Below are 72089 nucleotides of genomic sequence, written 5' to 3' on the forward strand. Positions count from 1 at the left end.
CTGCATATGTGGGAGAGGATGGGGAAGAGGACTAGATTGTGTTCCATCTGTAGGATACTTTTTTTTTTTTTTAACAACCCCTTCTATGTCAACATGTGCTTCTGCTAATTCCTCTAAGTGTGCATAGAATGTGGGGGTTCTTTTGGTTGCAGAGTTCTGATGGAGAATTCCAGACTGTCCCTGATTATATCATGACACTGATGAGATGGCTTTTGTCATAGGCTTCAAATGTATGAAATCAGCTGAACCAGTCTTCCACAACCCCATGCTCTCCAGATGTGCTGGACTTCACTTCCTATCAGCTCCAGGAAGCATGGTTAATGGTACGGAATGCTGGGAATTGTACTCCAAATGATCTGGAGGGTGCCAGGCTGGGGAAGATGAACTAAAGGTTCCAGAGGTGTGGAATTAGCAGAATAAACAACACTTCCTGAACTCAGTTTGGTGATGGGGCGGCTCAGTGTGAATTCTAAAGCGATAATGCGTTTCTAACTCATCAAATTAGTCCTCCTGCCACAAAACTGAACAGAGGGCCTGGGGGTGGAGGAGTGAAGATCTCCACTGAAGCCAGAGCTATAAATTGAATTAATACAGCTGATCTACTTAAAACATTTTTTTTTAAAGAAAAAGGCTACCTTTTCATATAAATTACTTCAAAAATGCCTAAGAAGCACAAATTGGGCCTTCTGTGTTAGAACTAAATGCAAAGCTGTTACACATGGTAATGGAATCATGTCACATCACAGTCAGGAAGGTGATCAAAGTGTTAATATAAATCACAAGGTCACCTTGAATTGAAGATGCCCTGTTTTGTGCATTAAAGGCTTCTCCCAGACATTCTACATTATCCTTAACTGCTGAGAATGACAGCTGATGTTCCCCCCCAAAATTTAAAATTTAGTTATTTATTTCATTTCATTTCATTTCTATACTGCCCAATAGCCGAAGCTCTCTGGGCGGCTCACAAAAAAAAATAAAATGTATCTATTCAGTAACGTATGGATGGTGTGTGCGTGTGTGTGTGTGTGTGTGTGTGTGAGAGAGAGAGAGAGAGAGAGAGAGAAGGATTTTTAAAACCTCAAGCCCTTGCCTCTTCATACCGCTTACTTTACACCACGAAATGTGGTCATACTAAGAATTAATTCAGCCATGCAAATTGGGTCAAGTGTGCTATTAGCACGCTAGGATACCACATCATGTGCACCCACCCAGAGAGAGGCATTCACGGTGGATTCCCCACAGTTCTGGAACGCCTTTCCTCTGGAGATTTACCAAGGCCCCAGAGCAATCGTTCAAGAACCTTTGCTTTTGGGAGGGCCAAGTGAAAACATTTTAGTATTTGTTAGTATTTGATAACATTTCAGCAGGTGCTGAAAACAACACAATGCTGGTGCTTGCCTGACCTACAGAGGCAGGGAATTCCACAGAAAGGGAGCCACCACACTGAAGGCTCTACTCCAGGTCGACACCAATGGGCCATAGGTCCATGCAGAATCACCAGGAGCATCCCCTCTGATGACCTCAGTGACCAGGCAGGTTAATAAGGAAGAAGGTGCTCTCTCAAGTATCCTGGTCCCAAGTTGTTTAAGGATTTATACACTAGTAGCAGAACCTGAAACCTGGCCCAGTAGCAATAGGCAGCCAGTGCAGTTCCCTCAGCAAAGGAGCTACATGCTGAAAAGGGGCAGCTCCCAACAACAGCCGAGCTGCTGCATTCTGCATTAGCTCCAGCTTCTGCAGCAGCCTCAAGGGCAGCCCCACATAGAGTGCATTGCAGTAATCCAGCTCTGAAATTATTAGCGCCTGTACCACTGTGGCCAAGCAATCCCTGTCCAGGAGAAGGTGGCATACCAGCTGAAGCTGGAAAAGGCACCCTGAGCTGCCATAGCCACTTGGGCCTCTAGAGACACTCATGGATCTTGGAGTACTCCCAGTGCCAGACTCCCAGATGATGAACCTGATCTTTCAAAGGGAAGGCAACCCCATCCAGAACAGGCTTAGGATGAAATGCAGGAGGCAGTTCTCTCCGGGCAGGCATTTTATGGACGGCAAGAAGCAACAGGGTGCAGTGAGAACTGTTTTAATACACTGCAAACCATAAACTTTAGTGCTACAGGCTATGATGCCCACAACCAGGTGTTGTTAACTATGGAAGCTGCCTGTAGAAGACACCCCCTCCCCCAGCCATCATACCTGTGGGAGGCAATAGTTTGTGGAGCTGGAAGGGGAGTTGCTCTTCTATGGATCTCTTTGCCCTCAGTGGCTGCTCGGAAGTCTTCCACATGCTGCAGGAGGGGGCCTCTCAGTGCCTGGGTGGTCCTGGCCTTTGTGGAAGAAGGGGACGAAATCTCATGAGACTTGGGAGTTCCCGGGTCTCATGAGATTTGAAGAGCAAGACTTGGAGAAGCTTATATGAGGCCTCATCACATGTTGCCTTGCCTCATTTGGCCAGGCCAAGCAGTACAGCACATCCACCCACCCTCAGGTGTTAGGGAATAGCTGGTCATCCATTTGGGGGCAGGGAAGGAATATTTTCATGTTGTGTAGAGTGGTCAAGAATGAGTGTGCTTTTGCCCTCCCCGGGGATATGTTCTTCAAGTGATGCTGTTGACAACCATCCCAACTTTGACAGGAGAAAGGAAAAGGGGGGGGGAGGGGGCATTTAGGCCCATAGAAGGTGTGGTTATTTGTGCCTGTAATCAGAGGCACGAGGGCTGATTGGGGACCACCCAGCAGATTTTGGGCAAGTGGGGACCACACTTTGCCCTAACTTAAGGTTAAGCGGAGGGTTTCATTCTGGTAGAAGGCTCAGGCTTGAGCTGATGGTCTAAGGTGCGAAAAGTGGCATAGACAGCCAGGGCAGCTGAACAAGGGCAACCGAAACCAGGGCCTCTGCTGCTTCCTTCCTTCCTTCCTTCCTTCCTTCCTTCCTTCCTTCCTTCCTTTCTGATACCGCCCAATAGCTGAAGCTGCATTCGCTGATTCAGTCATGCCTGTAAGGTAAGTAAAGCTGCAACCTTGTTATACTCCAAGACTCCTCTTTCTTGCCCATAGCAAGGACCAAGATTGAACCTCCCCATCTCCAGCAAAATGGATCTCGGTTGCCAGGGCTGGCAAAGAACTCTAGCTGAAACCTTAGAAAACTGATGCCGGTTGGAGCAGAGAATCAATGGAGCCTGACTGAGGGCAAGGTCGTTCCACAGGTTCCTCCGTAGTGAAGTGCTGTTTTTTTATGGCTCCATTTGACAATCGGCTAGTGCAGCCTAACCCAACCTTGTCCCCTCCATAGGTGCTGGACTATATCTCCCATTATCCCCAGGCAGTCCTCTATTTGAATAGACAGTCCTCTATTTGAAAGGCTGTCAGAGGGCAGGTTTCTGTTTAAAGGCATCCTCCATGAAAGGGCTGTCCAGGCCAGCTCTGTTTTAAAGAGGAAGCATCGTCAGACGAGAGAGAGCAGAAAGGGCCTTGAAGTTACCCATCAGCACTTGGAACCTGGACAGCAGACTGCACAGCAAGCACACAGGTCACCTGCTCATGGCCCTCCCCACCATAGTAAGATGCACTGCATTTCTCTTTACGTTATAGTATTGATTTCGAAATGGGCATCTCGACATATGCATTTGCATATGCACTTCCCATGGAAATCTGGGCACAATTCTATGCATGCTTAGAAAGAAAAAAGTCCCAGAACTCCCAGCATACCAACTATGCCCTTGTCTGGACAGAGATAGCCCAGCAACAGTTACCCATGCTATGAGAACCTCTCATCTGGATTACTGCAATGCGTTATACGTGCGGCTTGCTTTGAAAACGGTCCGGAAACTTCAGCTGGTCCGAAATTGGGCAGCAAGATTGTTAACAGGGACTGGCCAACGAGATCACATTATGCCAATACTTTTTCAGCTGCACTGGCTGCCGGTCCATTTCCGGGTCTGATTCAAGGTGCTGGTATTAACATTCAAAGCCCTAAATGGCCTGGGGTCAGGTTATCTGAAGGATTGCCTCCTCGCATATGTGCCTGCCTGGACCCTAAGATCATCCTCAGTGGTCCTTCTCCATGAGCCCCTGCCAAAGGAAGTGAGGTAGGTGGCTACCAGGAAGAGGGCCTTTTCTGCTGTGGCACCCCAGCTGTGGAATGAGCTCCCTAGAGAGGTTTGCCTGGCACCCACGTTGTACTCCTTCCAGCGCCAGGTGAAGACCTTTTTATTCTCCCAGTATTTTAGCATTTTAATTTTTGAGTCTTTTAGCTTTGGTGTTTTAAATCTGTATTATAAATCTTTGCATTGCTGCTAGGTTTTATTCTGGTTGTACTTTTATTTTGTGGTTTTATGCTTTCATATTTTATATTGTTTTATGCTGCGCTTTGTGGTTTTGTTTTTTGTGAATTGCCCAGAGAGCTTCTATATAAGTAGGCAGTATAGAAATAATACATACATACATACATACATACATACATACAATATTCCCCAGCCAGCATGCTGGGTGGTTTAGGACTTTTTTCTGTCTAAACATGCATAGGATGTTTAGTCCTCTTAGGATGTTTAGTCCCTTAGTCCTCTTTTTCTGGTGATGCATTTCCTCTTCTTTGGTCATGCTTAAGTGTCCATCCTAGCTGCATCTCTAAAATTGAGATACTGTCTGTGTGCTGCCATTTGCAAGATGCTTAAGGGTTGCCAAATGGTTGAGAAATCTTTCTCGCTATACATTTGACTCAGCTACAGGAAGAAAACAACGATCTTGAATTGCCCACATCCCCTGTAGAGTGTGAGAGGGCATTGAGTAAGAAACCAAGCTGGCATGGCAGCTGGCATCCTTGCAACACAATGCATACATGGCGAGGTCTCCACAAATATTGATTCTGTATTCCTCAAGTATGCACATGTTCCATGGGTGATGATGTTACACAACTCGAATGCTGCAAGGAAAATAGAAGGATGCCAACTATTTACCGGAAATGCAACCGGAGTTGCATTGTGGTTGTCAAGTTTATTATTTAGGTTTCTTTCCCGCCCTAGCCCGAGGAGAAGTTACAATATGTTCCCATCCCATTTTCATACTCTTGCTAACCTCATGTATTTGCTTTTTGGTGGCATGTTACAACATCTTCACGTCAAAAAACAAAAAGAAAACCCCCAAACTCACTAGTATTGCTACCGAAACCCATAATGAGTCACTCCATCCACACATCACATCTCACATGTTTGTATCTCCCGTATGTATAATGAGCCCTGACTTAGTTTCAATGAAATGTTAACATTTTCATAACTAAAACAGTGATTTTTAATCTCTCTTTTCCTCACCTGCGTGGTCTGCATGGTAGGCATGACTAAACAACGAAACTCCACCATCTTCGGGTATGCTCAGATGTCGCTTATTGTAATCCTTTAGTTACTGACGGCAATGAAAATGTCCCATTTGCCCAGAATGATTTTTTTACTTTAATTCTTTAGTTACTCTTCCCCAAAGAAACCAATCAATTTAAATTTTTGGCTCTGACATCATTCAACAACCCATTAGACATGCTGATTTCTATCCACCCCTTGTTCAACATTTGTTTCTCACTTGTGGTTGGGCATTCTTTCTTCCTCCAGCCAGTTGACTTCTGCCCAACATTTTTCTTGAGCATCAGGCAAAGCATGTCTTTCTTTGGTAAGTAAAGTATGGGTTGGGTACTAGGAAGGAGGAGGATGTGTCATAACATATGGCATTGTGATGCATTGGGTGGAAAAAGAATGTCATCCTATGTTCACCCCATTCTCAAGATGTGCTTTGGTGATGCACAAACATTGAGAGTTGCTTTGAAATATTGTAATAAATGAGAGCTTTTCTCTGACACAGTGTTTGTAACTTGGCTGTCAGATTTCAAATCATAACGAGGTCGGTTTGCCCAACTCTAAACCCTCTCCGCATAATTTTTTGGTATGCCCCTATTTCATTCTAAATGTACACCTAAAAATGTAAAGCATGGATATGCATTTGTAAGCATATCTATTGTACATCAGGGAATTGGTTGTGGTTCCTGGCCAGGTGTATTCTCAACCGCAAACTGAGATTTGTTACCACATAATGTGTGAAATAACTCTTATAGTAATGGCATTTTCCTTTTGTATATTGCCTACTAGATTGAGAGCTTGCAGGTGGGGACTGTTTTTTTTTTTTTAATTGTGTACAGTGCCTAGCAAAATGCAGCTGCTTTATAAATTATAAATAATAACATCCCAAACTGGCCTTATTTTGGAAAGATGTTGGCATGACGACCTTTCCAGAGGCTGTGCTTTACCTGGAGGGAGTCCATAGCCATCACTAATATGGTTCAGGGACCAATTTGCTATTAAAATCCCACGAACGTCATTTGCAAATGTCAGGTGCAAACATCAAACTGGGCATGTTTCCTTGAGAAGAGAAGACTGAGGGGAGATATGATAGCGCTCTTCAAGTCCTTGAAAGGTTGTCACAGAGAGGAAGGCCAAGATCTCTTTCGATCATCCCCAGGGTGCAGGACATGGAATAATGGGCTGAAGTGACACGAAGCCAGATTCCGGCTGAACATCAGGAAAAACTTCCTGACTGTTATAGCAATACGACAATGGAACCAGTTACCTAGGGAGGTAGTGGGCTCTCCCACACTGGAGGCATTCAAGGTTAAGTTGGACAGCCATCTGTCAAGGATGCTTTGACTAGGATTCCTGCATTGAGCAGGGGGTTGGACTCAGTGGTCTTGTAGGCACCTTCCAACCCTACTATTCTATAATTCTATGATTGTTAACTGCGAGCTGCTCATTATTTCCACATTTCAGAAGCCATCCCGCCCGATGTAGAGCTTTCTCCCCTCCCTTCAGCCCAGAAGAACATAAGAAGAGCCCTGCTGGATCAGACCAAGGGTTCATCTAGTCCAGCATTCTTTTCACACAGCAGCCAACCAGCTGTCCAAGGGAAACCCACAAACAGGACGTGAATGCAACAGCACCCTTGTAACATATGCCTGTTATATTGATATATGTGTTTTCATTGTTAAATGTGACCCACATAAGATAGGGTTAATAGGTGTCAGAGAGGGAGTGAAAGGTGGGAGGGGCTTGTATGTGTGTGGGGATTCCGAAGTTATATAAAGAATGAACTGACATAAGTCCGATAGGGCCTTAGGGGTTGAAGAAGCTACATCTAGTTAGGAAGGAGGTTTGTGTATAGGATTTTAGAAAGGGTAGAAGGGAAGTTAAGACCAAGCATTAATAAATAATAATAACATATAACTCTTCATGTTACAAATAAAACTTTTATGTGTTTTTTAAAATGCAGACTTGCATGTGTTGACTGAATGTTTACACTGCCAGTATTACATCTATTTCCTTGTTACTTCTCCTGTAGTGGGTTGAGAGAGAACCAGTTGAGCATACTGAGTTTCTCTGGAACCCAGAGTGAGGGTGTCAGTGGGAACAACTGATCCAGGTGAACGCAGGCATTTCCTAAGGGGTTTATTTCTCAGTTTCAGAGGTGGAGGCTGGGGAAAAGATGGAACCCAGACAAGAGCATCACAGCCCTCCTGCCCTGTTCCCAAGCAACTGGTGTACATAGGCATACTGCCTCTGGTACTGGAGGTAGCATATAGATATCAGGTCTAGTAGCCATTGATAGCCTTCTCCTCCAGGAATTTGTCCAACCCCCTTTTAAAGCCATCCAAATCGGTGGCCATCACTACATCTTCTGGTAGTGAATTCCATAGTTTGGCTATGTGTTGTGCAAAGAAGTCCTTCCTTTTATTTGTCCTGAGATCAAGGGTCCAGCTAGTCCAGCATTCTGTTCACACAGCGGCCAACCAGCTGCCCACGCAGAAGCCCACAAGCAGGACATGAGTGCAACAGCACCCACTTGACCATGTTCCCCATACTGCCTCTGATACTGGAGATAGCATATATCCCTCAGGACTAGTACCATTGATAGCCTAATCCAGCCCAGTTCCAGGCCTCATCGTTAACTCAGCGGCAACGGAGTGATACGTGGGATTCTGAGGTAGTCCTCATTTTATAATTTCTTCATGTGCTCTATGAATGAACTTTGACACTGAAAACAAGTTCTGAGGCTAGGTCCTTGCAAGTCCTGGCCTATCAATATTTTTGTAGATATACAACCGCAATAGCATACTTTCAGTATATCCATCAATGTCACATCCAATACTTTTCATGCCTTTGGGACACAGTCAGCTGTCGTTAATTCTCCAAAACTCTTTTCTAAATGTTCTGGAGTGGCTGTGCCAACATTTTTTTTTAAATTAAAGAACAAACATATTTCTGTAATTTGCCAAATGCAATATGCATGTTCACACCTATTTATATACATTTTTTTAAATAGCTGCTAATTTCCTTTTCATTACGGTAGATTTGCAAGGAATGAGGCTGGTAAAAAGTAGAGTTTTACTAACAGTGCATTCCTAGATATGTCTGCTAGATATGTATGTATCATTGAGTTCAATGAGGCTTACTCCCAGGAAAGTGGGTATAGGGTTGCAACCTAAAACTAATTACATGGTATGTATTTAATGAATCTTCAAGAGGCTTTCAATAGCAATAAGATACGTTGTTTCTGATTACCATTATTCTGTACCATCAGATTAATAATTACTTCTGGTGAGTGTACTGCAGGGGTGGGGGATTTCAGGTCTGTGGGCCAAATTGTGTGCTCCTGGGGTACCAATCCAGCTCTCTGGGGCTCCGCAAATGGCCATACATCTTCCCCGTGACCTCACCCCCTTTCCCCCGATCACTAATCATTTGGTGGTTTCCTGGCTTTGGCAATTTCCCCCCCCTGTTGTAAAAGGTTGAAATGCCTGTCCTAAGGCCTAGCTACAGGAAGAATCATAGAATCATAGAATAGTAGGGTTGGAAGGGGCCTACAAGACCACTGAGTCCAATGCCCTGCTCAATGCAGGAATCCAAGTCAAAGCATCCCTGACAAGTGGCTGTCCAGCTTCATTTTGAATGCCTCCCTAGGTAATTGGTTCCATTATCATATTGCTCTAACAGTCAGGAAGTTTTTCCTGATGTTCAGCCGGAATCTGGCTTCCTTAACTTGAGCCCATTATTCCGTGTCCTGCATTCTGGGATGATCGAGAAGAGACCCTGGCCTTCCTCTCTGCAACAACTTTTCAAGTACTTGAAGAGCACTATTATATCTCCCCTAAGTCTTTTCTTCTCAAGAAATTCTTGAGAAGAATTTCCTCTCCAGCTTGTTTGCATCATTCTTAAAGTGTGCTGCCCAGAACTGGACACCCCACCAGAACCTCCAGATGAGGCCTAACCAGTGCTGAGTAAAAGGGAATGAGTATTTCACATGATTTGGAAGCTATTCTAAACATGCCCAGTTCTTTCAGCCTCTCCTCATCCTCATAGGGCTTTGTTTCCAGTCCCCTGATCATCTTCGTTTCCCTCCTCTGAACCCTCTCCAGTTTGTTTGCATCATTCTTAAAGTGTGGTGCCCAGAACTGGACACCACACCAGAACCTCCAGATGAGGCCTAACCAGTGCTGAGTAAAAGGGAATGAGTATTTCACATGATTTGGAAGCTATACTTCTGTTAATGCAGCCCAAAATAGCATTTGCCTTTTTTTGCAGACACATCACATTGTTGGGTCATATTCAGCTTGTGATTGACAACAATTTCAAGATCCTTATTGCTTGTAGTATTGTTGAGCCAAGTCTCCCCCATCTTGTAACTGTGCATTTGCTTTCTTTTTCCTAGGTGCAGAACTTGGCATTTATCCCTATTAAATGTCATTCTGTTGTTTTCTGCCCAGTGCTCTGGCCTATCAAGATCACTTTGAATTTGTTTCTGCCTTCCAGGGTATTAGGTATCCCACCCAATTTTGTGTCATCTGCAAATTTGATCAGCACTCCCTGCACCTCCTCCTCCAAGTCATTAATACAAATGTTGAAGAGCACTGGGCCCAGGACTGAGCCCTGCGGTACTCTGCCCATTACCTCTCCCCAGTTTGAGAAGATCCTATTGATAAGCGCTTTTTGAGTCCAATTCTGTAGCCAACTGTGGATCCACCTGATCGTTGTTTCATCTAGCCCACTTTGAGCTAGATTGCTGATCAGGATATCATGGGGCACTTTGCTGAAAGCTTTGCTGAGGTCAAGGTATATGATGTCCACAGCATTCCCACAGTCCACAAGGGAGGTTACCTGATCAAAAAATGAGATCAGATTTGTCTGGCAGGATTTGTTCTTGACAAATCCATGTTGGCTTCGAGTAATCACTGCATTGCTTTCAAGGTGCTTACAGATGGATGGCATTATAATCTGCTCCTGAATTTTCAGTTTTAGCCTCAGTGGGTGATCTTGAGTCAGTCACAATCTCTCAGCTTAATACACTTCTCACTGTAGTTATGAATAAAAAAGGAGAGATCTCCATGTAAGTCACCCTGAAGGCAGAAGTACACATAATAAGGACCACAGGTTGCTATCAAAAGCGGCAACCCAGCACTCGGTTTCCTAAGGACTGGATTTAGGACTAGGCATCCCAAGTGGCTACCTGGGTTGCATGCTTGGAGGATGTCAGGGTTGGGGGGACTCTTGACTTGGGCTCTCTACTCAACTATCTGCTCAACAGTAGAAACAAATAATATGAAGAGCTCCTCTATACTTGTAGGGCTGACAACAGCCACCTTGTGCAGCTAGTGATGTGTTAATGTTTGTGTTTATATATGTATGTATGTTTGTATGTATGTGTGTGTGTGTGTGTGTGTATGTATGTATATATATATATATATATATATATATATATATATATATATATGGAAAAATTACATCAGTGCCCACTCAGGAAATGGTGTGACTGTGATTGTGATCAAATCCACGGGTATACAGTGAAAAAATGGGGTTCATAGAATCATAGAATAGTAGGGTTGGAAGGGGCGTACAAGACCATTGAGACCAACCCCCTGCTCAATGCAGGAATCCAAGTCAAAGCATCCCTGACAGATGGCTGTCCAGCTTCTTCTTGAATGCCTCCAGTGTGGGAGAGCCCACCACCTCCCTAGGTAATTGGTTCCATTGTTGTATTGCTGTAACAGTCAGGAAGTTTTTCCTGATGTTTAGCAGGAATCTGGCTTCCTTAACTTGAGCCCATTATTCTGTGTCCTGCATTCTGGGATGATCGAGAAGAGATCCTGGCCTTCCTCTCTGTGACAGCCTTTCAGGTACTTGAAGAGCACAATTGTATCTCCCCTCAGTCTTCTCTTCTCAAGGCTAAACATGCCCAGTTCTTTCCGTCTCTCTTCATAGGGCTTTGTTTCCAGTCCTCTGATCATCTTCGTTGCCCTCCTCTGAACCCTCTCCAGCTTGTCTGCATCCTTCTTAAAGTGTGGTGCTGAGAACTGGACACAGTACTCCAGATGAGGCCTAACCAGTGCTGCGTAGAGGGGAACTATAACTCCCGGGATTTGGAAGCTATACTTCTATTAATGCAGCCCAACATAGCATTTGCCTTTTTTGCAGCCACATCACATTGTTGGCTCATCTTCAGCTTGTGATCGACAACAATTCCAAGATCCTTCTCGCTTGTAGCCAAGTCTCACCCATCTTGTTACTGTGCATTTGGTTTCTTTTTCCTAGGTGCAGAACTTGGGTTGTGTGTAAGTGATTGTGATCTGATCCGTGCATACACATTTGCACACAAAGATACCTTATGCATGCAAGTAGTTCATCAGATTTGTGAAGTGGATGACAAATGCAAGAAAAATGAGGTATTCAAAAACTGAGCAAATGGTTATGGCGTGGGGGTGGAGGACTGAAGACACCCATACTCTGGGCTGCCATTTGATCTAGACCTGGCTCTGAATTAATAATAATAATAATTTCTCCATCTCTCCTCTTAATGTTTAGTAAGGGAATGATGTCATGTCATATAATCACATGTGTGTTTCTCTGCCCGTGCTGCTGGTGCTGCTGGTTGGGTGGATAGATTCAGAAGCAATGCCATCGAATCTTGGTTTTGCATAACTATATGTTATGGGAATAGAAGGGTGAACTAGATATAAGTTTTTGACAGCAGCTCTGTGATCTGCATTACATTTCATTTCATTGTGAGCTCCATGGAGGAAGTGTGGTGCAATTGACAAAAAGATGCTCTGTGCAGTATCCTATGCTTCCTGTGTGGCAGCAGGACCCACCACTAGTGCAACGGCGAATTAGCGGTTCTTAAAGCAACCAGAAATGAGCGGAAACGCTCATTTCTGGAATGGGGCAGGTCAGTGGAGCTCACAAATAGGAGCTCTGTTGAAATGTCCCAATCCGGAAATGAATGTTTCCACTCATTTCCAGGATTTCTTTAGGAAGTACAAACTCCCTAAAGAGTTGATCGTGTTGGCACAATGGAATCAGCTAGAGTGCAGTGGCAGTGCTGGATACCACCCAACTGAAGTCCATAAAGCTAGGAGACCCAGGGCCAGGTCAGTCTGAACTTGGATCAGGAACTGAGAGGACAAAATAGAACAGATGGCTGCAGAGTATGGGGCCTGAGGTCTAAATATTCCTGCTGTGAGTCTGTCTCTGATAGATCTCAGCATATTGTTTTTTGTATATAATGGTACAAAAATAAAATAAAATAAATACTTTATACTGCATTGCAAGCAGCTTTTCCACTGATAATTTCACACTCAGTAACTTGGGATCAGTTAACAGATTGTTGTTGGAACAATGCCCTGAAAGCTATATGGGAAACATAAACCAAACAATGACCCCAGATTTGCCCCCCTGCTTTTCAGGATGAAAATGGTAACATCTGAAGAAATCATTGTGTCCGGGTCACCTAAAGGTTGCTTTATCCATCTGTCCAAGAATGAAACAATAACAATCAAAGTGGGCTGGCATTATTTGGAGATTAACGAGCATCTTGGAACATTTGCCCAGGGCAATAATTCCAGCTACCCATTAGTTCCCCAAAGAAATATCCTGGATGAGAAGCTATTTATGGAATGGCAGGGCATTTCCTTGGGATTAATGACTAGCTGGGAGGAGCTGATGGCCCAAAGCACAGACAAGGAGGCCATTAACCCCAAACTCGTTATTAATCCTCCAGAAATGTTCTGGGAGGAGGTTCTTATTACTATCATCAGATAATGATGGAAGAGGTATATGGAATCTTTTTATTGACCTAACCTTCCCCCAGAATGGATAGTACATTTCTGGAGAATTAGTACTTCTTCCAGTAGCTTTGATGATTATGCTTTGATCGGTGATCCACATGCTGTTGAGGAAGTGACCCACATAACAATAAAATAACTGCTGTTATTACATTACAGTGAAAAACAGAAGGGCTTAGGAATAAGTCCTGGTGCAAAGTAGCAGCCTGGCATCCTGTGTGAAGGAAATGGTGCTGGAAAACCCTCTGGCTTACCATGATGGCCTTGTATTTTCTCTATAGGCCTATCACAGTTCTTTCTAATAAGATCTTAGTAACAAGGAACTGGTGCTTGAGTTTGTTTTTCCCTTCCTCCCTCCCAGTCCTTTTTCCTTTTGTGTCATGCCGAGGATGGGAGAATCAATGAGCCTTGAGCTTCTCAAAGTTTTCTGGGTTCCAACTCGAAGCTTAGTCTTGTTCCTGTTCCTGAACACGAGCAATTAGGTGTTGTTGTTGTTGTTGTTGTTGTTGTTGTTGTTGTTTTAAATAGAAAAATTGCACATCGGGGTGCACAGTTTTTAAGAAGTGCATACCCAAATGTGTTCTTTACCCCCATTGACTAAAGTGTGAAAATGTGTATGTTTTTAAAGTGCACATTGTTCTAACACATTTCAAAAACACAGTTGCAAGCTCAGGAATATGTGAGCTTTGCCTGAAAAATGTGATCATGTTTGTGTTCAGGTTTGGGGGTATGAATGGGGCAAGTTCTGGTCAAAAACAAATCCAAATGAAATCTCTTAGAGTGTACGCCTGGGGTCAGGGTCTATGGCTACCTCAGTATCAATATTTGTAAGCCCTTTTCCCACCAAAGAATGGGGTAAAAATGCTGTAAACAACCAAACATGATGACATGGGGATCAGTCAGGGCAAAACTAAATATGGTGGCGGCTGACCCATGTACGGGAGAAGATGGAGGTGATTTAATGTGCAACAGAAGTGGGGAACTGAATCCTTATGGAACCCACAACCACTTTATCCCAGCTGGTTTTTCTGAGATGGCTCTCCAGCTCCAGAAGAAATGCCTACTAGGAACAGCAGCAATGGAGTGAAAAACACTGGCAAAGAAGGTTTCATCTCTCCTCTCCTGCCCACTTATGCTGCTCCATCCATCCATCCATCCATCCATCCTCTATATCTGCCAGTTCCTAAGGTTCTCCCCCACTCCACTGTGTCCAAGAAACAGAAAAGGTTATGCAGTTGAAGATGTGGAGCTATGCAGATAGGAACAGGCTTGATTCTCTTTGGGTGAGAATCTCACTAGAGCTGGAGAGCAGATTGAGCTCTCATCCTGGTGGTGTCTCGGAGTGCATCTGTTCGCTTTCTCCCACAAAAGGGTATGGCTCCTCTTTACTTGTATGGTGAAGTGTAAAGAGCTCTTCACTTATTTATTTATCAGTTACATTCATTTGCTGTCTTTCCTCCAAAGTGTACAAGGTGGCATACATGATCCTCCTCCTTCTCATCCTATCCATTTTATCCTCACAACAGCCCTGTGAGGTAGGTTAGGCTGAGAGTCAGTGACTGGCCCACAGTCACCCAGTGAGCCTCATGGCAGAGCGGGGACTTGAACTCAGGTCTTCCCATTCCCAGGTTAACACTCTAACCACTACACCACGCTGGCTCCCACTGTCTTGTGTGGGTTTGCTGGCTGTCTTTCTTTGCTCACAAGCTCAGATAAGTCTATTACGAGTCCCATTGCCCTTTCTATGCCATTCTCCACATCCACACTGGCTCCCAGTGACTTCTAAAGGTTTCCTTCCTTCCTTCCTTCCTTCCTTCCTTCCTTCCTTCCTTCCTTCCTTCCTTCCTTCCTTCCATGTGATAGGTACTTGCTTGGCTGGCCATGTAATGATATTACATTTATATCCCACCCCTTTTCCTCTTGAAAGGAACCCAAGGCAGCTTACATGATTGTCCTCCTTTCCATTTTATCCTCACAACAGCCCTGTGAGGTAGGTTAGGCTGAGAGTCAGTGACTGGCCCAAAGACATCCAGTGAGCTTCATAGCGTAGGGACTAGAACCCAGACCTTGCAAGTCCCAGACCAACACTCTCACCACAACATCACACTGGCTGTCATGGGACAATGAGGGAGCAAATGTTACAATGAGGGCAAAGCATGGCATACCTTCATTTCTGGGCTGGCCCTTACCAACAGGGAATCTGCAGGGGGATTTAGGGTATCTCTGTGTGCAGAATGCATTGATTCCCCAGGGATATTTGCAATGTATAAGCCATTGTCCTCCTCCACACAGAGTCTGCTCATCATAAGGATAAGGTTTTTCCTAGTTCCCAGGAAGTATTATTTGCCCCATTTCTTAGAAAACCCCCCTCCCTCGCCCCTGCCACAAAGCCTCGGAAAGGTTAAGCTGGTTAAGTTCTTTGGAATGTGTGTGTTTTCTTGTAAATGTTATTTTTGCCACTTTTGCTGGCAGACTAGGAACCGTGTGACCTGCATCAGACTTCCAAGTAAAACAAGTTGTAACTTGTTTTGCTAGATTCAAATTCCATGACTTGCATAATATCATAATAAGCGTGACACATGCTTCATGTTGCCCTCTCTCCCATTCCCATCATGCTCCCCGCCCTCATCTGATTAATGCCAGGCCACCGATATATTGTTCTGCCATCATGCGTGGCTTCACAATGCATTGTCTTCGGGATTTTTTTGCCCTAGCGCAACACCGTGATCGATGGTACTTCAGCAACAGCTGCCATGGTCAGCCTAAGAGATTTTGCTGCCTCAGGCGAAGAACAAGATGGCGCCTTCTCCCATTCTGTGTACAGAAGAAGCAATGGAGGCTGGTGGCTCTGATGTCAGTGAGGCTGTGAATCCGCTCTGGGTTTCAATCAGAACCATTCAGCACTCTAAAGGAGCTATCCAAGGTGCTGAACCAGCACCTTGGGTAGCTCCTTTAGAGTGCTTAATGGTTGTGACTGAAACCCAGAGCGGATGCACAGCCCCACTGACATCGGAGCCACCAGCCTCCACTGAAAAGCAGACTGGACTGTTTCTTCTATGGCTGTGCACAAACGACCTCTAAAAATTCTCCAGCCTATTTGTGGGCAGAGAAATTGGGGGGACGATTTCACCGAATTTCTCCTAGGAGAGGAGAAATTTTCCAACAGTTTCTCACAGATAGGGCTCACTATTGGCAGGGATTGTAGCACAGCTCCTTTCTTGTTTCCTCAGGGTTTCTGGTTTATTGCACTGCTCCTGCAAGGGGCAACAGCATCAACTCTGTTGAGGCTTCCACTTCTTTGAGGAAGAATTTTGAATTCATTTTGGTGCTATTTTTGAGCTTACCTAATCACTGTGAGGTGGCCAAGGGTGCTGTGTGTGTTTTCTTTCTCTATTGTATGTCTTTCCATTGCTTTGCAGCCTCCCAGGCCACCTGAAAAAGCCCCAAGGGAGGAATTGCCTCAGGATGTCTTCCTCATGATGGCTTTAACTGAAGTGCAGGAAGCTGAGGAGGCTACAGGCTGCCACAGAGACTACTGTACAATGACAGACAGGACACTCACGCACACTCCTCAGCTGCCTCACAAGTAAGGGAAGCACGAGAACCCTGAACCCAACCCATGAGAATTTCTCTGAAATTTCTCCTCCTTTGAATTTCTTTTCAAATGCAATTTCTTTTCTATCGAATTGAATGAGAATGGTCAAAAAAATGTGGCAGAAACTTTCAGCACACTACTAGTTTCTTCAACACTTAGCAATGGAACAGCATCCCCCAATGCACCTGAAGGCAGCAGGGTACCTTAGGGGGCATAAGGCAGGTTGCAAGGCATACAGCTCTCTCCTCCAACACCTTGCTGCTGCCTCCCTGCACCTGCTGCCTGAGGTGACCCCTTCACTCTGCCTAATGGTAGGGCCGGCTCTGGCACTTGCATCTGATCTAATGGTAGGGTCAAGTCTGGCACTTGCATCTGATCTAATGGTAGGGCCGGCTCTGGCACTTGCATCTGATCTAATGGTAGGGCCGGCTCTGGCACTTGCATCTGATCTAATGGTAGGGCCGGCTCTGGCACTTGCATCTGATCTAATGGTAGGGCCGGCTCTGGCACTTGCATCTGATCTAATGGTAGGGCCGACTCTGGCACTTACATCTAATCTAATGGTAGGGCCAGCTCTGGCACTTACATCTGATCTAATGGTAGGGCCGGCTCTGGCACTTGCATCTGATCTCTTTTGATTTTTGCCTTGAGCTGCACACCATGGCTTGGTGCCTGTTTCTCTGACCATTTTGCATTCATTCAGGGTGGGGTGGGATGGCACCTCTCCCCAATCCAGCCCACACACATGGAGGATAGTGGGAATATGCTGCCCTTCCTGCTCACTTGGTAGGCCTATCCCACCTCTGACATCTCAGGATCTTCCCGTGGGGACATAGCACTTGAATATGGTTGACATGAGTAATGTTCAATGAGCCTTGGCCCAGATTGCAGAGTCAGTTACTGGATTTTTAATTGCCAGACTGTGGATTTCTAATTTGCACTGACACAGACCTGTGCCGATGTCTGGGGATGTCAGAGGTGCAGTAGTTCTGCTATGCTAGGGAGGGCAAATGGGATAGATTGGGCAGATGCATTGTCCAATCTGGCCTTTGCTTACTTGATTTATTTGATTTATATTCTGCAGTTCCTCACAAAGAGCCCAGGATGGCAAACAACCTATATAACACACAGTACACCATATAAATATCAGAATCATGACTCTAAAATAACAAATGTATAATAAAATACAATAAAACATTCACACAATCAATCAGTCAATCAGTCAGTCAAAAAACAAATAGAGCATTTGCTTATACCCCCAAACCTGCACAAATAAATACATCTTTAATTGGTGTCTAAATGACAAAAAGCATGTAAGACAGTGAAATCTCTACTGGAAGGGAGTTCCAGAGCCAGGATGCCACCACCAAAAAGGCCCTGCCATGTGTAGTCGACAGCAGGGGGGAAGGTTATTTATTTATTTAAAAAACGTCTTGTCTTGTATCTGCATCTTGTTGGTACTATGACACTAGGGTGGCCACTTATTCATTGGGGGAAAAAGAGAGGGCACTGATTTGCATAAAAATTGCATATGCTAATTTTTATGCATAGTTGCCGATTTAGGAATCATTACTCTAAATTAGACTAATATAAATATATTTCTTTTCATATAAATATAAATACAATTTATCTGACCATAGCGGGGGGGGGGGTTCTCTTTTCATTCCACCCCAAAGCTACCAGAACTGGGGAAAATGTATACCAGCTCTGGAGCTGGTATAGATGATTTCTCTCCTACTGCAACCAACAAAAGGGAAATTATAAAAGTAAGAAAGAACAAATAATACCCCCCCCCCGGAAGTGACGGCAGGGGGGAGAAATGCTGGTTCTCCCCTCTTTCACCTGGACTTCAAATAAGGCATTTCTTTTCTTCTGCCTTTGCTTCTCCCCCTTCACACACATTGATAGGATTGCTGTATAAGGTGTTTTCCTGGGAAGAGATACTGGAGTTCTCTGTCCCCTGCTAAATGCACACTTTCTGGGCATTTCGTTAGCATGAAATAATAGCCATTCCTGCTGCTACTCTCCTGCTGATGGGACTCCCAAGAGACAGCCCTGGAGAGCCTTCAACCTCTATTCCCAGGAGCCAAGTGGTGTGATATGAGTTCTGATTTCTGTACAGAATCGAGCCTAATCCATTTGCAACACCCACATGAGCCTGGTTAGCAAGCTGTCAGCTGTTCGAAGAGGCATCGCATAGGAGTCCAACGCCTGGAGCAAAAAGGCAGCCCGAGTTAGAAGAAGAAAGGGACGGGGGACAGAGAGAAGGAGAGGGATGTGCCGTTTCCCGCTACCTCTGCTTCCTGTCACATTTTGTTACATGCGGTCATGTTGCGTGTAACAAAGACATCTGTTTGTGTGGTTGGGAACTGTGAAGAACTGGCAGGTGCCATCTGTAGCCATTTTGATAAATGTTTTGAAAGCACTGGCAAACGCTCTCTCTCTCTCTCACACACACACACACACACACACCGCAGAGACATAAACAGGGCCCTTAGGTGTCACTCTCTTTCTGACACTTCCAATTTGAACGGTGGCACATGATATTTGGTTGGGTTGGTGGAGTCCTTTGCTTGTGGAGACGCTGGGTTTTCTTGCTATTTCTCAGAGCTGTTGGTGTCCTTGCTCTGAACTTACCAAGCCAAGGGACTGTGATAGGGAGGTAAACAAAATGACGAAGGCTGTCCCGGGACCATCTCAAATACTCATAAAGGCATTTGGTTGGCTTAGCTTTTCCCAAAGATAGTGTGTGTGTGTGTGTGTGTATGTGTGTGTGTGTGTGTGTGTGTGTGAGAGAGAGAGAATTGGCATGGACACTTGTCCTAAATTAAGAAAACAGGTTGGGAAAATGACCCAGCCAAGAGAGGCATTTCATTCTATTGTACACAATTAGTTTTCCAGAAGCTGGTTCTGGGAGCCAAGCTGTTGTCCACCCTGTTACTCTCTGAGTTATATAATGTGTTGAAAATAAGTAGCTTATAATGAGTATTCAAACCCCAAGAGTTTCCGTAAAACTGGCTGTGTGGTAAATTAGAAAAGACAAAAGGGGATGTTGTAGAGGAACTAATATAACTTGCAAATAAATTATATTAAGGACCTGTTAGCATTGTGGAGTTAACATCCCATCCCACCAATATTGCATAGCTGACCAAGATGGGGCAGTGAAAGGTGAAGGCTTGCATCCCCAGGACAATAATATTTAATATATATTTAGCACTTCCAAGTGTTCAAAGTATTTTGCATTGTGTATATATTATCACAGTAATTGCTAAAACAGCCCCAGTCAATATTGGGCATCATCCAAGGGGGTGCTCCACCCTCTCCAGAGCATTGTGGGAGATTAAAATGGCAGCCGCTAGCCCCAGACACTTTTAAAGAGGGTCATAGGGCACACCTGGCAGGAGGCCCCCTCTGGGGCCTTGGCAGCTGCCCAGCTATGCAGCTGCCAGGCTTGCCAGTGGACCTACATGTCACTGGTTCTGTGAAGAATGTTCTTTGTCACTGTGTTATTGTGGTGCTGCTGGCTGAGGATATTTTACACCCTCGTGTGCACCAGTGCGAGTAGAGGTGCTTTGGAAGCCATCTTAGCTGCACAGCATCATATCGGCTGCCTGACATTTTGCTGTGAGAAGCCACTAAAATGGTGAGCCACCAAACACATGCTTTTCTTTCATACACCTCATTAAGATATTATTGATGGTTGGCTCCTGTCCTTTATAAAATGTAGTTCATATAATTAATTCCAACCAGGAACACAACTTACGCACTACTTGGCTATTTTTGTAAGAGTCTGCCTATTGCCTTTCCAATTAGTAAATTTAAAGGTTTATATTTTATTTTTTTTGCTTGATGCAAAAACATAGATTGTTTTCCCTAGGGGTTTAATGGAGACGATTGCATCAAGCCGCATGGTGTAATATGTTATCCATGAAGGATGGCTGAGGCCTGTAACTGCAATGAAAACTCAGAATTGCTATTGATTGATTTGGTAAGAAATCAAATCAGGAGTCTTTTTCAGGTTGCATGAACTGGCTGACGACAACGGGAAGAGGAGGAAGGAGGTAGGGGGAATGAGGTATATCTCCCAGTTTTAGAAACAGATATTTGCTAGATTCAGCCCTTCTTGGTGGGGCTCTGCAGAAATGACAAACTCTCTCTCTGCTTCAAATCGGCTTGTAGGAGTGATTGGGGTTTATTTATTTATTTGTTTGTTTGTTTGTTTTATTTACGTTATTTATAGGCTGACCTATAAGAAGAACATCTCTGGGCGGCTCACAGAATAAAAATAACGAATTAAAAATATAACACCACCCAAAAAAGAAGAAGCAAAAAGCCACGCTAAAACAAAACGCCAACATTCAAAGCATCAAATAAGCACTGAAATGAAATCAAAGAAAATGGAGAGCAAAGAATAAAAAGCAAAAGAGCTAAGACAACATTACAAGGTACAACATGATTTAAAAGGCCTGGGAAAATAAAAAGGTCTTTGCCTGGTGCCAGACATTAGGGATGTCTGTTGCTGGGAAATCCAGTTCTTTCTTGGCTTGACAGAGTTCTGTGGTACATATGACTCGATTTGTGCTTGTAAGGTGAGCTGTGGGCTTTCCCCCAACTCCGGGAACTTTTTTGCACCTTTCTCCCTGCAGGTTCTGCAATTGTGCAAATTTATGTGCAATTTGCATACATTTCTAAGCAATTTGCACAAATTATGGCTGAATTTGCTCAAATTTTGCTATAATTTGCAGAAATTCTGCTGTAATTATGCAAATTGCTTAGAAATTTGTGCAAATTGCTCAGAAATTTGCACAAATTAGTCATAATTTTGTGCAAATTGCAGAACCTGCAGAAAAAAATGCACGAAATGCCCAGGAAATTCATGAACTGGCCCAGCTGGCTGCAGACTGAGTAGGGCACTGCAGCAGGAACTGGAATGTAGGCCGGGGAGGCTGAACCTAGGAAAACTAATTGAACTCCACCTCCCAAATGAATTTCTCTGATATTCCAACCAAAAAGACATAGGTACCTAGTGGACCTTTCTGGGATGGGTGTTCCACAACTGGAATGCCACTTGGGTTCTAGCCGTCTTCCAAATTGCTTCACTGTCCTCAGCTCAGGTGTTCACCAAGAAGCTGAACAGGCTCTGCTCAGTGGGAGAGGATGCTTGGGAGAGATCCTCTCAACCACCTGAGTCATCTCTGCATTCCATAGGATAACCAGGGTTTCAACATGAGCTTCAACCAGAAATTCCACCAAGGTCCTCTGGAATCCCTCAGAACTTATTCACCCCTGGAGGTGGAACATTTATTATATTCAATTATTTATTGCATGTTTATTCCACCCTTCCTCCAAGGAACTCATGGTGATGCACATGTTTCTTTCCGAATTTAGGCATGGCAAGGCACAAAACACACATTTCCCTGAAGGCAAACTGGCAAGACTAAAAGAAAAGTAAGTTGCCCAAGAACCAAGGCAGAGGGGGTGGTGGTAGTCCGAGCTCTAAAACAGAAACCCACTATTTGAACCCAAATAAAAATGGTGCTGGCGGGCATTGCTTTGCTTGGTAGTATGCCAGCCTCCTGGTTAATTCTTTTTATTAAAAATTCTTAAGAAATAAAATAAAAATCAGAAGGGGCAGGGAGTGCCAAGAGCTGCTCCAGTGCCAAGTGGTGACCTTGGACACCCTGGTGCCCACTGGCACTGCTTTGGAGACCCCAAGGTTAAATAGAGTTAGGTTGCCAGCATAGTGTAGTGGTGAGAACGTTGTGCTGGGAGCTGGGAGATTTGGGTTATAGTCTCCATTCAGACATGAAAGGTCACTGGGTGACTTTGTGCCAGTCACGGACTCTCAGCCCGACCTACCTCACAGGGTTGTTGCTGTGAGGATAAAATGGAGAAGAGGAGGATCATGTAAGCCACCTTGGGTTCCTTGCAAGAGGAAAAAAGGTGGGATATAAATGCAATAAATAAATGCATGGTTGGCTGGGGAATGCTGAGAACCGTAGGACTTTTTTTCGGTCAAAACATGCATAGGATTGCACCCTTAGTGAGTAGCCCAATATCACCAAGTGCATTTCCTGACTGCATGGATAGAGTTGCTCATCCATCACCCATCACCACCACCATTCAGTCCAAAGTTATGTCACCAAATGTAGACATTTGCACTGAGTGAATAAATGTGGGCCATGCAGTCAACTAACATTTTTTTTCAGCCGCGGCTTATAAAAATCATTAGAGCAATTTTCAGTGGCAGCGTTGTTAATGATTCATGCCTTGTTGGAATATATATATACATACATACATACGTATATATATATATATATATATATATACACACACATATATATACACATGTATAAATCATTATATGTTTTTGAAGGTATTACTTTTTCTGATGTCAACAGAAACGTTTGGGAGAAAGGACTTCTCTAGGGATGGAATATCTTAAAGTCTAAAGGCAGCAAAGCACATATCTTCAGTTTGGGAGTTGTATCCCCTCCACAGCCATCAACCCCATAAAATGGAGGTCAGCAATGGGAGGTCGTTATGTTTAAGCAGCCCCCTGAAGGGTATTACTCAAGTGCATCCAGATGCCAATCTGCAGGTGAGAGGGGTGTGCAGAAGGAATGTCATCTTTGGCAACAGGATCTGCCAGCAGGTCATAGAATCATAGGATCATAGAATAGGAGGGTTGGAAGGGGCGTACAAGACCACTGAGTCCAAGTCCAACCACCTGCTCAATGCAGGAATCCAAGTCAGAGCATCCCCGACAGATGGCTGTCCAGCCTCATCTTGAATGCCTCCAGTATGGGAGAGCCCATCACCTCCCTAGGGAATTTGTTCCATTGTCGTATTGCTCTAACAGTCAGGACGTTTTTCCTGATGTTCAGCCAGAATCTGGCTTCCTGTAACTTGAGCCCATTATTCTGTGTCCTGCACTCTGGGATGATCGAGAAGAGATCCTGGCCTTCCTCTCTGTGACAACCTGTCAAGTACTTGAAGAGCGCTATCATATTTCCCCTCTGTCTTCTCTTCTCAAGGCTAAACATGCCCAGTTCCTTCACTCTCCTCATAGGGCTTTGTTTCCAGTCCACTGATCATCTTCATTACCCGCCTCTGAACCCTCTCCAGCTTGTCTGTCTGCATCCTTCTTAAAGTGTGGTGCCCAGAACTGGACACAGTACTCTAGATAAGGCCTAACCAGTGCTGAGTAGAGGGGGACTAGTATTTCCCAGGATTTGGGAGCTTGTTGTTGTTCAGTCGTTCAGTCGTGTCCGACTCTTCGTGACCCCATGGACCATAGCACGCCAGGACTTCCTGTCCTGCGCTCTCTCCCGGAGCGTGCTCAAGTTCATATTCATTGCATCCGTGATGCTATCTAGCCATCTCATCCTCTGCCGTCCCCTTCTCCTTTTGCCTTCACTCTTTCCCAGCATCAGGGTCTTTTCCAGGGAGTTTTCTCTTCGCATTAGGTGGCCAAAATATTTGAGCTTCAGCTCCAGTATCTGTCCTTCCAATGAGCACTCAGGGTTGATTTCCTTTAGGATGGACTGATTTGACCTCCTCGCAGTCCAGGGGACTCGTAAGAGTCTTCTCCAGCACCACAGTTCGAAAGCATCAATTCTTCGGCGCTCAGCCTTCCTTATAGTCCAGCTCTCACAGCCATACATTACTACTGGGAAAACCATAGCTTTGATTAGACGGACCTTTGTCGGCAAGGTGATGTCTCTGCTTCTTACTATGCTGTCTAGGTTGGCCATAGCTTTCCTCCCAAGGAGCAAGCGTCTTTTAATTTCATGGCTACAGTCACCGTCTGCGGTGATCTTGGAGCCCAAGAAAGTAAAATCTGTCACTGCTGCCATTTCTTCCCCTTCTATATGCCAGGAAGTGATGGGGCCAGATGCCATGATCTTAGTTTTTTTAATGTTGAGTTTCAAACCAGCTTTTGCACTCTCCTCTTTCACCCTCAACAAGAGGCTCTTGAGATCCTCTTCGCTTTCTGCCATTAGGGTGGTATCGTCTGCATATCGGAGGTTGTTGATAATTCTCCCAGCAATCTTAATTCCGTCCTCTGATTCATCCAACCCGGCATTTCTCATGATGTACTCTGCATATAAGTTAAATAAGCAGGGTGACAATATGCAGCCTTGTCGTAGTCCTTTCCCAATTTTGAACCAATTGGTTGTTCCATGTCCGGTTCTTACTGTTGCTTCTTGACCCTCGTACAGGTTTCTCAGGAGACAGGTAAGGTGGTCTGGTACTCCCATCACTTTAAGAATTTGCCACAGTTTGTTGTGATCCACACAATCAAAGGCTTTAGCGTAGTCAATGAAGCAGAAATAGACTTTTTCTGGAATTCTCTTGCTTTCTCCATGATGCAGCGAATGTTGGCGATTTGATCTCTAGTTCCTCTGCCTCTTCGAAACCCAGCTTGTACTTCCGGTAGTTCTCGGTTCGCATACTGCTGAAGCCTAGCTTGTAGGATTTTGAGCATCACCTTGCTGGCATGTGAAATGAGCGCAATTGTGCGGTAGTTTGAACACTCTTTGGCGTTGCCCTTCTTTGGAATTGGAATGTAAACTGACCTTTTCCAGTCTTGTGGCCACTGTTGAGTGTTCCAGATTTGTTGGCATATTGAATGCAGCACTTTAACAGCATCATCTTTTAGGATTTTAAATAGCTCGGCTGGAATACTGTCATCTCCGCTAGCTTTGTTGTTAGTAATGCTTCCTAAGGCCCACTTGACTTCACTCTCGAGGATGTCCGGCTCAAGTTCAGTGACCGCACTATCATGGCTATCAGGGACATTCAGATCTTTCCTGTATAGTTCTTCTGTGTATTCTTGCCACCTCTTCTTAATCTCATCTGCTTCTGTTAGGTCCCTGCCTTCTTTGTCCTTTATCATGCCCGTCTTTGCACAAAACATTCCCTTGAGATCTCCAATTTTCTTGAAGAGATCTCTAGTCTTTCCCATTCTGTTGTTTTCCTCGATTTCTTTGCATTGTTCATTTAAGAAGGCCTTCTTGTCTCTCCTTGCTATTCTCTGGAACTCTGCATTCAGTTGGGTATATCTTCCCCTTTCTCCCTTGCTTTTCGCTTCCCTTCTTTCCTCAGCTACTTGTAAAGCCTCATCAGACAGCCACTTTGCTTTCTTGCATTTCTTTTTCTTTGGGATGGATTTCGTTGCTGCCTCCTGAACAATGTTACGGACCTCCGTCCATAGTTCCTCAGGCACTCTGTCTATCAGGTCTAATCCCTGAAATCTATTCCTCACCTCCACTGTATATTCATCAGGGATATGATTTAGGTCATACCTGAGCCACAGTCAGCTCCAGGTCTTGTTTTTACTGACTGTATGGAGCTTCTCCATCTTTGGCTGCAAAGGACATAATCAATCTGATTTCGATATTGACCATCTGGTGACGTCCATGTGTAGAGTCGCCTCTTGTGCTGTTGGAAAAGAGTGTTTGCTATGATCAGCGTGTTCTCTTGGCAAAACTCTATTAGCTTTTGTCCTGCTTCATTTTGTACACCAAGGCCATGCCTGCCTGTTATCCCGGTGATTTCTTGACTTCCTACTTTAGCATTCCAATCCCCTATGATGAAGAGGACATCTTTTTTTGGTGTTAGTTCTAGAAGGTGTTGGAGGTCTTCATAGAACCGATCAACCTCAGCTTCTTCGGCCTCAGTGGTTGGGGCATAGACTTGAATTACTGTGATGTTGAATGGTTTGCCTTGGATTCGTACTGAGATCATTCTATCATTTTTAAGATTGTACCCCAGTACTGCTTTTCCCACCCTTTTGTTGACTATGAGTGCTACTCCATTTCTTCTAAGGGATTCTTGCCCACAATAGTAAATATGATAGTCACCTGAATTAAATTCGCCCATGCCTGTCCATTTGAGTTCGCTGATTCCCAAGATGTCGATGTTCAATCTTGCCATCTCATGTTTGACCACCTCCAGCTTACCTTGATTCATTGATCTGACATTCCAGGTTCCTAAACAATATTGTTCTTTACAGCATCGGATTTTCTTTTCACCACCAGACACATCCACAGTTCAGTGTCCTTTCGGCTTTGGCCCAGCCGCTTCACTCTTTCTGGCACTACTTGGAAATACCCTCTGCTCTTCCCCAGTAGCATATTGGACACCTTCCGACCTGAGGGGCTCATCTTCCGGCGTCATCTCTTTTAGCCTTGTGATACGTTCCATGGGGTTTTCTTGGCAAGAATACTGGAGTGGGTTGCCATTTCCTTCTCCAGTGGACCACATTTTGTCAGAACTCTCTGCCATGACCTGTCCGTCTTGGGTGGCCCTGCACGGCATAGCTTATGGCTTCACTGAGTTACGCAAGCCCCTTCGCCACAACAAGGCAGTGATCCATGAAGGGGATTTGGGAGCTATGCTTCTATTAATACAGCCCAAAATAGCATTTGCCTTTTTTGCAGCCACATCACATTGTTGGGTCATCTTCAGCTTGTGATTGACAACAATTCCAAGATCCTTCTCCCTTGTAGTGTGGTTGAGCCACGTATCCCCCATCTTGTAACTGTGCATTTGGTTTCTTTTTCTTAGGTGCAGAACTTGGCATTTATCCCTATTAAATTTCATTCTGTTGTTTTCTGCCCAGTGCTCCAGTCTGTCAAGGTCTTTCTAAGGTGGCCGTGTGTCCTACTTTACAGAGGACAATCTTCTATTTGAAGGTGTCCTCTGTTTCAGGGACTGTCAGAGGACACTCTTGTATTTAAAGGGCTGCCCAGTCCAAGTCTAGCTTCAAAGATAAAGTACCATGAGGAGGGAGAGGAGAAACTGTGAAGTTGCCCTTCCAGACTTAAGACCTGGACAACAGATGGAGCAGCAGGCATACAGCTCACCTGGTCAGTCTTCCTCATTGTCATGAGATGTCATATCTTTCTATTTACGTTGTAGTCATTGTTTCTAAATTTGAACCTAGACATAAAAATTAGAGCATGCAGTTTTTATGCAGCTCTGTGTCCTCTTTGGTCTCTTTTTGGGTGATGCATCTCTTCTTTCTTGGCAATGCATGTGGCCACCCTAGGCCCTTTTGGTGCATGGGCATTGGAGCTGTGACCCTCCGACTAGTACTCTGTTCTCAAGGTTCCCCTTAAGACATCCGGTTGCTAATCAACACCATGTTTTTCAAGCTACCCAGCTGTTTAACAGGCTTTAGCCAGCTAAGGAATGCAAACATTTTGCCCAGTTTCAAGTATTCTGTTCTTGGACAAAGAACGTGAGCGTGTGGTGGTGGTCCTGCTCAAAATTTCCGTGGATGAAACTGATTATATGGATCCCTTTCACTCTGGTTTCTGGCCTGGTTTAGGGATGGAAATTGTCCTGGTCACCCTAATGGAGGACACGTACCAGGGAACGGGCAGGAGGAATATGGCTCTGTGGATTCTCTTTGACCTCTCTGCAATGTTTGATGCTGTCATCCATCAGGGGTGTAGTGCTAAATTTTGAAGTGCAGGTGCTCATCATGACAGCCCCATAGCCATGTCTCCAAGGAGAGTCCAAGAATGCATGCAGCTCTATTGATCCATACCAATAAACTGGTTCTAGCAGTTTCCATCTCCACCAAGAGCAGGTCTTTTGTAAAGGTAATGGATCTCAATTGCCCATCCAAGACCTAACCACCCCCAAATACTTTGCATTGTAATAGGGATAGCTCACAACAATATACTGTTGCTGCAAAACCCCATTTCCCTCCTAGCTACTGGGAGGATTGCAGCTGAACTCAGAAGGAAAGCCTGAGGGGGGTGGCAGATGTAATTGTCCCTGCTAATCAGAAAGTCCCAGCACTTCGACCCTATGAGTCCTGGTTCCACTACATCACTGTCCACCATGGTACCCTTCTGGGCTACCTCACATGAATGGGACAGAGGGGCACCATTCTTAGGTGGCTCTGGTCATTCCTGGGATGCATGAGCCAGAAGGCTGTGCTGTGAGACTGGTGCAGATAGGGGATTTTCCTGTCCTTTTCTGCATCTGGCCACCCAATTTACTGTTGCTGTACCATGACCCAGCTCCTCTGGTTACTCTCCTGTCCTTTCAAACTAGTGCTGTGGCAAATCCTGCCCCCTGTTTTTGGGAACCTCTTCTCTCCCTGTGAAAGAGGCATTGTTCTTTCTGACTCTTTTGCAGGGAAGGGGAGAATTTCGGAGAATTTTCTGCTCGGGGAGGAGGACAGGGTTTCCACATACCTTTTTAAAGTGTAGGTGATTTTGAGGGGTCTTCTTTCTATTTTTTTTAAAACACCCCCTGCACTTGCAGGAGTCCAGGACTCTTCTCCAGCTGGGAATTCTTCCTGAATGCCTATTGGAGAGGGCAAGGTCACATGGTCTCCTGGGAGCTCTGAAAAACCATCAGGCTGGATAAGAGTCCTGGGCTCCTGCAAGTGCAAGGTGTGTTTTTTTTTTTAATAAAAATAAAAAAATAGAAAGAGAACCCCTCAAGAATTGTCTACACTTAAAAAGGTATGTGGAAACCCTGTCCACCTCCCCAAGGAGAAAATTCTCTGAAGTTTGTGCCTCTCCCAGCCCTTTTCACCAGAGTTTTTGTCCTCCCCCGAAATGCTGAAAATCAAAGAATTGAAATTTTTGGCACAGCACTATTTCAAACATTTGCCTTTCTTCCTTTTCCTGACTTAGCATTTTAAAAACTCTTTTGTTAATTATTCCTCTTCAGTGCAAGCGAGGTCTATATGGCAACATTCAGGTTTCATGATGAGTAGCGATCCTACTGGGAGAACATCAGTAAATGTCCGAGCTAAAATTGGCATGCTTTGAGGAGTTAGCTAGCTGGCACTGGCAGCATGCAGGAATGGTTCCCTGCAGGTCCAATTATTTTTACTAGACAAAGCCCCATTGCAATGAATAAGAAGCTTATTCTACATGCGAGCTTTTGCCCCTCCCTTCCAGGAGTCAAAACACCCAGGAGAAATTCATCAAATGGTGCCAAAAAACCCTCTGTGCAGTAACAATAATACACTTGCTGGGGTATCTTATATGGGAGAATTATTGCTTTGTTAGTGCTCAGAACAGTAGAGTATATGTGTGTGTGTGTGTAAATATAATTTGTTATCTGCTGTGTCTTTTGATCCTTGTGTTCTTAGGCTTTGATTAGAAAAAAAAAAAAAAAGCAACAGCAAGATTACATATGCAGAAGGAAGGTATCATTTAGCTGTCGGAGTTACAAGGATGTCCTTTCATTCACCCTAGCTGTAAAGTGTACAGTGCAAACTGAGGTTGCATCGCATGTCAATTGCACTGTTGTCCAAGAGGACTTGTCATCTATGGTTTTGTACTATGGTAAGAATAACGCAGAACTTCTTAAACTTGATAATAGCTTGATGTAGTGCTCTACATTTATAGTACAATCCTATGCATGTCTACTCAGAAGTAAGCCCCACTGAATTCAGTGGGACTTTCTCCCAGTTAAGTGTATGTAGCAGGGGTGGAGAATGTGTCCTCCCCGAGAAGTAGTTGGATTGCAGCTCCCATCAGCCCTAGCTAGCATAGCCAATAGAGAGGGATTCTGGGAGTTGCAGTCCAGCAACATCTTGAGGGCCACATGTTCATTATCCTTGTTGTATAGGATTGCATCCTCAGACACCCAGAGACAGCAGACAGCAGAAGAAAATCATCATCATTAAGTTATATTATTATTATCATTATTATTATTATTATTATTATTATTATTATTATTATTTTATATCCCTCCTTATCCCCAATACTGGGACTCAAGTTGGCTTTACAACATTAAAACTTGTACAGTTAAAACCTATAAAGAGAAGTATACAGAAGTTAAAAGTTAAAAATATAATTAAATCATCAATAATATTAAAATTGTATAAAATATCAAAATGTTAAAAGACAACAAGAAATATAACCATAGTATCCATCTGTCATATTCTCACAGGTCCAGACTAGCTATCCCCAAAGGCCTGCCAGAACAAAAAGGTTTTTACATGCCTGCAAAAGTATATCAAGGGGGGTGCCACTCTTGCCTCCCTAGGAAGGGAGTTCTAGAGCCTTGGGACAGATTATATTTATATCTCACCTCCTCCCCTCACTCGCAAGGAAGCCAATGCAGCTTACACGGTCTTCCTCCTTCTCTCCATTTTACCCTCACAACAACCCTGTGAGGTGGGTTGGGCTGAGAGTCAGTGACTGGCCCAAAGTCACCCAGGGAGCTTCATGGCCGAGTGGGGACTAGAACCTGGATCTCCAGAGACCCAGTCCAACATCACTACACCACACTGGCTCTCCAAATGGATTGATAGAAAGCAGAGGGATCGGGCATTGGCTCTTCGCCCCTTTGGGGTCTAAGGATCAGCTTCCAGAGTTAGTGGGTGAACTGATGTTGAGGATGATATGTCAACAGTCCCATGTTAGGTGTCCATGTCTGAATGCGATGTTCATTTGCTCTGCTTTATATCGTGTTGGATCCTCCAATCCTAGGGCGTCCCTACCTCTGGAAAGGTCACTAGCAGCCATTGGCAATCCTCAAGGTTAAAGTACCTGTAGATTGTGCTTCAGAAGCATGGCTTGTGGTGTCTGATTAGCCAGCTTTAACTCACTCTTATCAAATGCTCATCAGATTTGCAGATGACACAAAATGGGCGGGATAGCTAATACCCTGGAAGACAGAAACAAAATTCAAAGTGAACTTGAAAGGCTGGAGCGCTGGGCAGAAAACAACAGAATGAAATTTAATAGGGATAAAAGCCAAGTTCTTTATCTAGGAAAAAGAAACCAAATACACAGTTACAAGATGGGGGAGACTTGGCTCAATGCTACTACAAGTGAGAAGGATCTTGGAATTGTTGTAGTTCACATGCTGAATATGAGCTAACAATGTGATGTGGCTGCAAAAAAGGCAAATGCTATTTTGGGCTGCATTAATAGAAGTATAGCTTCCAAAGCACATGAAGTACTAGTTCCCCTCTACTCAGCACTGGTTAGGCCCCATCTTGAGTACAGTGTCCAGTTCTGGGCACCACACTTTAAGAAGGATGCAGACAAACTGGAGGCTTCAGAGGAGGGCAGTGAAGATGATCAGGGGACTGGAAACAAAGCCCTGTGAGGAGAAACTGAAAGAACTGGGCACGTTTAGCCTTGAGAAGAAAAGACTGAGAGGAGATACGATAGCGCTGCTCAAATCCTGGAAAGGTTGTCACAGAGAGGAAGGCCAGGATCTCTTCTCGATCATCCCAGAGTGCAGGACACGGAATCATGGGCTCAAGTGACAGGAAGCCAGATTCCGGCTGAACATCAGGAAAAACGTCCTGACTGTCAGAGCAATACGACAATGGAACCAATGACCTGGGGAGGTGGTGGGCTCTCCCACACTGGAGGCATTCAAGTCAAGGCTGGACAGCCACCTGTCAGGGATGCTCTGACTTGGATTCCTGCATTGAGCAGGGGGTTGGACTCGACAGTCTTATAGGCCCCTTCCAACCCTACTATTCTATGATTGTTTGATTCTATGCCTCAAGCAGCCTTGGGAAGAGTGATTCGCTTTGGAAACCAAGCTGTTGGTTGGTTTACAAAGCCATAATTTCCCGCCTCCATAACCCCTTGCTTAATCCCTGCCATTACAGACTATAAAGGAACAAACTGCCAGCCCACTGTTAGGATTGGCGTCCTAACCTATCTTTGCTTTCTATAATTATTTGTGGGAAAATGAAAATGTGTATTAATCTGAATTTCCTCACCGCATCAATTGCAGAATACAGTCTACCCGTGTGTGCACAGGGACTAACAACAAAGTTATTTCAAAATATATTCAGAGCTAAATGTGTTAAATGGATACCAAAAGTATCACTCTGGAATGCTGGGAAATGGAAAATTCTAAGGAGAAAGAACAACAACAGAGGTAGGACTGGTATAAATTATCCTCCAGATTAAGGCCATTTGGACTAAGTGTTTGGAGTCTGTAGATCCAGAAGTTTTCCTTCCTGTCAAGCACATCAGCGTCTTTCCTTCGCTCAGTTGGAAGCAATTGTATATCTGAGAGACTATCTGCAGGTGAGTTAAAATGTCTTGCAACAGGCTGCTCTAGTTTTTTTGGTATGGATCACAGATTTGTGGTTACAGAATCTTGTTCTTAGGTCCGTTGTAGTTTTCCCTACACATTGCATATGACATCCCCTTTTAAAAAACATTTCATTAAATAAATAAATCACATTAGTGGAAGTGCATGTTACTGATTGTCTAATGCAATAAGTGTAGCTCTAAATATATTCTGAAATTACTCTGTCATTAGTCTATTCAGTGGAGTCTGGTGGCCCCGATTTCAGTGGGGCTGTGAATCCTTTCTGGGTTTCAGTCAGAACCAGCCAGAACTCTAAAGGAGCTATCCAAGCTGCTGAAACTATTTTGTGGATAGAGTTCAGCACCTTGGATAGCTCCTTTAGATTTCTGGCTGGTTCTCACTGAAACCCAGAATTGAGGCACAGCCCCATTGCAGTTGGGGCCACCAGACTCCACTGAGTCTAACTTTCATAAACATTTTGCCTCAAGACTGATGGCATCCTTAGTGGATCCGGAGCCTCCTTGTTGCTTTGCTGTTGAGCCACTTTACACCAGCCTCTCTCTCTATGTACACACACACACACATTAGGGATGCTGTGGGTGCCCAGTTGGGGCTCAAAGCCTGGTGAGAAATCACTGGCTCCCCTCCTGAACACCAGTCCACGGACCCCATGGAAAGCCTGTAATGTTGCGGACATTGCCCCTTTTGTTGTTTATTCGCTTTTTTGCAGCCACATCACATTGTTGGCTCATATTCAGCTTGTGATTGACAACAATTCCAAGATCCTTCTCGCTTGTAGTATTGTTGAGCCACATCTCCTCCATCTTGTAACTGTGCATTTGGTTTCTTTTTCCTAGGTGCAGAACTTGGCATTTATCCCTATTAAATGTCATTCTGTTGTTTTCTTCCCAGCACTCCAGCCTATCAAGATCACTTTGAATTCTGTTTCTGTCTTCCAGGGTATTAGCTGTTGTTGTTTATTCGTTCAGTCGCTTCCGACTCTTCGTGACTTCATGGACTTCAACAGAGCTTCCTGTTGGCCGTCGCCACCCCCAGTTTCCCCAAGGTCAAGTCCGTCACCTCCAGAATGTCATCCATCCACCTTGCCCTTGGTCGGCCCCTCTTCGTTTTGCCTTCTACTTTCCCCAGCATCAGCATCTTCTCCAGGGTATCCTGTCTTCTCCTTATGTGGCCAAAGTACTTCAGTTTTGCCTTTAATATAATTCCCCCAAGTGAGCAGTCTGGCTTTATTTCCTGGAGGATGGACTGGTTTGATCTTCTTGCAGTCCAAGGCACTCTCAGTATTTTCCTCCAGCACCACAGTTCAAAAGCATCTATCTTCCTTTGCTCAGCTTTCCTTATGGTCCAGCTCTTTAAGGCCCCCGTTTGTGTAGATGGGATACTTATGGAAAAGAACGAGCAGCCATCTGAGTGGCAAATGGCGCTTAACGAGGGAGGGGATGCCAAGCACCCCACAAACAACCCAGCAGCTCGCCTGGGTCAGGTAAGTACTGGGGGTTTGGCGAGGGCTGTGCGGAGTGGGTGCAGGGTGGTCTGTCCATCCCTAACATACATATATACAAAACACATTGCTTCCAGGATTGGAGAGAGAGAGAAGGAGCGAGAGAGAGAGAAAGAGGGAGGCAGGGTTGGCCCTACTATTTGACAGAGCGAGGCAGTTGCCACAGGCAGTAGTTGCTGGGAGGCAGTAGCAAGGTGTTGGAAGAGAGAGCCGTGTGCCGATTGGCCTGCCCTAGGCCTTCTAAGCAATCCTGCTGCCTTCAGGTGTGGTAGAGGATGCTGTCGCATAGCCAGAATAGAAGAAGAATCCAACTGACCATCCAGTCGGCTTTTGTACGTGGAATGGGAGGGAGGGGGTGCCATCTCATTTTTTCCCTCAGGAAGCAAAATGTCTTGTGCCAGCCATGGAGAGAGGCTATCGCTTCCATCCATCGGTGTATTGAGAAGGTGACGTCTTGCCCTCCCAGTGTTATAATTTGAGTCTTTTGGCTGCCAGTGGTGCACGTGGGATCCATTTTGGGTGTCCAGGCATAACGTTTGGCGCTGTTGGCATATCATCCAGCAGTAGCTTTGTGTTGCTATGTGAACTGGCCTCCAGACTGGCCAAAGATAGCAAACACTTGAACAAAAATATCAACACAATGTGTCCAGGGAGTGTTTGGAAGGCATTTGGATATGCTGTCTGGTGTCGTTTCCATGGGCACCCTATAGACTGTGTTGCACAGCACCATGCTCCCAGTGCTTATCCATGCAATAATTAATTCATTGATTCACAAATAGTCCGTGTAACCCACCAGGGTGCATTTTAAGAACTGGGACGCCATCACATTCTAATGGCTCTCCACCCCTCCAAACCTGTTAAATGCGCGGACGCTGGAGGCAGTGCCACTTGAGTCTGTCAGTCAATAATTCAAACAAGGTAAAGCAGCTGCCCCTTGGAAGAAAATAGCTAAATGAAGGGAAAATACAGAGAAGAGCATTTCTGTTATCTATGGGAGCCTCTCGAACAAGGACTACTGAGATCCTGGATCGTGAGAAAATATCTGCAGGCAGACCCTGATCAATAGCAAAAGGGAGGTAATTGATTTCTGGGATACTGAAGGGTTTCTTGAGTGGCAATTAGACACCATATCAAAGTTCTCGCATAAAACTGGAGATTACCTTGAGCAGAAAAACAAAGGTGGAGGAGAATTTCAATCCAGACGCCCCTGTCTTTGGGTAGGCCAATGTGCATCTGAATTGTAGTGTCTTCCTCTCCTGTTTTATGCGTCACGGGATCCTGTAAACTCCCCCTTGTGCCTCCCCCTTGTGCCATATGCTTATTCTCAGTTGCAAATTCTTATTTGCTAACAAAAAGCCAGTCAGGTTTGCTGAGAGGGGGAGGGATAGGGAGTTATAGTCTTTCCCCCAACCCCGCTCCTCTATTTGTCTTCCCCCCACTCAGGGATGGCTGCTAGGTTACCCAGTGCCAGGTGATGGGCACAGGTGTTTTTGTCCCCCGATGCAATTCTGCCCCTGGGTTCAGCACTTTGAAAGGAATGTTGTCAGCCATTTTTTTTTTAAATAATGGGTGGGAAAGTGGCACACAGGGGAACTGGAGGTAAAAAGAGGATTTTTCTCCTCGCCTCCTCTCAAACTCCTGGAAGCCTCTGGGCCAGAGGATAAGGGTCTAGGGAGGGGGTGGGGGTCACAGCATGAACCCAAACCCCCATGGGCCCATCCCCCAGGCCTGGAGGCTTACAAAGGAGCCTAAACGTCTGTGGGCCAGATGCACAACCTCCACGGGCCACATTAGGCCCATGACTTGAAGGCTGCCCACCCATGTCTTATATGGAAGTAAGTAAAGACAGGGTATGCTTTAAAGAAGTAGATGTTACGGTTTTTAAGGCCAAACTTGCAACATGGGATCCTCTTTTAATTTTTTTTTATTGTACATACCCATCTTGCTTTCTGTTTTTCTCTTTCTCCCCTACCTCTTTCCTCCTCTCATGCCCCCTTTCTGTTTTTCTTAGCCTCTCACCCTTTTATGCCCCAAAGACAACTCAATGTTGCCAGTGATGCAGCCCAACTCAGGATGGGGCCTGACCTGGCCTTTGATGACTGATTCACTAAGGGATACAACTGGAGTTGGGACTAAATCTGCCTCTGGTAATACCAGCATCTGGTGTGAGAATCACGCTTTGTTTGATCTCAGTTATATCTCACAGAAGTCAGTGGGAGCCACTGAAAATCAAGGCAGCTCCCATGTGCATACTGTTGCTCTGCCCTAGGTTCTTGGTCACCCCTTAAGAATAATGCAGAATATTCTGCATTAGAACAGGATGAGTGGGTGACACACAGCTCGGAACGGGCATATAAATCAGTGCTGAGCTTTGCTGCCCTACTTGAGGGTGGAGAAAGGGGGGAGTATTCCTACAGCTTTTTAAAGGTGGGAACTAGACATGGGGACCAAACTCCCTGATTCTGCTCCTCCCAGCAGCCTCTAACTAGCAGGCACCTTCTCCCACCAAAGCCCTGCAGTGATGCTATGTGATGCCCTCATATACCATCACTCCAGGGGGCTTATGGGGAAAAAATGGCAGCCAATAGTTGCCAGCTACCAGGAGAAGCTTCAGAAGGGGTGGTGAACGTTGCTCTCCCCCATATTTCCTCCCCACCACTGAAATTTACCTGGAAAGTTTTGTTCCCCTCCCCTCTCCCAGTTCCCTTCTGCACCCCCCAAAATGGAGGCAAAAGACCTCTGCAGAGAACTATTAGCTCAGCCTTAATATATGTGTGCTCACATGCACACACACATAAATATATGTGCTTCAGTGGTTCATTGTACACCAGGTTCTTGAACTTCTTTCAGTCCAAGGACTAATTCAGTTTTGGAGATCTTGTGGGCCACATCCCAGTGGTAGGTGGTGCCAAAGAGAAAAGGGCTGGGATCAAATAAAGTATGCTGGCAAATGCCAGCATACTTTAGCCTAAAGCTCTTGCTGCCAGTAAGGAAGCTTTAGGAAAGTATTTCAACCTTTTAGAATGGGGAAAGAACTACACAAACCTGGGAAACCACCAAATGATTTGTGGTTGGGGGAATGGGAGTGGAGCCAGTAGAAGGGGGCGTGGCCATCTGGGGGACTCCAGAGAGCCACATTGGGACCCCAGGAGGGTTGGCTCTGGCTCATGAGCTGAGGTTTGACACCCCTGTAGCGCACGGTGTTTCATGTTTGAATCTAAGCAAATAAAAATGAAATTAAATAAAATTAAATTAAAAATCTCTGCCCCAAGGAGCCAGTGACCTAAATTTTGTCTGGAACAAGGAACAGGAAAAGGTAAAAAAGGGAGAATGTGAATGAAATGGCATCACGTATGGTTTATTCCAGTTGTGGCTGAGGACCACGAGGTGAAGCTAAAGGCTCTGCAGAAACGGGAGGCTCTAATAGCTGTAAACAAATATAGGACAAAGCAGAATGGTACATCTGCACAGGCCTCATTCATCTCCATGGGGCTTGTGCAAGATGAGCTTCCCTCTGAATTATCTCCATAATTTCACCCCCTTGAGGGACTCTGTGAATAATACCCAACGATACTCCCCACCCCCACCCCCCGGCTAAGTAGGTGCACCAATGAGACAAAATACAGAGCTAATAATTTCTGGCAGCTCTATCTGCATTCTGCTGATATGAACCAGAAGGCTCCCACTGGGGGTTCTACACCAGAGTTATTCCTGCAGCACACATCCCATAAGTTGCACTGTGCTTTAGTTTCCTTCTTTCTATGTTTCCTTGCAAGCAGGAAAGAAGGAAAAGAAAGCTTCAAACATGGAGGTTTTGCATCCAACAAGACAGCAAGGAAGTGAGGCAGTGGCCAGTGGTGCAGCACATGGAGAGACGTAATGAGTGGAAAGGAGAATCATTAGTTCTGAAGAAAAAGAAGGGATGCTATGCATGTGTTTATTGTTTAACAGCTATAGCACTTCTTTTTTTTGGGGGGGGTATCCCCACAATCTTTACTTTTAGGGTATAGCCACATTAAAGACTGAGGTGGCAAGCCTGTACTCACTTACTTTGAAGTAAGGCCTGTTGGATGTAATGGGGCTTACTTCTGAGTAGACATGTAGAGGGCTGCACTGCTGGGCTGTAATGCAATGCACACTTATCTGGAACTAAGCCCCATTGAATGCAGTGGAACTGATTTCTGAGTAAACATGCTCTGGATTGTGCTCTTAGACAGGCTTAACAGTCAGGCCTGATCTTCAAATGCAGCAGAATGAGGTGGCAGGATCCTGAGGTAGTAGAACAGGCTGTACCACTTCAGGCTGCTGGTTGGGTGTGTGCAATTTTAACCCCCCGCCCAGTAAATGTCTTGAGGCAAGCTCATGTCCCCCTCACTCCATGCTGTGCTAATTTTCTACTTTCCTGGGAGCCTTTTTCTCTAGGCCTGAGCTGGTAGGGGGAAAATGATAAAAGCCTGGAATATCTGTTCCCTTTTTCGGAGGCTCTGATCTGAGAACAGAGATAACAGCAGGGATGCAGGTGGCGCGGGACTTGGTTGGCATTGGAAATAGTGGGGATGTAGCTCAGTGGAAGAGCACCTGCTTTGCAGGCAGAAGGTCCCAGGTTCGATCCCTGACTCCTCCAGGTAGGGCTGGAAATACTCCTGCTGAAACCCCGGAGAGCCGTTGCTGCCAGTCAGTGTTGATAATACTGAGTTAGATGGACCAAAGGCCTGACTCAGAATAAGGCAGCTTCCTGTCTTCCTATGCTCACTGTATACACTGTGTACACAGACGGACAATTGTTATATCCTCTGGAGCGACATGTCTATCTATCCAGATGCCGATTTAAGTCTTTGCTACTCCTCTACAACAGTGCATCACTTCTAACTATGGAATTTGCTACCACAGGATGTAGTGATGGCCACCAATCTGGATGGCTTTAAAAGGGGGTTGGACAAATTCCTGGAGGAAAAGGCTGTCAATGGCTACTAGTCTCGATGGCTATGTGCTACCTCCAGTACCAGAGGCAGTGAGCCTATGTACGCCAGTTGCTGGGGAACATGGGTGGGAGGGTGCTGTTGCGCTCATCCCCAGCTTGTGGGTTTCCCATGGGCAGCTGGTTGGCCACTGTGTGAACAGAATGCTGGACTAGATGGACCCTTGGTCTGATCCAGCAGGGCTCTTCTTATGTTCTTATGTTCTTAACCTTACCTGAAGATGCCAACCTAAAGTAGGGAGGTCAGAGAATTCCGCCATGGAATTCTGGAATCTGTGGCAGAACGGCCTCCCACCCCCTGCCACCCCATGGAATCCCCCCAGGACGGAACTTACCTGGAGTGGATGCGGCTCCGGTGGATGCTCCAGTGGCGGCTGCGGCGGCGGCTCTGGCTGGTCTCCTGGCTGGCCGCAGCCGGGCTGCCGTGGCCGCCATTTGCGTTCTTGCAGCCGTGATAGGCTACATAAGTATTTATGCAGCCTATCACGGCATAGAGAAGGGACGCAAATGGCGGCTGCTACGCCATTTGCGCCCCTGCTCTTTACTGTGATAGACTACATAAATACTTACGTAGCCTATCACGGCAAAGAGCAGGGGTGCAAATGGTGTAGCGGCCGCCATTTGCATTCCTGCACTTTGCCATGATAGGCTACATAAATACTCACAGCTGCTTGCAAGGATACAAATTTGCAGCCGCAAATGTGTGGCCACAGCAGCCCAGCCATGGCCGGAACTCTGGCTGCGGCTGGCCCCGGCTGGCGGCTCCATGGAGCCGCCATGAAGCGGGGCTGGCCGGGGAGGATTCCAGGGGGAGGGACGGAGCACCTCCCCCCCACTGTGGATTCCCCGGTGTGGAGCCACGTGAGTATTTCATACATCCCTAACCTAAAGTCCAGAATAGCAGCAGCGTTCCTTGCTAGAAGTCCTTCTCCATTCAAAGAAGTGTCTTTTCCAACTCTACAAGACTTGGTTGGTTTGAGATAACAGGGCGCACTACCCTCTGCTCTCCTTTCTTTTGGTTCTTTAAAGTGGACTTGTGGACTGGACAGGTGTCCCCCCACTCCTGTCCCAATATGTTCAACACAACCACACAGTCTGCATATCATCTAGTTTGGCCCTTGGAAGTGGCCCGGTTTGAGGCAGGACCCCTTCCTGCAAACTTTGAATTTTCTTTTTTGAGCAGACCCTTCCTTGGACTGAGGCTTGCACTGCAGCTCTGTGATCCATGCTCTCCCTGCTACTCCAGTGCCTCTTCCCTGAGCCAAAAAAGTCTTACCTTGGGGAAAGAACAGCAGTAGCACATAGAGCAGGGTTCCTTCAACACAGGTGGCAGTTTATGTGCTGCAGGAAGTGATGCCTGGTTGAGTCACTTGTAGCTATGAGACGCCTGTCAACTAGGGATGGTGTGGGCATCTGGTAGGGGCTCGAAGCCCAGTGGGAAATTGCTGGTTTGGACTACCGGATGCCAGTCCATGGACTTGACCTCTTGCCTGACTTGCCACATGCTAAGTTGGACAAGCGTGCGGGCTCCCGGTCCTTGGGCGAGCCACCTGTCGCCGAGAGGGAAAGAAGGCAGCACCTCTCCTCCCCCCACCCTTGCTACAGCGGTGTCAGTGTGGGACAGTCTGGTCATTTTACATAAGTCTCTTACACTTACGTAAAACGACCAGCCTGTCCCTCACTGCTGCTGCTGTAGCGGGGGGCGGGGGGGCGGGGAGAGAGGTGCTGCCGTCTTCCCCTCTTGTCCCTGCTACAGCCATGTCATCATCGGCGAGGGACAGGCTGGTCATTTTACGCAAGTGTAAGAGACTTACGTAGAACGACCACGACCAGCCTGTCCCTTGCTGCCTCCACTGCAGCAGATGGGGTGGAAAGAAGAAGGAAGCAGCTATCCTCTTCTCCCCACCCTTCCTTGCTACAGTGACAGTGGCGAGGGACAGGCTGGTCGTTTTACATAAGTCTCTTACACTTATGTAAAACTACCAGCCTGTCCCTCACTGCTGCCACTGTAGCAGGGGTGGGGGTGGGGGAGGAGAGGTGCTTCCTACTTCTCCTCTCATCCCTGTACAGCCACGTTGGCATTGGTGGTGGCGAGGGACAGACTGGTTGTTTTACGTAAGTGTAAGAGACTTACATAAAATTACCAGCCTGTCCCTTGCTGCCACTGCTGTAGCGGGTGGGGGAAGAGGGAAGAAGGAAGCTCCTTTCCTCCCCCCCCCCCGCTTCGGTGAAGGCAGTGACGAGGGACAGGCTGGTCGTTTTACTCAAGTTTCTTACACTTACATAAAACGACCAGCCTGTCCTATGATGCTGCCGCTGCCACCACGGCTGTAGCAGGGGTGGGGGAGCAGAAGGGAGCACCTATCCTCTCCCCCCCCACTACAGTGGCAGCAGCAGTGGGGACACCCTTGCAGCCGCACACTCCTCGTTGAGAGCTGCCATCTTGCATAAAAATGGCAGCTTGCATCGAAGAGCGGGAGCTGCGGGACATTCCCGGACTGCTCGCTGAGCCCTCCAGGGCTTGTGCAGCCCAGCTCACAGGGGCGGGTGGCAGCAGGGACTCTGCAAGCACCTGAGCTCAGCAGGCGCAAGGGAGTTCGTCCATCCCTACCATCAACTAGGGGTACAATAATCAGCCAAGTTCAGTTTGTCTCAGTTCCCCATTTTTGCACTCTTAAGTTTGGTTCATCCTGAATCTTGAGAATTTCTCCTATCATAAGTTTGGTTCATCGTTAATTTTTCAATTTGAATGAAAGTTTGTACTCCTCTTTGTTCCCATTTCTTCTGACACATGCATTTTTATATGTAATTTTGACTAATGTGCACATTTTTGGCAAGCAATTTTCCTAATATAATGCATTTTAATGATATTTTCACTATTATTCTCATCTTTGTGTACACTTTTCCCTAATACACACATTTTTGTATGTATTGTTTGATCAGGGAACTCCTTTGCAAAATTTAGAGAGGTGCAAATTTTAAAAGGTAAGTTGAGTTTTGCTTCTCATATTGGTTTAAAAGTGCAAAATTAGGCAAGTTTGCATTAAAATGCAAACCAGACAAATTTATTTCCCATTCCTACCCTGAACACAGGGGATGCTTCACAAGACTTTTCATTGGCTGCTAATAAGCTTCAGTTCTGTGCTGATGAAATGTAGTCAAGTCCATTAGTCACCAGAGGCTGGTGGCTCTAATTTCAGTGGGTTTGTGCATCCATTCTGGGTTTCAGCCAGAACCAGCCAGAATTTGAAAGGAGCTATATTGGGGATAGGATTCAGCACCTTGGATGTCTCCTTTACAGTCTGGCTGGTTCTGAAGGAAACCCAGAATGCATTCATAGCCCCACCAAAGTTGGAGCCATCAGTGTCTGCTGTCATTGATCCTTGACCAGAAAAACAGGGGCACTGCTTGATTTGAGCCCCACCCCCAGGCAAATGGCTTTCCCACCCTCTGTCACCACTCCCCTGCCAGCTAACCCTCCTTTAAAAAAAAAAAAAAATCTGCTGCTGCTGCTGGTGGCTGTCAGAACCCGACTTCCTGCAGCCGAGGCACAAGTCACAGTAAAACCTTTTACTGTTGTAATTCTAGTAATTAGCTATAAGCCTTTACCAGTCCCTCTAAAGATCCATGATTGACAGATTACGATGTAAGCCCCTGACAAGAATCCGCTCATGAGCATCACAACAAAAGACCCAATCAGCCCTGGGTTCAGCACAAGAATAAATCCAAGTAAGTTTGCAGTTCTGGTGAAACCAGGTTGGTCCAGGTTACCAATGCATTGCTTCCAGCAAAGCCTACTGCTGCTTGCACTGGTGTAAATACAGGGGAGTGGCCACTAAAGATCGGTATTGAACATTCAATCCTGGCAGGGAATCTTGGCGGTTTTTGTGCTTCACCGGACACCTCCGAGATGCCTTCTTTAGCTGACGGCAAACCAAGTGAGACCCCCCAAACTCCCTCTGCTGCAGAGGCCTCCTGCTGCTGCCTTGTTCCCACGGAAGGCATCCCTGGTCGAGAAGCAGGAGCTTCCATCAAGGTCAGGTCTCCCAGCTGTGGAAATTTTGCCCCCTCCCGGCTTGTAGGCCAATGGAAGGCCTGGAAGAGCTGAGTTCTCAGGCATCTGGCTTCTAGGGATGTACGAATCCCTTACCACATTCTGGGTGGGGGCATCCATGGTGTGTGGGAGGAGATCTGTCCCTCCCCCTGGAATCCTCCCTGGCTGGCTCTGCTCTGCGGTGAGTCCATGGAGCTGCCAGCTGGGGCTGGCCACTGCCTGACTTCTGGCCGTGGCCAGTCTTCGGACACAAATGGCGTCCGGTGTAGCAGACGCCATTTGCGTCCCCTGCCTTTAGCCATGATAGGCCATGTAATTCTTTATGTAGTCTATCATGGCAAAAGGCAGGGATGCAAATGGCATCCGCTACGCTGGACGCCATTTGCATCCGAAGAGAAGCAGCGGTGGACAGCGGAGGGCAGCTGGATGGACTGGACCTGCCGATGACCAGGTAGGGTCCATCCAGGGGGGATTCCGCGGGTTGGCGCGGGGGGGTAGTCCATTCTGCCACAGACTCCGGGGGTCTGTGGACTCATTGGAGTCCGTGGCAGATTTCTCCGCCATCCCTACTGGCTTCCCATGGCTGGGCTTGACTCTATGGCTTTCCTGACTGACTCAGAATTGGTGGCACGGACTATAGTTCCTTCCGGGCTGGGCCAAGGTCTCATGGTGACTCCTCTTCCCCCTCCTAGCCCTGCCCCACTGGCTAAAGGAGATGCTGCGGTAGTTGGCTGGGGAAGGCTGCAGCCCTGCAGAACCGTTGAGTGCCAGTGACCTGAACTCATGAGATACTGCCTTTGGGTGGGATATACAGCCCATGAGGGCACAGGAGTGACATAAAGATGGCCCCTTCTATCACAGCACTTCCTTTCATCAGTGGGGTCTGGCTGGGAGAAGCTGTTGCTACAGCTGTCCGGGGAGGGGGCCTCCCGGCCTGCAGGGCCCTGGACCTGCACCCCACGGTCCAGGCCTGGTGGCACCACTGAGGAAAAGATGTTCCGTGTCTGTTGCCATGAAGGAGAGGCCATGTGGGACCTCTTCAGTGCAGGCTGGTGGCTCTGATGTCAGTGAGGCGGTGAATCTCCTCCTGGTTTCAGTCAGAAGCAGTCATAATTCTAAAGGAGCTATCCAAGGTGCGAAGCTCCTTTATAGCTCCGTTAGAGTTCTGACTGGTTCTGACTGAAACCCGGAGCAGATTCACCACCCCACTGATGTCGGAGCCAGGAGCCTCCACTGCATCTCTCCTGTGTTGGCCAAGCCCTCTGCTGCCCGACACCCCTTCCCTTTCCCCAGGGTAGGGCTATTTTGGGGGGTGTCTCCACCAGCAATTTACTCAGAGCAGGCTGCGTGTTGAGGTCATTAGGGATACATGATGTCATGGCCATCCAGCAGCCACCCTGGAGCTTATCAGGGAAAAACTGGATTTCTTGAGACTGTTAACGTCCGATTCTTTTCCTTAAGTCGGGTTCTCCCCAGTATAGTTGTTGTATGCACTAACCCCCACATTTAGCTCAGGTATGCTAGCCCTGCCCGGGGGTGTGCCTTTTGCCATGACTCCAGTTAAGGGGTGTTTCCTCCCATTGGGCTGAATGAGGCTTGCCCTCTCAATGACCACAGAAATAACAGAGAAGACCCTCAGTTGACACAGCACATATCAAAGCCCAATTCCTTAAATGAGATTAAGCACGATCTTAATCTCGAGGCTCCAATGCATTGTCTTAGGACATAACTCCTTCACAGCTTCCTTATAGAGATCCTGTGCATTAAAATGGGGGCTGGTTTTAGTCTGTTTCCTACAACAAACCCATCAGTAGGGATGTCAGAGAATTCTAGGGATGTACGAATCCCTTACCTTGTTCCGGTCCTGGGCATCCGCGGTGGGGGGGAGGCGATCATTCCCTCCCCCTGGAATCCACCCCAGCTGGCTCCACTCTGCATCAAGACCGCGGAGCCGCTGGCTGGGGCCGGCCACAGCCAGACTTCTGGCCCCTGCTGGGCTGCTGCAGCTGCAAATGGCGGCCGTTGTAGCGGCCGCCATTTGCGCCCTTGCATTAAGCTGTGATAGGCTACGTAAGTATTTACGTAGCCTATCACGGCCTAATGCAGGCAAGCAAATGGCGGCCGCTACGACAGCCACCATTTGCAGCCACAGCAGCCTGGCAGCGGCTGGAAGACGAGCTGGAGCTGCCGTCGCCAGAGCCACCACCGCCGCGTCTGCCGCCAGGTAGGTCCGTTCCAGGGGGGATTCCAGGGGGTGGTAGGGGGAGAGGGAGGCTGTTCTGCCACGGACTCTGGGGGGCCGGATTCTAAAGAATCCAGCCTCGCTGGAGTCTGTGGCGGAATTCTCCAACATCCCTAGATAATTCTGCCTGGATTTTAAATGGGCTCGAATTCTGGCAAATCTGGTCCGCAGAATCCTCCTCGGAATGGGGCATCCAGGTGAACCCAGACTGGAGCTCATCCCTTTTTTTTTTTCCTCCGCCAATTTTCGAAAAAAATTACAGAAATAAAAATATAAATTGGAAATGGAGGAAGAAAGACCATGAGTGGTCTTTACCCTTTTTACAAGGCATTTTCCGGATGCTTTCTTTCGCTGGGGCTGAGTCGTCCACCAAAATCCTCCATCTTTTCTGTTTGTTGTCTGTGGAGGTCAGGTTAGGTGAGGTCAGGTCCTGTGAGGTCAGGTGAGGTGAGGTCAGGTGAGGTCAGGTGATTGGAAGTTACACGGGGAATCCCTGTGAAGGGCTTTACACTTATGGAGACTGAGGGCATGCGGAAAGGAGTTTTCAGCAGGAATTACGAAAGTATTTACGTAAGTTCCGGAGCTGGAAAAAAATGGGTGGGGGGAATCCAGGGCAGGTGGACGGCGGAATGGGGTGGCCCTCCACTATGCGGCATCGTTGTGGAGTGGAGCCGCTCCATGAGGATTCTAGGGGGGAGGAATGGATCTCCTCCCCCCCTGCGGATTCCTCACTGGAACGGACAGTGGGGAATCCGTACACCCCTACTCATTAGTGTCTCCTGAGAAGTAACTCCCATTGAGGTCATTGAATGTCCACATCAGAACTTACAGAGATTCCCCCTCAATTGAAATGACACACTTTAAAGCCCAGTTACTTAAGTGTGATTAAGTGATCAAACGCAATTTCAAGGCTCCAATTCATTGCCTTAGGAAGTACTTCACAGCTTCGTTATAGATATCCTGGGGGTTACAATGGGGGCTGGTTTCTGTCTTTGTGTTTACTGATCACTTTCCTACAACAAACCCATTACTGTCTCCTCAGAAGTAACTCCCATTGTAGTCACTGAGGTCCTGTCGGTTAAAATGGGGTCTGCTTTCCCTCTTTGTGTTCTCCCCCCTCCTTTCCCAGCACAACCATATGTGTGTCTACTCGGAAGTAACTTCCATTGTGCTCAGTGAAACTTGCTCCTGAAACGCAGGTGCATCTGGACTTTTAGGGGAAAGGAGGAAGGAGGGGGGAGAGGGGGAAGCCACTCTTATTGGTAGCACTGCCCCTGCCAGTCAGATGATGTTCACTCCAACCCCCACCCTCACCAGGACGTATGTTCTGTGAAGTGATTTTTACTGCTGCAGACAATCTGCTCATGGAACCCTGCTCGCAGCAAAGCTGATTCCTTTTTTAAAATCCAGTACTCCTCTGTTAGTTTCTCCTTCCATTGTCATGGAAACACGGCCATGGTTTGGAGAAGGGCAAAATTTGGCATTTTTTATTGATCAGCTTGGACCTTGAAAATGCCAGCTATTTTGTGGGGGTGGTTATTGGCTTCAAGCAACATCCCGCGGGACCATTCCCCCACGCCGACCATAAATAGCACCCCTGCCCATGCCTTATGTAGATCATGCCATCTATATTCTGAGTGTGGGTTTCCCTGACACCAAATTATTGTCGAAGAGGGGCAAAAAGTATAACAATGCTTGCCTGTGACTATGCTGGATATCAATAATAGACCAAATAGATGCCAATGAATTGCAAGTGAGATTTTGCATGATGAATGTGGAGGATGGGGAAAAATGCTTTGCAAAGCAGGTGGAGGTCCCTGATGTGAATACATAAGCAAGGAGGACATGAATTTTAGCCAAACAATGAACAATGAAAAATCAGAATGAAGGATTGCTAAGCCACTTCCGTGCTTCTGACACCAACGTAACGAAAAAGCAAAAAACAAACCAACCTCATGTTCCATGGGGATACCCGCAAGTTCCCGGAGGTTCCTGCACTGGAAGGTGGGGTGGGAATGGGCCATTAAGGAGGATGAACAGACTAATTGAGTATGTAGCTTGAACTTAATTTTCTAGGTAGCATTAAGACTGAATAGACATTCATTTTCCTTTGCACTTGATTCTTGCTTAGTATTTCTCCCTTTTCTCCCTGGGACCCCATTATTTCTGCCCTCAATCCTTATGTTACCATCTTAAATATGATTGAACACTTTGTAGAGATAAGCATTTTTGCCCCAATTATCTTAACCAGAAGCTATTATTTTCAAGGAGAGCTCGTACTACCAACATGAAGTCATTTGATTTAGCAGTGTATTTTTTTTCTAGACTGCATGGTAGGGATGGCGGAGAATTCCGCCATGGACCCCAATGAGGCTGGATTCTAAAGAATCTGCCCCCCCGGAGTCCGTGGCGGAACGGCACCACTCGCCTCCGCCTCCCTGAGGACCCATCCGGAGCTGGATCCTCCTTGTGGTGATCCTGCAGAGTCACCGGCTGGCTCTGGAGCACCAGCGATACAGCCGCCATTGGTGTATCGCTGGCTGAGGGGGACTGTCTCCGGATGCAAATCGTGTCACTACACAATTTGCAGCCCTGTTTTTTCATGCAATAGGCTACGCAAATATTTGCATAGCCTATCGCGTGAAAAAGCAGGGACGCAAATGGCGCCTAGTATGCCATTTGCGGCCGTAAAGGTCTTAGTTTAAGCTAAATGCAGCCATTTATGGCTGCATTTAGCTTAAACTAAGACCTTTACGGCTGCAAATGGCATACTGGATGCCATTTGTGTCTGCAGTCAATCAGCCCAGCCAGCGATACGGCAATGGTGGCCGTATCGCTGGCACTAAGGAGCCGGCTGGCGGCTCTGCGGAATCACCGGGGAGTGGAGCCGGCCGGCCAGGATTCTGGGGGGGAGGGACAGATCGCCTCCCCCCTGTGGACACCCCCCCCGGAATGGCAGGTAAGCTGTCCACCCATCCCTACTGCATGGGTGATAAGAACATTTTTACAATCTCACTTCACAGACCAGTCTGCAAGGGCAGGGAGTGGGGAAGAGACGGTGTCATGTGATGTCATATGCAGCCGCACGTCGTGTCAACGCTTCTCTGGGGGATGGAGTCTTGCCGTATTTAAGGTGCTCTGCCCCTGACTCAGCCTCTTCTCCATGGCGGCCACCTCTCCCACCCACCCTGCACATCCAGAAAGATTAGCTGGTTGCCTCCCTTTGGAAGGGAGAAGAATCAGGAGTTTTTGATAGGGATGTACGAAAGTCTTACCTGGCTCTGTGCTGGGCAATCCACGGTGGGGCGGAGGTGCTCCGTCCCTCCCCCCAGAATCCTCCCTGGTCGGCTCCGCTCCACAGCAGCTCCACGGAGCCGCCGGCTGGGGCCGGCCGCAGCCGGAGTTCCAGCTGTGGCCAGGCTGCTGCGGAATGTTCTTGAAGTTCTTGAAGAGTGCTATCATATCTTCCCTCAGTCTTCTCTTCTCAAGGCTAAACATGCCCAGTTCCTTCAGTCTCTCTTCATAGGGCAATGGTCAATTTTGGTCATTTTTACCCATGTTCATGAACACCTTGCCTCCTGCTTTTGAACTCTGTGGTTGTTTTGTGAGTGCTGAACTTGCAAGGCAAACTATCTGATTCCAAAGAGACAGACAGCTTAATTGGTGTACGCATTTTGAGACTGAAATGTATATGTGCACATATTTTCCTTATGCATCCTGCCTGCTTTACATTTAGCTTGGGAATTTGTTTGTGCTCGTTGCTAGAGGAAGATACGGACTGTTGGCATTTATCTTATTTCTTGCAGTGCTTGTTTTTCATGGCACTGCACTTGGTTGTTTATAGAATTTATTACAAGACAATCATATTTGTTGCTAATCTAGATTGGTTCCCTTTAATACGAAGGTACGATGTGCCAAAGTGGGTTCTTTCAGACAAAGCCTGATTAGCTTATTACCTCAGGATGAATTTCCCATGTGGAATAGCTAATAATTAGCTGCGGATATAGCTCTGGTGAGGCTGGTGGGAATAAGGCTTGATTTACATATAAAAGTCATGCTGTTTTGAGAAGCTAATTCCGGAAACGCAATTCATGTCGAGTGGAGGTCAGGCGGTCAGCTTGCCCTGGTCCACAAAGACCAGAATGACCTTTATTGACCCTGCAATCCCATGGATGCTTATAGAGAAGTAAGTCCTACTGTGTTCAATGGGGCTTACTTCCTACTAAGTGGGTTTAGGATTGTGGCTTGGGGGCAAAATCCTATCCTATGCAGAGCAAGAGGAGCAATGCTCCTCTGTCCTTGCCTCTCCCTGCATTTTTGCTCGATGGGCATTTTTGCCCAGGGAAGGAAATTGAGGAGGGCTGGGGATAGCTCATATCCCCACTTCCCCAGTCCCCCGCTCCCTGCCTACCGGACTGTCCTGTTTCCCTTCTCTCCGAGGTTGCTTTTGCAAGCTCGGAGAGGAAGCCAGTGCGGTTCTCTCCATGCTGGCTGCAAGGGGGAGGGAGCAGGGAGCACAGACTCCTGGTTCCAAGGTCAGAGTGCTGTCTCCGACCTCGGATCCAGGAGCCCAGACTATCCTATGGCCCCCCAGATGCTGTGTAGGGGCCATAGGATTGCTCTCCCCACCACTTAAATTCCACTGTAGAGTGGGGACTTCACTGGGGAAGTAAAACATAGAAGCTTCCTAAACAACTTGGGACCAAGATATTTAACAGGGCCCCTTCTCCCTTACCAGCCTGCCCAGTCACTGCAGTCATCAGATGAGACATTTCTCGTGGTTCAGCATGGACTTGCAGTCAGTTTGGGGTCCACTCAGAGAGTAAAGCCTTCACTGTAGTGGCTCCTTGTCTGTGGAACTCCCTGCCTGTTGATGTCAATTTACTGCTCAGGAATCTTGTTGGATACAGAGTAGTATATGACTCCTGTAAATATAAATAAATAGATAAATAAATAACACATTGGTTTTGCTATGAAAACCAGAGCTGGTAATTCAGAACTCCCTCCAAAATCCAAGGGAGAAAGACCCTTGATGATGAGAATTTCAGAAGCACAAATCTGCAGATGACACAAAATTGGGAGGGAGAAAATGTGGAGGCAGTGACAAACTTTCTGTTTCTAGGCGCAAAGATTACTGCAGATGCCAACTGCAGCCAGGAAATCAGAACACGTTTACTTCTTGGGAGAACAGCAATGACAAATCTTGATAAATTAGTTAAGAGCAGAGACATCACACTGACAACAAATGTATGCATAGTTAAAGCAATGGTATTCCCTGCAGTAACCTATGGCTGTGAGAGCTGGACCATAAGGAAGGCTGAGCAAAGGAATATAGATGCTTTTGAACTGTGGTGTTGGAGGAAAATTCTGAGAGTGCCTTGGACTGCAAGAAGATCAAACCAGTCCATCCTCCAGGAAATAAAGCCAGACTGCTCACTTGAGGGAAGGATATTAAAGGCAAAACTGAAGTACTTTGGCCACATAATGAAAAGACAGGATACCCTGGAGAAGATGCTAATGCTAGGGAAAGTGGAAGGACAAAGGAAGAGGGGCCGACCAAGGGCAAGATGGATGGATGATATTCTGGAGGTGACGGACTCGACCTTGGGGGAGCTGGGGGTGGCGATGGCCGACAGGAAGCTCTGGCGTGGGCTGGTCCATGAAGTCACGAAGAGTCAGAAGCGACTGAACAAATAAACAACAACAGCTAATATCCTGGAAGACAGAAACAGAATTCAAAGTGATCTTGATAGGCTGGAGTGCTGGGAAGAAAACAGAATGAAATTTAATAGGGATAAATGCCAAGTTCTGCACCTAGGAAAAAGAAACCAAATGCACAGTTACAAGATGGGGGAGATGTGGCTCAACAATACTACAAGAGAGAAGGATCTTGGAATTGTTGTAGTTGACATGCTGAATATGAGCCAACAATGTGATGTGGCTGCAAAAAAGGCCAATGGTATTTTGGGTTGCATTAATAGAAGTATAGCTTCCAAATCCTGGGAAGTATTAGTTCCCCTCTACTCAGCACTGGTTAGGCCTCATCTTGAATACTGTGTCCAGTCCAGTTCTGGGTGCCACACTTTAAGAAGGAAGCAGACAAGCTGGAGAGGGTTCAGAGGATGGCAACAAAGATGATCAGGGGACTGGAAACAAAGCCCTATGAGGAGAGACTGAAAGGGCTGGACATGTTTCGCCTTGAGAAGAGAAGACTGAGGGAAGATATGATAGTGCTCTTCAAGAACTTGAAAGGTTGTCACAGAGAGGAAGACCAGGATCTCTTCTCCATCATCCCAGAGTGCAGGACATGGAATACTGGGCTCAATTGACAGGAAGCCAGATTCCAGCTGAACATCAGGAAAAACTTCCTGACTGTTATAGCAACACGACAATGGAACCAATGACCTAGGGAGGTAGTGGGCTGTCCCACACCGGAGGCATTCAAGACGAGGCTGGACAGCCATCTGTCGGGGATGCTCTGATTTGGATTCCTGCATTGAGCAGGGGGTTGGATCCGATGATCTTGTAGGCCCCTTCCAACCCTGCTATTCTATCATTCTAACTTCGGCACTGGTGTCCAGGGTAGGTATGGTTGGGCACCTGCTGAGGGCCCACACGCCAGCAGGGGCCTACTGACAAGAGCCCCCTGGACTTGTTCCTCCTCATCCTTGCAACCTGCTTGTTTTCTTGCCTCACACCTTGGCCCAGACAATGGTATTGGTGAGAAGGAGCAGCAGTAGATGTCACGGCCTGCTTGCTCACTGGCTCTCTGCCTGCCAAGCAAGCAAGTGGGAGTAAGGATGAGAAAGAGGATGAGAAGCAATAGCAGCTGGTGACCATGCTGGTGAGAAGGTAGACTCACTCAGGGAGGGGGCCCATTGAATGGGGCTTGCCCAAGCGCCCTTCAAAACAGGGGTCCAATGTTGCACCGCTACATTGGTTATGCCCATTCACACAATGTCAGCACCCTGTGAGCCAATAAACAGAAAGGGCTATTGAATTCCCTCCACACCACATGGCCTCCCTTATGAGGGACTTTGTTATTGTGCAGGGTGTGTGTTAAATAGCCCATTGCTGATGTTTACAGCAGGGGCAGGCCATCTTCTGGCTTGCAGGATCTACTTTTTTTTTTTTTTTACTAGAACCCTGAAATCCACCAACTGGAGCCTGGTGACCCCACCCCCACCCCACACATCCATACAGTTAGATTAAAGAATTCTGAACCCAGGAATTTCTTTTGAATCCTTGAACTGAATGGAGAATGTAATCCTTCCACAGAAAAAATCCCACTCCTGGTTACTCCAAGCTTTGTCCTGTTCAGCAGTATAATTTAGGGCAGCAGGGTGGGGGAGCCCTTTTGTAACTGCTATTATTAAAAATAACTCCCCCCCCCCATTCGAAAAGGTTGAAATGCTTCGCCTAAGGCTTGGTTGCTGGCAGTAAGAGCTTTAAACTAAACCATACTGGTAGTTTTGGTCATTTTGGCCCAGCCCCCTTTTGCCTTCAGCCACACCCACCACTAGAATGTGGCCCACAAGAGCTTCCCTGAAACTGAATTTGGCCCTCGTACAAAAGCAGTTCTGCACCCCTGTTGCACATGGACAGTGGGGCTAGTCCATATGGTAATTCTGACCTTCATGTGAAATCCCTTTGTCCCATTATCAGTGATCAGCTGCCCAGTAGCTGCAGAGGGGGAGAACTATGTGATTCCCAACCTGCAGCCTGAACTGGTACACTCTAGGAAGGACTGTGCCATGCAGTTCTGTGGATTGTATAAACTGGCCCTGTTTCTATCCTGGACTGGTGATTCCCATTCAAATTGTGATTTCCCCTCTGTGGAAGCTTCTGATCTTCCTTGTTTCCCTTCCAAATGACTTAGGTGTTGCTTGAGAAGAAGCAGTGCTACCTGTCAGCACTTTCTACACACCTCTTGTTGATGCTGATTCCTTCTTAATACATTCATTGTTGTGGCAAAATACCAAGACACCCCCCCCCACAACACACATGTACGCACAGAGGCATTTTCTAAATACTGATTTATATTTCTGTCTGCCCCTATCAGATGTCCCTATATTGGAGATCTCAGGAACTGGCTGCTTTTGATTTATATCACCACTCATCTCGTTTAGCACCACCTTTCAAACATCAGTCTCCTCTAAGAGGTTCCCAGCATGAAGAAAAAAACCTGCATTGCTTTTGTACCAAGCTCTTGTCAAAGAGATGCTCAGCGCAAATGTCTCGCAACTGAGCTTCGAAACATCAGCAGTAAACAGTGCTCATTTGGATGGGCATGAATAGCTAATTTTAGCTTGAAATTGGAGGCAATTATGGGTTCAGAAACGGAATGTAGGAGTGTGTGCCATCAGTAATTGATTTCCTTGGGATAAAGGCTTGACTTGAAGAGCAAAGGAGAAAAAACCCTATTTAAGTGGGGAGGCAAGCTGTGAAAGTAGGGGTGTACAGATCCACCTCCCCCTTGAGAAATGTCAGTTTTGTTTCCCGTCAAATCCTTTGGATGCTTCTTCTGAGCAAGATCTTCTAAATCTCCCCCGCAATGTTGTTTTATACCAAAATTTGTAGGAAATGAAAGTCCCACTTCTGGGGATGGAGGAGAATCTAGCCTGGCCTGCATTTTTAAGTGAACTGACCTAATTCACTTTTCCTGGTCTAATGTGTGGATCGGAACACAGTTCCCCAGATTTTGTGATGCAGCTCTCAGCTCATGAATTGCATGCCTTAGGGAATATTAGGGAAAGCTGCATACAAAAATGTGCAGATTAGGGGATTTGGCGTACAAAATGAGTATGTTAGGGATAGGAATGTTAGAGAATTCTGCCATGGACTCCAGTGAGGCTGGATTCTTTAGAATCTGCCCCCCCGGAGTCCATGGCGGAACAGAGCAATCCCCCCCGCCACCCCGTGGAATCCCCCTGGGATGGAGCCTACCTTTGTCGGCCGTCCACTGCCCCGCAAATGGCTGCCCTGGTCTGCGACTGCCATTTCCATTCCACTTTAGCTGTGATAGTCTACGTAAATATTTACGTAGCCTATCACGGCTAATGCAGGGATGTCATTTGCGTCCCTGCGGTAGCCATGATAGGCTACATATATATTTATGTAGCCTACCATGGCAAAAGGCAGGGATGCAAATGGCGTAGTGGCCACCATTTGTATTCTTGCCTTTTGCCGTGAGAGGCTACGTAAATATATACATAGCCTATCACAGCTACCACAGGGAAGCAAATGGCATCCCTGCGTTAGCTGTGATAGGCTACGTGAATATTTATGTAGCCTATCACAGCTAAAGTGGAATGGAAATGGCAGTCACAGACCGGGGCAGTGGACAGAAGTCTGGCTGCGGGCGGCCCCGGCCAATGGCTCCACAGGCTCCCCGTGGAGTGGAGCTGGCTGGGGAGGATTCCGGGGGGGAGGGATGGATCGCCTCCCCCCCCCAGCAGACAGCCCCAGCGGAACGGGGTAAGTAATCTGTACACTCCTAGTTAAGGAAAATTGTGTTTGAAAATAATTTCACATTTTCATGCATTAAAAAAAAAAAGCAGACCAGTGCAGAAATGGGGTGAAATGGACTTATAATTGAATACGTGCAAAGTGGACACAGATTGATTCACCCATCCCTCCTCAGATCTTACCAAATTTGCTCTCTGTGTGGAGAGCTTCTTCTCTAGCTTTGCACTGCTGAAAGGGCAGCCAAATAGTAGGACTGCTCCTTTTCAAGCTACAAAGAAGGGAGCATAGCTCAGTGGTGACCCCCAGCCCTTGGACCTTCCAGTGTGCAGCAGAGGATTTGGATGAGGACAAGGCACATGCTACTTCCTTGGGAAGGTGGGAGGACAGACCTTCCTGGCTAGAGAATGCAGTGCTGCCATCGTCCTCTGGCTCAGATGATGAATCTGGCTCAGAAGCTCCACCTCCCCAGCCTCACAGAAGTCTCAGGCTACAAAATCAGTTGAGGGGCCTTTAGCAGTCCTGTTAGCTCCTCGAAGAGGGGCGGAGCCAAGCACATTACGGGTCTTGTCAGCCTACACAAGGCTTCAGTTGACTTTAGCTTCCTGCTGAGGCAACATTCTCCTATTGTTGTATTAGGGGGGAAGTTCCAGGCAGCAGGACCCACTTGGAGCTATGGAAGGTCCTCTCTCATTATACTGGAACCCAATAGGGCCTTCCCATTAAGCTGACTTGTGGGAGATTCAGGACAGATAAAAGGAAGGACTTCTTCACACAGCGCATAGTTAAACCATGGAATTTGCTACCACAAGATGTAGTGATGGTCACTGATTTGGATGGCTTTAAAAGGGGGTTAGACAAATTCCTGCAGGAATGAAAAGGAAATTAGCAACTATTTTAAAAAAAACACATGTATATGAGTAGGTGTGAACATGCATATTGCATATGACAAATGACAGAAATATGTTTGTTCTTTAATTAAAAAAAATGTTGGCACAGCCACTCCAGAACATTTAGAAAAGAGTTCTGGAGAATTGACAACAGCTGACTGTGTCCCAAAGGCATGAAAAGTATTGGATGTGACATTGATGGATATACTGAAAGTATACTATTGCTGTTGTGTATCTACAAAAATATTGATGGGCCAGGACTTGCAAGGACCTAGCCTCAGAACTTGTTTTCAGTGTCAGAGTCAGAGCACATGAAGAAATTATAAAATGAGGACTACCTCAGAATCCCACGTATCACTCCCTTGCCGCTGAGTTAACGATGAGGCCTGGAACTGGGCTGGATTAGGCTATCAATGGTACTAGTCCTGAGGGATATATGCTACCTCCAGTATCAGAGGCAGTATGGGGACCATGGTCAAGTGGGTGCTGTTGCACTCATGTCCTGCTTGTGGGCTTCTGCGTGGGCAGCTGGTTGGCCGCTGTGTGAACAGAATGCTGGACTAGATGGACCCTTGATCTGATTCAGCGTGGCTGTTCTTATGTTTTGAAGAAGAAGAAGAAGAAGAAGAAGAAGAAGAAGAAGAAGATTATTGGTGGGAGATTCAGGACAAATAAAAGGAAGGACTTCTTCGCACAGTGCATAGTAAACTATGGAATTCGCTATTGTCACCCTGCTTATTTAACTTATATGCAGAGTACATCATGAGAAACGCCGAGTTGGATGAATCACAGGTCGGAATTAAGATTGCCGGGAGAAATATCAACAACCTTCGATATGCAGACGATACCACCCTAATGGCAGAAAGTGAAGGGGATCTAAACAGCCTCTTGTTGAGGGTGAAAGAGGAGAGTGCAAAAGCTGGTTTGAAACTCAACATTAAAAAAACGAAGATGATGGCATCTGGCCCCATCACTTCCTGGCATATAGAAGGGGAAGAAATGGAAGCTGTGACAGATTTTATTTTCTTGGGCTCCAAGATCACCGCAGACGGTGACTGTAGCCATGAAATTAAAAGACGCTTGCTCCTTGGGAGGAAAGCTATGGCAAACCTAGACAGCATAGTAAGAAGCAGAGACATCACCTTGCCCACAAAGGTCCATCTAATCAAAGCTATGATTTTCCCAGTAGTAATGTATGGCTGTGAGAGCTGGACTATAAGGAAGGCTGAGCGCCAAAGAATTGATGCTTTCGAACTGTGGTGCTGGAGAAGACTCTTACGAGTCCCCTGGACTGCAAGGAGGTCAAATCAGTCCATCCTAAAGGAAATCAACCCTGAGTGCTCATTGGAAGGACAGATACTGAAGCTGAAGCTCAAATATTTTGGCCACCTAATGCGAAGAGAAAACTCTCTGGAAAAGACCCTGATGCTGGGAAAGACTGAAGGCAAAAGGAGAAGGAGACGGCAGAGGATGAGGAGGCTAGATAGCATCACCGATGCAATGAATATGGACTTGAGCATGCTCCGGGAGAGAGCGCAGGACAGGAAGGCCTGGCGTGCTATGGTCCATGGGGTAGGGATGTACAAAAGTCACTTACCTTTTCGCAGGGGTGATTCGCGGTGGGGGGGAGGCGCTTTGCTTCTCCCCCCGAAATTCAGGCGAGTGGGGGGAGGCGTCCCGCCTCGCCCGGCCGAAATTCAGGCCGGGGGGAGGCGCCCCGCCTCGCCCGGCCGAAATTCAGGCTGGGGAGAAGCGCCCCGTCTCCCCGGCCGTGAAAGAAAAAGTAAAAAAACAAAACAAAAAAAACACCCCGTGATAGGCTACATAATGATTAACGTAGCCTATCACGGCTAGATTTCCAAAGTCAGATGTGATAGGCTACATTAATCGTCATGTAGCCTATCACGGGTGACTTTGGAAAAAAAAAGCGCGTACACAAATGGCGGCGGCCCATGGGCGCCGCCATTTGCGTTCCTTATTTTGGCACGTCTAGTCTACGTAAAGATTTATGTAGACTACGGCGAAAATAAGGGAACGCTATTTGCGTTGCCCTTATTTTCGCCATAGTCTACGTAAATCTTTACGTAGACTAGACGTGCCAAAATAAGGAACGCAAATGGCGGCGCCCATGGGCCGCCGCCATTTGCGTACGCGCTTTTTTTTCCCCCCAAAGTCACCCGTGATAGGCTACGTGACGATTTACGTAGCCTATCACAGCTGACTTTGGAAATCTAGCCGTGATAGGCTACGTAAATCGTCACGTAGCCTATCATGGGTGTGTGGTTTTTTTTTTACTTACTTTTTTATTTTGTAATGGTGGCGGTGGCAGCCGGTCGGGAGACCGGCTGCCGCCCCCGCCAAACCGCCGTCAAACCGCCGCCGGGACCTGCAGCTGAGAGGGACATTCGCTGAAGGTAAGTCCCATCCCGGGGGGGGGGGCGGGGGGCCGGTGGAGAATTTCCCCAACACTTTCGGGGGGCCAAATGCCTCGGCGCTTGGCCTCCCGAAGATTCGTGGAGAAATTCTCCGCCATCCCTACCACGGGGTCACGAAGAGTTGGACACGACTGAATGACTGAACAACAACAACAACCTCAAGATGTAGTGATGGTCACTGATTTGGATGGCTTTAAAAAGGGGTTAGACAAATTCCTGGAGGAGAAGGCTATCAATGGTTACTAGTCCTGCTGGCTATGTGCTACCTCCAGTACCAGAGGCAGTGAGCCTATGTACACCAATTGCTGGAGAACATGGGTGGGAGGGTGCTGTTGTACTTCTGTCCTGCTGTTGAGTTCCCAGTTGACAGCTGATTGGCCACTGTGTGAACAGAGTGCTGGACTAGATGGATCCTTGGCCTGATCCAGCAGGGCTGTTCTTATGTTCTTATGTTCTACTTCTTCTTGCTTTGTTCTGACTGCCATTGGATGCTACCTGCTTCCCCTGCAAGCATTAAGGGACCACAGAATGGGACTCCTGGTTTTCATGCAGAATGTCCCAGGTTCCATCCCTGGTATCTCCAGCTTAAAAAAAAGGATCAAGTGATGTAAAGACATCTGCTGGAGGCCTCAGAATGCTGCTGCCAGTCAGAGAAAACAATACTGGGCTGAATGAACAAATAGTTTGAACTGGTATAAAGCAGTTCCCTGTGTTCCAGTGTTGGACATGCTGCTGGTTAATATGTTTTGTTGGTCCTAGGTAGGGATTTTCAGACCGCCCCTAGGGCACAGTTTATTTTGTGAGTCTTTGGGCCAAACTACAAGTTATGTTAAATGAGTGATCACATATAAATATGTATTATCCACTCAGAGGCCCAATCAAGATTGGAACCATGGAGCACAGTGAGGGAATATTTAACCCTTTTTCTTTGCACTGTGGTCTTGATGAAAATGGCTCTCTTTCCCCCAGAAGCTGCTATTTGCTATGAGTGGAAAGCTATTGATGGCAATAGCTGCTTTGGAAGCATGATTTTTTTGTCAGGACCACAGCACAAGGGGAAAGGGTTAACCCCTCCCCCCACATATTGTGGTCCTGATGCTGACTGGGCCTCCCAGCAACTGCTATTTTTAAATACACATTTAACATAACATGTATCTTGACCCTTGATAGAGCTTCCAACAGCATTTCTCAAACAGTAACAGCCAAACTAGGGTTGAGTGCATTTCCATTTCTCAAATGTTTTGGAAGTTTGCTCCATGCAGCTTTCTAAAATTATTTCCAGAATGCGAACTTGTGTAGTTTGCTGCAGCTTTCATTTCCTTCAGTTCATTTGCATTTTCTACCACTCACCATGTAAGCCATGTGAAAGTCTGCATAAGATAAAACATTCAAAAAACCAATGTTGATGTGATGGTGCCCTGCGAATGAACCGAATGCAAAAGCAACTGGGCCTTTGTAGCGATTCAGGAAGATCTAGTCTAGTTCTCAGTTTGTTCAATTATCAAGATCTTAAGAAGATGTTGTTCTGTCTCACTTGTCCTTCTTTGGGGTAGTCAAGCTGAAACAGAGTCAAATCAAACATTGCTCCAACAATGACAGCAAATCCTTTTCCATTGATTTGTGTCCACTCATCATGCCAGCTGTTAAGATGATTGTTTGGCAGCATGCATGCTCATTTTGTTCATGATGTCACAGTGCGTATGAATATCTGACATGCTGATGTTGTCATGGGTGCCCAGAAACACAACCATGTGGCTTGACTCATGAAGCTGAGGTCAAGGAGGGTGGTGGTGCTGGAGGAGGAGGAAAATGGTTCTGAGAAGCAGCAGCAGCTGGACTAGGGAATAATAGGGCACAGCACTGAGATGATGTGAATGCTCTGCAAGGTTGAATACTATTGAAATAATATGTTCAGTTGTCTAGAGTGTGCTAACTTTGAGAAGAATATGCAAATGAGAGAATATTTGGCACAGCCCTCTGCTACATCGAGTTTCACAGAGTAGGCAAGGCACAGGTAGGGATGTACGGATTGTGTACAACTTGTTCCATCTGTGTTCCATGGATTGTCAGGTGCCTTTCGGTCCATCGTCTGCCCATCACCGGAATTGAATTCTTTGCTTCCGAATCTGTGCAAATTCACACATCTGAAAATGCACAAATTTCCCCCAAATGTGCATTTCCATGCTTTCGCCTGTGGGAGAAATGCACGGTTTTGGCTGGTTTTTAATTTTTTTCACATATTTTTCTATGACAAAATTTGCACAACATTTGGGAAAGGGAGATAACCATTCTGCAAGTCCATGAAATCCCCCTGACAGGGGGAAAGCCAGTCCTTTGTGGAATCTGTGGATCGGATTCATGATCATTCAAACTCATTTGGTTCCATTGTAGATTTCTCTGACATCTCTAGGCACAGGCTACTTTTTTAGGGGGCAGGACAATCATCACCTTATTCAGGGCCCTCCTGGCCAGAGGACACAGTCCTGGCGTGGTCCTCTGACTCAGAGGACGAGTCTCTGGCAGTACCTCCATCTCTGCAGCCTCATAGAAGTCTCAGGCTGCAAAATCAAGCGAGTGTCCTTTAACAATCCAGTCAGCTCCTTCAGGAGCTACCAATCTTTTCAGCCTTCATAAGACTGCAGTTGGCTTTAGCCACTTGCTGAGGCAACTTCCCCCTATTGTCCTAGGAGGAGAGAGTTCCAGCCAGCAGGACCCACTCAGAGCTAACCAAAGTCCTACTCCCTTCCTGCATTGATCTGCCTTATACTCTCTCTCTCTCTCTCTCTCTCTCTCTCTCTCACACACACACACACACACACACTAACACACACTAACACCCTCCTTTTATATGCTGTATACATTGTACTTTTACTCTTTCATTAAATATTGAGCTCCTACTTAAGCCATGTTACTGTAGATGTTCTATAAGCATATCGGTTATATAAGAATTACAGTTAGTTAATTCCTTTGTTTCTTTAGTGGACTTGATTTATGATTATGTATGTTCTTCTTTTTGTTGCCTTGATTTTGTTATCTTTATTTTAAAATAAATATTCTTGATCTTGCTACCAACTTCCTCTGTGAGTCTCAAAGGACCCGAGAGTGGGACACCTGCACACAATGGCGATGACCCAGAGTTGAGAAACTCTGACAATGTTGGCTCCATGTTTTGACGGGGGAGGGGCTTGGACCAGATCCCCTCTGTGGGCTCCCTCCTTGCCACTTTCACTGCTGTCCAGTGGCTTGCCCTCTTGGACCCAGTCCACACCACTGCCCCAGAGGCGAAGACAGGGCAACTGGAAGCTTCTCCTCCTCCTCCTCGCTCTTATCACTGCTTGCACACCTGGAAGGGGCAAGCTGTAACAGCAAGGAGGCAGAAGATGAGAAGGAGGGCTGGGAGTCAGCAGTGGGATCCCTGCATGGGTATGGGCATCCACAGTTTCCCCATGATGCCAGTTCCTGAACCCTGGTCCTGAACTCTGATTTGAACTCAGGGGAGTTCCAACTGCATTGAAGGGCATGGTGCAGTGAGTGCAGCCTTTGCTCAGCTCAAAGCACCAAGTGCATATCAAAGGATCTGCATATTCACTGGAGCCAATGGATGCCTTGCAAAGCTATCACCCACTTAGTTTCTTTCTTTCCCTTTGAAAGAAAGGCTTCTTCTTCAATCAATCGTCTTTGCTGCTGAATTATGAATATCAAATAAATGCACATAAAAGTCTAGGTGGATTTTTATATTCCCTACAAAGCATTTCTAATGTCTGTTTAGCCACCCTTTATGGATTTGGGTTGTTTCCATAAGTAAACCAGGTGACGACTATTGTTTGTTTGAACTTGTTTCTGCCAGTAGGTGCACAACACACTGAACATAATGCAGCACATTTTGACATGAACTCCAGTCTCATTGGTCCATGGAATGCAGAAAGCAAGAGAGAAGCAAAACAAATTTAATATTCTCTTTGGACTTCCTGTAGCTTAGGAGCTCAGTGGGTGGCAATGAAATGTAGTTAACTCAGTGATTATGTATTGAGTTCGGCATTTATTATGCCCTGTGCTGCTCCTCTTTCCCATCACATATTGGATGCATCTATATGCTACATTAAAACATTATGGCTCTCATCCTACCATTCAGCCATCTCATTGTAATTTACAATCCTGTTCTTCTAAAATGATTCCCATGGGGGCATACAGAAGAAGCATTTAGGTTAGAACTAATGATCCATGTGGACTTTTCTGGCTCAATATTTATTTATTTATAACCTGCTTACCCTGTCCAAAGTGATATACTAAGGACACAGTCCTATGGGGATAGGCCACCGCCTCTGAACTCGGAGGTGACCACCTATCCAGTGCAGGGCAGGAGAAGCACGAAGGGGATTGTTCCCTCCACGCTTCTCCTGCCTGCACTTATGGCTAGACAGCTGATTTTGGCTATCTAGCCATGGGAAGGTGGAGCAGGGGAGGAAGCTGCAGGATGACACATAGGATGTGTCATACCGGCATTTCTACCTTCCCTGCCTCGGAACGCCCCTGGAATGCCCCGTTTTGGCCACTCTGTGCTCCTCTTCTGAGCGCGGAACAGGGGGAAGGTTAGTTCCCCCATATCCTATGGCCATAGCTGCTGGCTAGTGGCCATAGGATTGCTCCCTAAGCTGCTTAGACTTTTAGCTTGCTGTCAGGTGCTCAGGCTGAAAGTAACCATAACTCGAAAGCAAGGCTAACTAGAAGCTAGGAGGCATGACCAGATGGCCTTCCCCAGCAAGATGTTGCCCAGACTGAGAGAAGTTAGCTGATCTGCAAGTCCTTATATCCCTCATTAGCACTGGATTGGTCATCCAGTATCACCTGACTTCCTAGGCCAGGAGGATCATGAGTTGCTGCGTTACACATTGGCTAACAATGTCAAACATAGTCAAAGAATGACCTATAGTTCCCTCCTTCAACCAGCAGCCCCAATGGATCGAGATCCTATTGTTGGACCTCTTTGGGGAGGGAATTCTGCAACTTTGTGGAATGCAATGAGAAAAAAGAAGCTCTTCTGCATCTCTCATTCATTTAACCTGGACTTGTGAACCTTACATTCCCATGATCCAGCTGGCCACTTCACACATTGAGCTTTGCCAAGGTGAGATTCAGCTTTGTGTCAGAAAAGTTGCCCTGCTTTTTAAAAAAAAAATCCCCTTTTTTATTTATTAATTTCCATCTTACACTAATTCATAAGTACAAATAATAACAGAGAAGAGTTATAAACATAATCAAACTCATACCAGTTATATTGCCCCCAACAGTAAATAAGTTTGTACTGAATCTTGGACTTTATCATTCCAATATAAAATAAAGAGACTCAATTTTTCTATAAAGAAATTATTTACTGACCATCCCTCTCTGACTCTAATCATATTAGCTAGTTTAATTATCGATTGTTGTTGTTCAGTCATTCAGTCATGTCCGACTCTTCGTGACCCCATGGACCATAGCATGCCAGGCCTTCCTGTCTTGCGCTCTCTCCTGGAGCGTGCTCAAGTCCATATTCATTGCATAGGTGATGCTATCTAGCAATCTCATCCTCTGCCATCCCCTTCTCCTTTTGCCTTCAATCTTTCCCAGCATCAGGATCTTTTCCAGTGGCTTTTCTCTTCACATTAGGTGGCCAAAATATTTGGGCTTCAGCTTCAGTATCTGTCCTTCCAATGAGCACTCAGGGTTGATTTCCTTTAGGATTGCCTGATTTGACCTCCTTGCAGTCCAGGGGACTCGTAAGAGTCTTCTCCAGCACCACAGTTCGAAGGCATTGATTCTTCGGTGCTCAGCCTTCCTTATAGTCCAGCTCTCACAGCCATACGTTGCTACTGGGAAAACCATAGCTTTGATTATACGAACCTTTGTCGGCAAGGTGATGTCTTTGCTTCTTACTATGCTGTCTAGGTTTGCCATAGCTTTCCTCCCAAGGAGCAAGCGTCTTTTAATTTCATGGCTACAGTCACCATCTGTGGTGATCTTGGAGCCCAAGAAAATAAAATCTGTCACTACCTCCATTTCTTCCCCTTCTATATGCCAGGAACTGATGGGGCCAGATGACATGATTTTAGTTTTTTTAATGTTGACTTTCAGACCAGCTTTTGCACTCTCCACTTTCACCCTCAACAAGAGGCTCTTGAGATCCTCTTCGCTTTCTGCCATTAGGGTGGTATCGTCTGCGTATCTGAGGTTGTTGATAATTCTCCCGGCAATCTTAATTCCGACCTGTGATTCATCCAACCCGGCGTTTCTCATGATGTACTTTGCATATAAATTAAATAAGCAGGGCGACAATATGCAGCCTTGTTGTACTCCTTTCCCAATTTGGAACCAATCGGTTGTTCCATGTCCGGTTCTTACTGTTGCTTCTTGACCCTCGTACAGGTTTCTTAGGAGACAGGTAAGGTGGTCTGGTACTCCCATCTCTTTAAGAATTTGCCACAGTTTGTTGTGATCCACACCATCAAAGGAGTAGTCAATGAAGCAGAAATAGACGTTTTTCTGGAATTCTCTTGCTTTCTCCATGATGCAGCGAATGTTGGCGATTTAATCTCTAGTTCCTCTGCCTCTTCGAAACCCAGCTTGTACTTCCGGTAGTTCTCGGTTCACATACTGCTGAAGCCTAGCTTGTAGGATTTTGAGCATCACCTTGCTGGCATGTGAAATGAGTGCAATTGTACGGTTGTTCGAACACTCTTTGGCATTGCCCTTCTTTGGAACTGGAATGTAAACTGACCTTTTCCAGTCTTGTGGCCACTGTTGAGTGTTCCAAATTTGTTGGCATATTGAGTGCAGCACTTCAACAGCATCATCTTTTAGGATCTTATATAGCTCAGCTGGAATACTGTCATCTCCACTAGCTTTGTTGTTAGTAATGCTTCCTAAGGCCCACTTGACTTCACTCTCTAGGATGTCCGGCTCAAGTTCAGTGAGCACTCTATCATGGCTATCAGGGCCATTAAGATCTTTGCTGTATAGTTCTTCTGTGTATTCTTACCACCTCTTCTTAATCTCATCTGCTTCTGTTAGGTCCCTGCCGTCTTTGTCCTTTATCATGCCCATCTTTGCTATGATCAGCGTGTTCTCTTGGCAAAACTCTATTAGCCTTTGTCCTGCTTCATTTTGTACACCAAGGCCATGCTTGCCTGTTATCCCGGTGATTTCTTGACTTCCTACTTTAGCATTCCAGTTCCCTATGATGAAGTGGAATCTTTTTTTGGTGTTAATTCTAGAAGGTGTTGTAGGTCTTCATAGAACCGATCAACAGCTTCTTCGGCCTCAGTGGTTGGGGCATAGACTTGAATTACTGTGATGTTGAATGGTTTGCCTTGGATTCGTACTGAGATCATTCTATTGTTTTTGAGATTGTACCCCAGTACTGCTTTTCCCACCCTTTTGTTGACTATGAGTGCTACTCCAATTCTTCTAAGGGGTTCTTGCCCACAGTAGTAGACATAATGGTCACCTGAATTAAATTCGCCCATGCTTGTCCATTTTAGTTTGCTGATGCCCAAGATTTCGATGTTCAATCTTGCCATCTCATGTTTGACCACCTCCAGCTTACCTTGATTCATTGATCTGACATTCCAGGTTCCTAAACAATATTGTTCTTTACAGCATCGGATTTTCTTTTCACCACCAGACACATCCACAGCTGAGTGTCCTTTTGGCTTTGGCCCAGCCGCTTCCCTCTTTCTGGCGCTACTTGGAAATTCCCTCTGCTCTTCCCCAGTAGTATATTGGACACCTTCCGACCTGAGGGGCTCATCTTCCTTTGTCATATTTTTTAGCCTTGTGATACATTCCATGGGGTTTTCTTGGCAAGAATACTGGAGTGGGTTGCCATTTCCTTCTCCAGTGGACCACATTTTGTCAGAACTCTCCGCCATGACCTGTCCATCTTGGGTGGCCCTGCATGGCATAGCTTATGGCTTCACTGAGTTACGCAAGCCCCTTCGCCACAACAAGGCAGTGATCCATGAAGGGATTAATAATCGATGCCATATCTCAAATCCTCATACACAAATCATCAATTGTTGGAGGGTTAACTCTTTTCCACATATAGCTTATTGCCATACGGGCAGCTGTCAGTAAGTGAATAGTAAATTCCACATCATCAATTGGGACTGTATCTTTAACATATCCAAACAAAAATATCAGTGGATCTGAACAGAGCTCAACACCTACAGTTTCATAATTCCATCTTTTACCAACCTCCAAAAGTTTAGTATTTGGGGGCAGGTAGGGATGGCAGAGAATTCCGCCATGGATCTCGGTGAGGCTGAATGCCAGTGCATTTGGCCCCCCAAAATCTGTGGCGGAATGGTCTGCCACTTCCCTGCCCCCCCGGATCCCCCCCAGGATGAGACTTACCTGGGGTGGATCTTCTGGGCGGCAGCGGCGGCTCCAGCGGCAGCAGCTGTGGCAGATGGTCTTCCGACCGGCTGCCGCTGCTGCCATTTGCAGACTTGTGTTTTTTTTTCTTTTCTTCAAGATGTGATAGACTACGTAAAGATTTACGTAGCCTATCATGGCTGGGTAAAAAAACAACAAAAAACCCGCATACACAAATGGTGGCGGCTATGGCCACCACCATTTGTGTTCCTTATTTTTGGTGTCTTAGTCTACGTAAATATTTACGTAGACTAAGACGGCCAAAAATAAGGAACGCAAATGGCGGCGGCTGTAGTCACCACCATTTGCGTACACGTTTGTTTGTTTTTTTTACCCAGAGCCCTCCGCGGCCGGAAATCTGGCTGCGGACGGCTCTGGCCTGGGCCTGGCTGGCTGCTCTGCGGAGCCGCCGCAGAGCACAGATGGCCATCGAGGATTCTAGGGGGGAGGGATGGAATGCCTCCCCCCCCCCATAAACACAATCAGCGGAAAGGTAAGTACATTTCGTACATCCCTAGGATAAAAAAAAATGGTATATATTTGCTCCACCGGAACCACATCTCCAACACTTATCCTCTACCTGCCTATAGATTCTACTAAGCCTGAGTGGTGTTAAGCACCATCTAAAGAGTAATTTATATAAGTTCTCTTTGAAATCTGTATGGAGTGAACTCTTTGGGCTATGCTCTCTAATCCAATCCAGTCAATGTACTTTTTTGTAAATGCTGAATGACAAAGTTTGTGTTCTTTTTTTACCACAGATACAAGGATTAGGAAGCTTTTGTGTGTACTAACTTCCCAGTCTGTCCACAACAGTAAAAAAAAACATTATTCCCTCCCGCCCTCACACACATGTACATATGACATTTAGATCTTTTGGACACCTAATCCCAACTCTAGATTATATCTGGGTCAGGCCTCTAGGCTCTAGCATGTGATGATGTCACTGCTGTCCATCCAAACTTGTTGTGGTGTTGTGGCCTTCAGGTCACCATGGGATGCTCTCTACTGCTCTCGTCCCACACTCCACTCCACTCCACTCCACTCCACTCCACTCCACTCCACTTTACTTATCAGAGGCAGCTGGGATGGCTGGGTGGGCTTCATTCCTGGCCTGAAGGCCACAGCAGAGCCTTGAATCCTGAATATACATTGCCCCCAAAGTGGAAGTGTATCACCAAAAAAGAGGACAAAAGTGGGCAGCAATTTGCATAACATTTGCATTGGTGGGAAGGATGAAAACACACCTTGTGAGTCACAGGGGCTACAGGAGGCAAGGTATGTGAGAAACCAATCCAGCTGTTACAATGAGGGCAATCCTAAAGGCATGTCCAGAGGCAACTGTATCAGCACAACTCTGCATGCTGAATATTTGATGTTGAATTTTCTACTGGGAGTGCAGCTCCAAGCTGGGTGGAGATGACCCGTTTACCAAGCAAAGAACAGTACATTGTAGATATGTCACTCCAAGCTCTGTCGGCCATCACAACTATTCATGGCTTTAAAGAAAATGGCATATGTTTTGTTTCTCAAAAAATGAAGGGGGTCTATGTTTAATTTCCAGTTGTTAAAATTAGAACTGAGCCAAAAGGCTCACCGTTTTTCATGAAGATGTTTGGCAGGAAAAATGCCTCCCTTTTCGATGATTTCCCCCAGCACTCCTTAAGAACATGTTTCCTTATTCATTTAAATTGCCCTCACTTGCCCTTACTCTTAATTGCCCTCATTTATCACCAGTGACATCATCATATGGCCTATCTGTTGGCTAAGCCCGGCGCCAGCACATGGCATACTAGGGCAAATGCCAGTGCCCTAGATTCCCAAGATGGCCCACCGTTGCGGCTGACATCAGACCTCCATGCCCTTTTAAATTTTTTTTAGCCTCATGCTGTCATTTAAATTTCCCCACAATGCAATACCCATGATATATTAATCAGGAGCATTGTATTGTGGGGAAATGAGCTGCATGAGAGAATCCAAATGCACTAGCCCAGTGCTCCTTTCAGCGCCATCACAGTCAAGTAAACATGGTGCTACCAAGGAGAGGGTCCTGCTGCCACTGGGCTCCCCCCAAGAGCACTTTGGTCAGGGCCTCCTGAAACCTTATGTCAGTCCTGTGTTGGCTACGTAGTCTTGTGATGCTATCTTGTTCAGTATTACATGATCCCTTATTGGCTGGTATTAGAGATGTACAGATTTTGTAAAATCCATTCCATCTGTGTTCCATGGATTGCCAGGTGCCATTTGTTCCATTGTCCACTCATCGACGGAATCAGATTCTTTCCAGTTGCCCAAATTTGCGCAAATTTACATTTGCATAAATTTGCACTTGTGCACTTGTGCAAATCGCAAATGGTCCCCAAATGCCCCAATCCCCCCAAAATGTGCATTTTCATGCTTTAGCCTATGGAAGAAATGTACATTTTTGGCTGTTTTTTAAAAAAGAAATGTTTATGTAGTTTTCTGCAACTATAAATAAAATAATAAATATAGAAAGTAAAAAATCCAGTGTGCCTGTCCATGGAATCCATGCAATTTGGGAAAAGCTGTTCTACTGCAGAATCTGCGGGTCAGAATCATCGATACCCAAACTCGTGTGATTCCGTTATTGGTTTCTCCAACATCCCTAGTTGGGATTATTTATATGATTAACCAGGAGAGCCAGTAGCCACGGAAGTAGTGGTACTGAACATAATTTTTTCATAAAGGTGACCATTGACAGACCACGGGAGCAATCCTATGGCCACTAGTCAGCGGCTAGATGCTCCAAGGTTGGTTCCTGGAGAACTGACCTTCCTCCCTTCCACGCTGCCTCTCAGGCAGTGCAGAACAGCCCCGTGCTTGGAAGAGGAGCGCAGAGCGGCCAAACTGGGGCATTTCGGGGGGCGTTGAGGGGTGGGGCAGGCGGAAATGCTGGTACAACACATCCTATGTGTCATCCGGCAGCCTCCTCCCCTGCTCCGCCTTCCTGTGGCTAGACAGCCGAAATCGGCTGTCTAGCTGCAAATGCAAGGGAGCTGAAGCGCAGAGGGGATCATCCCCTCTGTGCTTCTCCTGCCCTGCCTCGGATAGGCGGTCACCACAAAGTTTGGAGGCGGCTGCCTATCCCCATAGGATTGCGCCCTTAAGCTGAAATCCATTGCTTACCTACCTGTGAGTAAGTCCCACTGAATTTAATGTGGCTTACTTCTGACTAGACATGCACTGGATTGGGTGGTTATTATTTGGGGGGAGAAGTTTCTACTCCACCAAAATCACAAATTTTGATCCGAAGATTGGGCATGGTGAAGATACACTGCAGCCCTTATTAAAATTAATTTTGGATATGCATAAAGAAAATTGGAAGATGCTCAGATGGTCCTTCTTGCCTGGCAACTGGACAGGGGCAGTGCATCTTGTAAAACAAAAGGCAATTATGTACATTAGCCATCCCAAGCAGAAGGACGCTGCATAATGTTGCAGCACCCCCTCCTCCCCACAACGGGTGTAATTTTCGGAGGCCACTTCACAAGGGCCTTTGATAGCTGTTTTTCCTTCCACTTTGAGAAGCTGCGCTGTAATTTTGTATGAAATTCAAGATCAGTGTGTCTATAATATCTTATGAATAATTTACAGCAACAGCCTTTCTGTGGCAGAAGACTAAACTAATTAGGACCTGAAGGAATTTCCATGTGTTTAAGCCACATTATATCTTCAAGGTTTTACCAGTTCAAAGTCACTGAGTCTAACTTTGGGCTTCTTATGTGTTAATGGCACTAGGGAAAACAAGTTCCATGCCCTTGTTTTAGCCTGGGATGTGGAAGAACTAATGAGCAGGGACAGCGTGGGCAGCTGGAGAATGGGAATCTATCTGCTTATCAGCACACTGAGTAAGAATTTGCAGGCTTGAGTAGAATGGCAGGTTGGGGCAACCAATGTTCCACCCATACCTTTCCTCTGTTTTACACAGGAAGTGCCACTGGACTGCTGTAATGCTCCCTACATGGGGCTGCCCTTGAAGAGTGTTTGGAAACTACAGCTAGTACAAAATGGTGCTGCCAGCCAGGGTATTGACTTGAGCAAGGTGATCAGAACATATTACACCATTTTTGTTTACTCTATCCTGGCTGCCAATTTGTTTCTGGGCCCAATTCAAGGTGCTGGTTTTAAAACGCAAAATGAACCTTAAGGATCACCATCTTCCATATTTTCCTCCCCTCTTGCTCTGTTCATCATCTGAGGCCCTGTTCCAGATTCCCAGGGCATCTGAGCCCCTGGTGGGTGGTGACAAATAGGACCTTTCCAGTGGTGGCACCTCCCTGTGGAATGCCTTCTCAGTTGAGATTTGCCAAGCCCTGACCCTATATAATTTTTGACCTTTGGCCCAAACTTGGTTGTTTAGGAAGGGCTTCATCTGAAAAACCTTATGCTCCTTGTTATGCGTATGATAAGGCTTTTTCCCGTTTTTGGTGCCTTCACTTTAATTTTTGGCGGCTTCCTGAGTTTTTGTTGATTTTGGTTTTGTTTGCTTTTGATGATGTTGGTGTCTTCTGATGGCTGTTTAATGGATTTTATAGATTTGGTTTTATTGTATGTATATTTTAGTGTCGTTAGCCACTTCGCGTTTCTGTTGTTATTGTCTTTGAAAAAAAGTGGCAGAGATACATACGTAGGACATGTATAATGGGCACTCATGAGTTGGATTTCCATTGAGATTCTAAGACTATGCTTTAACATGACCAAAACTTTGCCCCACTGTAAAAGTAATTTTACTTATCAAGTGGGACAGATAGATTTACCCCCTGCCTCCATGACACCTTCTGCATATATACCTCTTTTGGGAGCTGTGGTACAGGGCTGGTCCAAGTAGGCTTACTGCTGTTTTGATTGTCAGTACTGCTGGGTTGGTTCTCCCCTCACAGCAGTTAGAAGAACATGCTGTGTTGTGTTGTTTCCTTTTGACATTCCTACACTCCCAATTTCTTGCACTTACAAGAACATCATGTGAACATAGAAAGTTGCCTTACACTGCGGGTGTGGTGGGCATTCACTTCACCTTTCTCCACACACATTGAAAGCACCTGTGAGAGCATTGTGGGATTGCACTTGCTGGGCCTGCCCCTGCTGCTGCCAAGCACACCAGTCATGTCCCCTATTGGCCACATGCTCAGTAGCCATGCAAAGATGCCCAACACAAATAGCAATGTACACACATCGACCCCCTTCGAATGTGTGTACCTGCGGACCTGGCATTTGCAGATGTTTGTGAGAGGGTGAGGCTAGCTAGAGGAGGCCTGTATCCATGCATGTTTTCAGTGTA

At 46.3% G+C, this 72089-nt stretch overlaps 1 long non-coding RNA gene across 1 annotated transcript; it reads left to right on the forward strand.

Annotated features, from left to right (window-relative positions):
* Positions 1–11537: 11537 nt before the first annotated feature.
* LOC146356960 (uncharacterized) lies at positions 11538–30064 on the forward strand. The gene is made up of 6 exons (XR_014786536.1): positions 11538–11743; positions 16561–16727; positions 20977–21181; positions 22125–22184; positions 23138–23337; positions 29869–30064. It is a non-coding gene; the product is annotated as an uncharacterized LOC146356960 (long non-coding RNA).
* Positions 30065–72089: the final 42025 nt, after the last annotated feature.

Source organism: Heloderma suspectum, chromosome 1 (assembly GCF_057233095.1).
Source record: "Heloderma suspectum isolate Gila_16-S chromosome 1, 16-S_ref, whole genome shotgun sequence".
Taxonomy (NCBI): domain Eukaryota; kingdom Metazoa; phylum Chordata; class Lepidosauria; order Squamata; family Helodermatidae; genus Heloderma; species Heloderma suspectum.